The sequence below is a fragment of the Lepidochelys kempii genome, chromosome 22 (genome assembly GCF_965140285.1).
Source record: "Lepidochelys kempii isolate rLepKem1 chromosome 22, rLepKem1.hap1, whole genome shotgun sequence".
Taxonomy (NCBI): Eukaryota; Metazoa; Chordata; order Testudines; family Cheloniidae; genus Lepidochelys; species Lepidochelys kempii.
In genome coordinates this window covers 11,141,297-11,212,440 of record NC_136401.1, presented here as the reverse complement: position 1 = coordinate 11,212,440, position 71,144 = coordinate 11,141,297, and the positions used below count along the sequence as shown (strand labels likewise).

Below are 71,144 nucleotides of genomic sequence, written 5' to 3'. Positions count from 1 at the left end.
GAGGCATAAACAACACTTCCTTATTTACTTTCTTCACACCAGTCATGATTTCATGTCATATCTCCCCTTAGTCATCTCTTTTCCGAGCTGAAAAGTCCCAGTCCTAATCTCTCCTCATATGGAAGCTGTTCCATACCCCAATCACTTTTGTTGCCCTTTTCTGTACCTTCTCCAATTCCAATATTTCTTTTTTTGATATGGGACAAACATATCTGTACACAGTATTCAAGGTGTGGGGATACCATGGATTTATATAGTGGCAATATGATATTTTCTGTATTATTATCTATCCCTTTCCTAATGACTCCCAACGTTGTTAGCTTTTTGACTGCTGCTGCACATTGAGTGCAGTTACCACAATTATGCCTTCAAAATATAATAACATGCACAAATGAACATAATTAGGAGTTTGCCTGAACAGTCACCAAAGTTATGCCCAAAACTGCAGTGATTGCTCATGCAAGTTAGGCACTCAGTTGTGTGACCATGGCATGAAATTCATCCCAATGCACAGAACCAGCACAAAAGATACTTATGCCCTGATTGTATCTTGAGGGTTTTGTGATGCAAAAGCACTGTGATGAATTCCACTCATTGTGCATAAAAAATTGTGGACAGGGCTTTCTAAAGTGCTCAGAGTTGGTCTAATGAGTCCCACTGAAGTCAATAATAAAAATCTCACTGACTTCAATAGGAGAAGAGTTAGGGTAACCATGAGAGTGCTTTTGAAAATTCCATCTTAAAATAATAAAAATAAGTCCTTAACTTTGTATCTCCAGATCTGCAATGCACTCTAATATAATCAGCTCCTCTGCAGACGGGATTAGCAGTATGATAGCCTGTGGATCCAATCAGAAAGGTCTATCAGCAAGACTTTCTAATGTTGATACAGCAATTAAAATCTGCATAATTCTTCTTAGTTCACAGAGTTAATGGATAACAGTCATTGCTGGTGAAACTTGCATCCTTCAGACCTCTATGAACCATTCACTGCAGTTATTTTTATTACTCATCATTTTAGTTATTGATTTGGGGGGAGGGGGAAGATACCTGCATTTAAGCACCATAAAAGCAGGGAAGGAAAACAAATTGCTTCATTCCAAGATTAATACACTAATCGTAATAAAAGCATGATGGTCATATTGCACAGGATTTAGCTGATGTAGTCCTAATAAATTCAGTGCAAAATGGCTGAGTTTCTTAAAAACCTGGTTAAATCATTTAGAAGTAAGTTTTGCCAAAGGAAGGAAAGTTCTCTCTGTGCTCGATTTATGTGCTAGGACTGTGTTAATAAACCATTTCGCAAAAATTTACCTGGGATCTTTTCTTCCAGTGAGACATGGTACTCCTTTAGGGACGATTAACAGCATGCCTCACTAGACAAGTGTGGATCAGAGGTTGGAGTAAGAGAATATAAACTGGGACTCCTGAGTTCTGCTTAGTGACTTTAGACAAGCCCCTTGACTTTGGAGTGGGTCGGTTTACACATTTGTAAAACGGGGATAACCCTTGCTCGCTGCAGTTTTGTGACTCTTCGTCTACAAATACCTGTAAAGCACTAGGAATGCCCAAAGGAAACGTACATTCTTATCAACTGCTGGAAGTGGCCCACCTTGATTATCACTACAAAAGGTTTTTTTCCCCACTCCTGCTGGTAATAGCTCACCGTAACTGATCACTTGCGTTACAGTGTATATGCTAACACCCATTGTTTCATGTTCTCTGTGTATATAAAATCTTCCTACTGTATTTTCCACTGTATGCATCTGATGAAGTGGGCTGTAGCCCACAAAAGCTTATGCTCAAATAAATTTGTTAGTCTCTAAGGTGCCACAAGTACTCCTGTTCTTTTTGCATCAATACAGAGGGTTATGACTGATAAGAATTTGGCTGAATGGGGGCCTAAAGAAAGAAGTTAAGTGTATGCTTAACTGAAGGCATGTATAATTCCATTCCTCTTCAGCCATATATTTAACTATAAGCAAATGCTTGGCTGCATTGGGGCCTCCTTGCAAAGCTGGTAAAGAACTATTTCAGCACCAAGGGGAGCTCCATAAAGTTGGTTATACCAGGATGATGCACCCGAATGTAGTGGCATGGTAAATCAGAACTATTATATCTGTCTGGCTGCATGGCAATAGGGGAGACAGGGAGCACTGGCCTCAGCTTGGTTTTCACCTGGTTCACACCTTGAGGTGACTCAGTGAGGAGCTGCCACGTGGATATTAATGAAGAGAGCTAGTCTCCAGTTTCACTCTTTAAATCCCACGCCGGCCTGGCAGGGAGCCATGCTGTTCTTCCCGCTGCAATGCCCACAGCAACCGCCCAGCTTGCATCACCAGAGACCCCCTAGGACTCCTGAACTGCCTGCCAGGGACACGGCAGAGCTCTTCAGTCAGCTTCAACCCACGCCCTGATGGAATCAACAGGAGGCGCTAGTGTAGCAAGGCAAAGCCTCCCCAGTGGATACAAGCATAACCTGTGACCTTCCTGACCCCTTACACTGCATAGTAAAGACCCAGTCTTGGGAGGGGCTGGGCAACACCGGACCTTGGAACCCTTGGGAGTTGAAGGCCCTAGCCCCCATAGGCTACATGTAAGCCTTAGACTTTAATTCCCCTGGATGGCCATGCATTGTGCTAACATGGGTCCAGACAAGCACAACTTTGATCTACCCCAGGCAGGAAGAAGCCACAGCTCTGGGTGAGGTGGGTATTAAAGTGTCCAGGTGTCTTTATTAAATAAAGAAATGCTGAGAAGAGTGGAACAAGCAAGCCCCAAACCCATGCACAGGGACCCCTCATCGGCAGTGCTACAACACCTATTTACTCACCACATTGTTCAGGTGGGGCCTGGGCAGATCACCACCACCCTGGAGAGTAGTTTATTTCTTATTAATAGTATTATTGTGGCCCCTAGAGGTTCCAGATGGATTTCGGCCCCATTGCGCTCGGTGCTGTACAGCCAGAGACAGCCCCTGCACTGAGGAATTTGCCATCTAAAAAAGCCCAGGAAAAAGGCAGGAGAAAATTGGTACTGTAACCCCCTTGCCCCTTTAATAGAGGGGGAAGTGAGGCCCAGAGAGTCTAATGGCCAGATCTTTAAGGTATTTAGGCTCCTTAGTCTGCACAGAGGAGCCTAGCTGGATTTACCTGGGCACCTAACATCTCTTGAGATCAGTGGGAGTTAGGTGCTTGGGTACCCAATGGGATTCTCATATCAGCATCTTTAGGTGCTTAAATGCCTTTACAGATCTGTCCCGCAGTGATTTGCCCAAGGGAACCTGTGGCAATGCAGGGACTTGAACCCAGCTCAGTGCCTTAGCCACACGATCGTCCTGCCTCAGCAGTGCCATCATCCCTGCTCTGGAGCCACCAAACCCAAGGGAAAGCACTGGGGAATCCTGGGAGTACTGGCAGCCAAACATCTCCCATTGATCCCTCTTGGAAAGGAGCTGACCTAGGATACTAACATGGCCCCATTATCATAGTATCTGAGCACCTCAAAACCATCCATGTATTTATTTCCGCAAGGCCCCCATGAGGTAAGCATTCGTCCCATTTGGGGAAGTGAGGCACAGAGAAACTAAGTGACTTGCCAAAGGTCACACAGGGAGTCTATGGCAGAGCAGTGAATTGAAGCCAGGTCTCCAGCATCCAAGGTTAGTACCCTAACCACTAGACTAGCCTTCCTCTCTGGCAGGAAAGACTAAGCCATTGCCAAAATGAGGGGTGATGAGGCAAAGTTCTACCGCTCAGGAGTGGGAGCTCCTGCAGCTAGTGCGTGAGAGTCAGGTCAGTCACCACAAAGCTTCCAGCCCACTGTCCCTCCCAAAGTATTTCCCAAAACCTTCGCAGAGATGACAACCCTTTGCAAAGAAAGCCCTGCAGCCCTCCAAACAAAGCAGTGTTTAACGAAGACAGGTGTAAGCACTTAAGAACCCTGGCAACTCCCTTGACGGAGGCAGATTGTCTGATCCAATTCACTATCGAGCAAGCCGGGGGACTCCTCAGGTCGCTTTTTATCTCATGCTGAGTTGATGCCTCTTAGCTTCAGCTTCCCACTCGCTGCTTTCAGCGGTCCCCACACTGTTACATCAAGGAGCTTCTGTTTTCATCCATACCAAAACTCATTGCCTCATTTCAAAAGTAAAATAAAAAGCACAGTTCCTGCTGAGGAAAAATTCTTTGCAATGGTGATCCAAGGGCTTCAGGAAGGGGCCTGTCATCTCAATTTATAAGCCAGCTTTGGAAATCAAATCAACCCTAATTTGGAAGTGCCCAGGCTCGAAATAGCAGTAAGTAGCTAGTTCATACACACAGTCTCTCCTGCTCAGATCAACAAGATGCTTTACTCCTAACATGCTTTGCGCTCTTCCAAACAGCCTACATTTATACAATAGTAATAAACTGTCAGATTCATGTTTTGTACTGGTCACAAATTAATCCTTTTTAATCGGCCTGCTTTCCAGGCCAACAATTGCAACGTAGGAACAATGGCTCTCGGTAGGTGTTTTACACCACTCTGTTATAGAATACTGAAGAGTTACAGTCTGATAAAACACGCCACCGCCTTCCCCCTGCACACCCTCTGCCCATCTAGCGATAAAAATTCCATTCTCCACATGGGCATGAAGTCATTTGTCACGTCTGGTGTCAAGATCAAAATGTATTTCCAGCTCTCCTGCCATTTACTTCAACAGCTCTTCATTCTTCCACTGAAATAACTTAACATAAGAAATGGCTGCTCACCCAATGTAAAACTTGCAGGGACTCCAGTCTCTGCAAGATTTATTTTTTTAAACAAAATAATAATCATGGATCTGGAGGGGTTTATGGCTCAGACAGTCAATCCATCTCAAGTCTCTGGTGGGATGCTAATCCACTTGAGCAGTTTCTGACGCAGTCAGAATCTCTCTGCGAGATGGATAACTCCAGCACCGTAGCCCCCTTGTTCCCCCTCAGCTCTATCCATTATCATTACTCTAATCACTGTAGTTTCTCTGTAAACAACCTCAGATTCTTCTCTCTCTCAAATCATCCTTCCACCCCGGACAACTCCATTGGATTCTGGGGAGTTACTCCCGATCGACATGGGTAAAAGCGAGATCAGCATTGGGCTCCAAAGCTTCATCATCTTTCCACCTTAAGTCTCAGGCTTTAGAGGCAGCAGTAGCCTTGCATTTAAATCCCTTTACAGGATGAGACAACAGGAGAAATTAAGACTAATGACAGGATTTCTACCCCAGAAGGAAAAAATTCAGATTAGAGACAGCTGCAGCGTGCAATTCTTGTTCTTAGAGGACAGGTGTCCACATCAAGACTCACTCCCACTAATGGTTCAGAGCTTTGGAGTCATTTGGGGCGGGGGGGGGGGAGAAGGGAGGGAGAGATGTTCTTAGGTATGTTTACAAAGTACCTACCTATTCAGGGATGGTTATGGCCCCAGTCTCATGGCATAAAGAATTTATCCTGACAACACCCCTGTGTGAGGCACTTAAAGATTATCTTCCCCATTTTATATATGGGGAAATTGAGCCATGGAGAGATTGAGGGACAGATTTGCAAAATTGCTCCAAACCCAACGACTCCCAGGCTTTCAGAAGAGCAATGGGAATTGTTGGGGACTGGCCACTTCTTTTAGACACCAAAATGGGAGCTGAACTGGCTCCAACGCTGGCTGCTGAGTGCTTGAAAGAGCACAGCCCCACATAGCTTGGCCAAGGTCACAAACCAAGTCTCTGGCAAAGCCAGGAATTGAACGTGCATCTCTCGAGTCCCAGTCACAAAGGCATCCTTCCTCTGACCACTGGCCAGCCAATCCGACCACTGCAGGGACCACGCTTATGTCTCTTATAAAAGTCAGAGATTTGGCTTATGTATGTTTGCCTGTGCTGGAGGCACTGAACATGTGAGGTTCCGAAATATCACTGTTAGAATGGTTACAAAGAGGACGCTGTCACATGAGACCTCCTTGTCTTCTTGGCTGCATCACAGTAAATCAGCAGAAGAGGTGGCCATAAAAACATTCACTGAATAATTCAACTGATACATCTCATAGTCAGTTTTTAGATAAGTGATTCAACAATTTTTGAGGTTATTTGACCAGCACAGTAACCCCCACTAACATTATTTCAGGTTTCTAGTGGTGTAACCAAGACCAGAATCTAGCACTAAACACGACTAGAATCAATGAAGTTAACGCTGGTTTGCTCTATTGTAAGTCAATCTGTCTGTCCTTATAGACAGGATTCAGGCATCTACCTCTGAAAAGCAGCCAGTTCTGGGGTAGAACTCAATCACCATTTTGTGCCAATAAAAAACACATTTCAGGCCTGACTGTCCTCACCCTTACCATGATGTAGCACCCTCTGCTGCAGTACAGTTACACCTCATTTATACAGTGTAAACCAGGAGCAGAATCAGGACTACAGCTGGGCAAAATATTTCATGAAAAAAAATCATTGTTTCATTGGAAAAAAGACAGATTTGCGGTCGCCCAAAACAATTTGAGAATTCACACCAATTTTGGCCAGTTTTTTTAATTGAATAATAAATATTTCAGAAGTGTTGAAGTGGTTCATTCTGGCATTTCCAAGCCAAAGCTTTGACTTTTCATTTCAGAAAGGTGTTTTGTTTCAGAATTTCCATTAATGTTTTGTTGTTGTTTTTTAAAGTAAAAACCTTGAGAACAAAACCATCCAAACGAAAGTATTTTTGACATCTTCATTTTTCTGGAAAAATGTAAAACAGGTTTTGTTTTGGGTCAATCCAAACCAGTTTTTGGGGGTTTTCCCCCACATTGTTCAGTCTGTTGGCTGAGTGGAAAAACTGGCTATTCACACTGTTCTAATCAGAACTTTTCACCTCATGTCCTAATAGACACACTCCATAAGCACGTCAAGCAGTGTCAACCGCATGATGTACCCTTCGATACAGCTGCAGGAAGGTCTTTTTATACTTAAGCTATGGTCCTGACTCTGTTCTCACATACACTAGTGTAAATCAGCCTTGACCTGCTGAAGTCACTGGGCTTACACGGATGTAGAACTAGCGTGAAATTAGCATCAGGACCAATGGGCTTGTCATGGCACTCCCAGGTTTACCTCTGTGGGGTTACTCTGGATTTACACCAATGTAAATGTGAGAAGTATCAAGTTCATGTTCTAAAAATCCCTTGGGATCTATCCGAATAAAAGGTGCTTTCTGTGTGGAAGTTGCCGTAGCATTATAAATGGCAAATCTTACCAGGATGTTTTGCTAGTTTGTGGGGTTGCATCTCTGTCTGGTGCAATCAGGGCTGGTCAGAAGTTCTCTCCTGAATGTGTTTGATGGAAAGGTTGATTTTTTTATTAGACAAAAATTTAATGAAGGGTCTATTTTCTATGGAAAATTTTTACTATTTTTGTCAAACGTCCCCACTCCACCACAAAAAACCCTGAACTGTTTTCAGCCGAATACCAAAAACTTTGAGTAAAAGTGGATTTTTTTTTTAAATATGAAGAATCAAAATTTTGCACAAGAAGAGGGAAGAAAACCCCCAAACATTTTCCAGCCAGGGTTTGTGATTACCCAGGAGACTTTGCACCTATGTTCAAAAAGAACTAAATGCTAATTTTAATAAGGCTTCTCCCAGCTGCTAATTCCTCAGCAAAGACACAGATATCTAGAAACACACACACACAGGCCTACACAATCACAATCTACACCTACGCAAATAGAAATATATGTGCATCTGTAATCCACTGTCGAGTGGACAGATCCCCCTGTGCCCCATTTGCACAGAACATGAATCTTTTACAGTCCCAGCTACAGAAATCTGGCACTTGAGTTCCAGCTGCAGCTACTCACGCTTTTAGCTCTAGAGGTCCCCAGGTCAAACCTGGGTTTGCCAGCCTGGGTGGCAGCCACCACACCTACAAACAAACTTGCACCCACGTGTGTTTCTTACCTTTTATTTTCCCCTCAGCTACACAGGTCTCCTGCAAGTTGCAGTGACTGGTCAGAGCGAGAGCAACAGAGCTTGTTTCTCAGTAAGGGCCAATGCTACCAGGCAAGGAGCTACTTCACTTCACACCCCTAACATGAGTAGCATTAACACTTTCTGGCAAGAGGAGAGAATCTTCGGCATGCCTGGTCCAGATGGAGTTAACAGAGGCAGGTCTGTGGAACTTTTTTATTCTTAATGCTGTAAGAGAGATTGAAGTTTGGGACACTAGATCCCCTTCTCCCACCCTGCCCTGTTCCACGCCCCTCCCTGGCCTTTTCCAACTCACTTCACAAGAGAAGCCCTGACCTCAAGTACAGCATGTGCTGAGAGTGAAAAACGCATCAATTTCTTATCTCAGTATGATATCTGGATTGCTGCAGGTGCACTGCAGTTCAGATCCTCAGCAAATGCAAATCAGCCTGGCTCCATTCCTGGAGCCAGGCTGATTTACACCAGCTGGGGATCTGGCTCTCTGACTTCAGGGAGTTTAAATCCACACCTCATATTTTGCACCAATACAGAGTTTTGCATTGATAAAGTTTACGGTAAAGGGCACGGGGGGTCCCCACCCACACCTTGTAACCTGAAATTCTGCTGCTCAAAATCTCACTGGGTTTAGTTTTCCTCCCCATGTCACCCTGTGCTTCTCAGTCACGCCTCTGGCTTCACTGTCAGTTTCTATTCAGTTCTCATAGGCTCTTTAGGCCTGACAACCATATTAAGAGACCGTTTTTCAGCCATGCAAAATTATCATGTTACAGAGCAATGAACCAGATCTCACTCTCACGGCCATTTAACTCTGGAGTAACTCAGTTTGTGTCAATGGAGTTACGCCAGGTTTACATCGGTGCAGCTCAGACCAGACTCTGGCCCTAGGACTCTGCCTAGCATAGAAACGGCAGTGGATCAGATCCCCTGGCCTACTCTATGGCCCAAAGGGAAAGGAAAGCTGAGCATCTTCCCGGCTGCAGCTTCTCAGTGGGTGCAGAGCCTCATGCCTTCCACATGCCACCCGCTGCAGGGCATGGCTTAGGGGTCACATCAGGGTGATCTGGGGAAGAAATATGGACAAAACACACTGTGCTCCAGAAATCCCCAAGAGGTGAATGCTCCCAAGGGGGGAATAACCAGCTAGCATAAACTGGAGTCACCCCCAGGTCGAGACACTGTCTACTCTCACACTAGTTTCTCAGAGGCTGCTTAGCATAAGAAAGGTTAGTAACACAAAGATCTCTTTTGTATAGTGCTCCTAGGGAGAGAGCACTTAATGCTTACATGTCACTACTGCAATTCATGTAAAACAAAGGACCACAGAGAATACTGCGATGGCCTTGCCTGTCACTCTGCCATGTGATCAGCAGCCCTTGTGTCGCTCAGCTGTCATTTAGAAGAAGCCCTGACACAGAGCAAATAACGTGGGGTTAGTAAATTTAATCCTTTTTTTGTTGGGCCTGCAGCCTGACCCCCCAAAGCCTCCCTCACTACTCTGGTTTCTAAGCCTTAGTGCAACAGGCTGCATGACTGGAAGTCTCTAGGTGAGGACTTCATTGTGTGGACAAATCTGACCCTCAATCACAGACCAAAGCAGTGTCTGAGCCCAGCACAGACCTCTGCTAACTCCACTAGTCAGGAGCAGCAGCTCTGTGGATCACAGTAGGTTACACTACCTTGCACGGACTAATCCTCCCTTGCGACCTAAGCAGAATCTAAACGGGACTGTATGGGACCCATGACACTGAGCACCACGCAGGAATGCACACCTCTGTCAGCATTACCTTGTCACTGAGGGAAGGACCTCTCCTTGTTTCCTTCTGTTCCTCATGAATCCCGTTGGACACATCTGCCCTTGCTGGAAGTTCTTGCTTTGAGTGAGAGTCTCAGCAGCTCATTTAAGAGCATGCTCTTCTGAGGTGGGGATCTGGGAACCTCAGGAGAGATTTATTCTGAAGAAACCACTTTAAAAAAAAAAATCCCATGGAAAGTCCTTTCATTTCCCTGAGCAGCAAAAATCCCTTTTGGTTTTCCCCACTCTGTGGGAGGTGGCTGTCCCTGGAGATGTCTCATCAGAGACCACAGGGCCTGAAGGGGGATTTGGCCATCCTCTGAGAGATACCGTTGCCTTTTTGATCTGTAATGTTTTCTGACCTTTACTTTCAGTCTGATGCCCCGCTCAGAAAGCACAGCTGGGGACTAAGACAAGCAGGGTTCCACATTATATCACGTAGCACATTCTACTTGGGGTTATTCAGGAAACCCACCGGGGCAGGCTGCCGCAAGATTAGCACAGCATAAGCACTTAGGCTGCCTATCTGTGCCTAGCTGCCATCACAGTGGTAGGTTTTAGCCTGCTGGTGAGGTCAAGCTATCCTGAGCCCTGAATAAATGGGGATATGACGTGATCAGGATCTCTCTCTCTCTGCGTATTCACCCTCTCAATAACTAAGCTCACTCAAGGCACCTTTGCTAATCACTCACACTCTGCACTGCTGTCCTGAGGCTCTGTGTTCTGCTCTCAGCTGTGGAGCTCCACTATTCTTCTCATGCACAGAAACCCCCGGCAGACCAGGGGTCCAGTCAGGCTTCCTGCTGGCACCTGTCTGCAGCATACTAGAACCATGCCTGAGATAACTGGCCTCTGATGAACTCGTCAGGCCTGCTCTGCAGCCTGGCTCGTCCTTACAGTTGTGCAAGGCAGGGGATAATTAAGTCTTTTGCCCTGCTATGGCAACCTGCATCTAGGACTCCCTTGTTCCTCTCCAAAGTGGGTAAGGGGTGCAGAGCTGTGGGGCCCTGCATGCTGCAGGGAACATGCTGTACAGCGTGGTTCTCAGCCAGAGGTTTGGGGCCCACTCACAGGTTTCAGGACGTCCACCAAGCAGGGCCAGCATTAGACTTGCTGGGCCCTGGGCAGAAAGCCAAAGCCTTGCTGGCTGGGGCTGGGGCCTGAGGGTCCCCTGTGGAGTGGGACCCTGGCAACTGCCCTGCTTGCTACCCCCTAAACCTGGCCCTGGCTTTTATATGCAGAAAAACAGCTTTTGTGGTACAGGTGGGCTGTGGAATTTTTATAGCATGGGGGCAGGACTCAGAAAGAGAAGGTTGGGAACCCCCACACTTGCTAGGGAAAGCTGTGACCCTGCTCTAGGACCTGCTTTATTAAAGGCCTGACCCCCTTGGCTTGAGAACCCAAGCAGGAACAGCCCCACTGCTGTTAGCTCTCTGGAGCCCTGCTAGCACTGGTGTATCCATCCCAGATTGGGAGACTTACTCCCATCTACAGTGCAGACACACCCAGACAGGGAGCCTGTGGGAGAGGGAGGCACCAAACCCAGAGGAAGGATGGGGTAGTGGTTAGAGTGCTAAACTCAGGAGACCTTGGTTTAATTATCTGCTCTGCTACAGACTTTCTGTGTGACCTTGGGCAAGTCACCTAGGCCCAGATCCTCAAAGATACTTAGGCTCCTAAATACCAGGTCCAAAAGAAATGAGAGTTAAGCACCTAAATACGTTCAAGGATCTGGACCTTAGTCTCTCTGTGCCACAGTAATGGGGGCGATATAAGTACCTAAGGCTGTGTAAGAACCTAAATGCACATCGAGTTGTTCCTGATTAACTCCATGTGTGGATCTCTTATGCCAGAAAAAGTGGAAAGGATTAAGCTAAACAGGAACAAGACATTCTTATTCTGGAGTAAGAGTGTCCACACATGGAGTAAATCAGGAATAACTCCATGTGAAGTCAGGCCCTAAGACAGGTAGATCTCCTGAGTTGCAGCCTAGTATCTTTAACCACATGACCAAGTTAGAGGCAGGCGCTGTCAGGTAGAGATGGTCTATTTGTGTATTTTCTCAGTCTTTGAGCACTTAACAAGTGATACCTAAAAATGATAACTGCTAATGAAGCTTGGTTGTTTAATACTAGAGTTGGGGTCACTGTAAAGCTTGGACCTCACGTGGATCCAAATCTGAATTTCCCAAAGCTCAGAGGTGTTTGGATCTGATGCTCCAATTCAAACCGATCACAGAGACCAGATCTGCTTCCAGTTATGAGCTTTCCTAAAGCTGGGGGATGTCCAGATCGGGAAATCCCATTCACTCATCTCCATGTCAGTTAGGTTTCACTGTAATTAACTGGGTCAGCCATGATGGGTATGAGGTTAGGTAATTTTAGCGGGATGCTTTCGTAACACTGCATTTCTAACATCTCATTCCTGCCTTGCTGATCCAGGATGCAAGTTCTCATGAGCACCAGCCTCCTCCGTGATGGTATAAAATCGCAGAAAGAGAGCAATCTCATGTTTAGAATAAGGGACTGTGAGCTAGGGAACACCTGGGTTCTATTACTGACTCTCTATGGGACATCACTTCACCATCTCTGTGCCGCAGTTTCCCCATCTGTAAAACAAGAGCGATGATACAGACCCTGCCAGCAGGGCGCACTGAGGCGAGGCGTAATTCACTGATGCACTTCAGGCTGTAAATTGAAACCATTGGAATGGGTTTCTGGCTTGCATGTGGGCTTGGTTTGACAGAGATGGGGTCGGGGAATGGGAATTGAAACAAGGGGTGCTTGTGGGGTGTGTGGCCAGGTACTGCTCTAGCTACTTTGTGGGATTTTTACACCACGTGGGCTTGTGTCTTTCCTTTGGCTGCCCCAGATGTAGCACTGTTGATTATTATTTGCTAGTAAAAGCCACCCCAAGTCCCCACGATGTGTTAGTGGCTGCATGAGCAGAGACCGTGTTTTGAATTGGAGCAGTATTTTCTGTGCTTCTGCTTCCCTTTCACTAGATGGCACTGAGAAAAGCCTCTCCCTGCTGCTTTGGGCCTTTCCCTTTCCCCTTTTGCTGGCATCTCCTTGGCAGAGGCAGATCCGGCAGCTCTCAGACAACAGCCGTGAGCCACCAGCCCCAGGTCCATTTCCTGGCAGGAGAGGGGCCGGCAGCAGGCAGGGGAGCAGCTGCTGACCCAGCCACAGATGCCAAGCAGAGCTGGGAGAGAGCAAAGGAGCCAAGCACCAGCAATGCCTGGCAATGCAGCACTCAGACAAACCCGTGACGTATTCCAGCAAGCACCCAGTTAAGGCCCTGTGGGTGGCAGCAGGATTTGAAAGCCCACTGGCTTGGCAGGGGGGTTATAGGGAAAGTTGGGGTGCAGATGGGGGGGGCGCTAGGGTCACTTTGCCCCTGTGATCTGAAAAGCAGGAAGCTTTTCACCCAGTCGTAGTTTTTAAAGCAACACTTTGTTGCCCCAAGAGCTGGTGGTTTTAAAGGGGGCTGGTTGGCCTGGCTGGTTTGTTCTTACCTGGGGCTGTGATAAAGGGAGAGGCAAAGGTGCCTTTGCAAAGAGCCTCCTCGCTTGCAATCAGTGGCTCTGCGGGGCTGTCTGGGTGCTAGGGTTTGGCAGTCAGTGGAGAGTGGTTTGCATTTGCCTTTCCTGTGTCCCAGCTGGTTGGATGTGATATTTACAAAGGGCTGATCAACCTGGGCCGGGGAAATCTGCTTTCAGACTTGCAAGCCCAGCACCAAGCTCCCCGGTTCTTTCAATGGAAAACCAGAGGATGCTAAAGACACAGGAGCCCTGCGCTAGCCTCGGCAGCGGACTGAGCGAGCTGGTAGGGAACAGGAAGCTGATGGTTTTGGGGGCCCTGTTAGCCTGGTTATTAGTCGTCCACTTGCTGGTTAACATCTGGCTGCTTTGCCTCCTCTCCGGCTTGCTGGCGGTGTTGGGGGGATGGCTGGGTTCCCAGGCCATCATCAGCACCTGCACCCGGCTCCACTTGGAACGGTTCGTCCTGCTGGAGAGCTGCCCACAGAGCCCCGAGGCGGAGAGGCAGCTGGACGAGGAGATTGACCGCATGATCCAGAAGATCATCCGGGACTTTGTGTCCTCGTGGTACCGGACAGTTAGCAGCGAGCAGGGCTTCGAGGACGAGGTGAGGAAGGCCATGACAGGCCTGGCCCTAGAGCTCAAAAGGAGGATGGCACTGGTGGACAAGCAAGCCTTGACCCATAAGATTCTCTTGCTTTGTGGCTGCCACCTGCAAAGCTACATGAAAGCAAGGGAGAGCACGGAGGCTGCAAGGAGCCCGGTGGGACCGGCTCAGCTGGCACACCAGCTCTGGCGAGCGTACGGTGAGCTTTCTGCCCCGCACCCAGCCGTCCAGAGCCCAGCCATGGAAGTGAACTACGCTCGGAGCATTGTGGACGTGTTGCTCCGGGTGCTGGTGCCCAAGCCTCACCTGGAAACTAGGACTGGGCGCTTCGTGGTGGTGGAGCTGGTCACCTGCAATGTTCTTCTGCCTATGATCAAGAAGATGTCTGATCCTGACTGGATCAACCTGTTACTAATTGGGATTTTCTCCAAGATGGGCAGCAAAGGGGAAAGGAGAAGGGGAAAGGGGGAGGAGCCTCTTTTGGCCGCCGCCCCCTGCCAGCCCGCAGTGCCGAATTCTTTGCCACTGAAAGTTGTGGCACCATCTCCAAGGCCTTCGGAGCTCCCCAGTTACGATGTGGTGGACAGTCTGGAGTGCAACCCTCAAGAGGGGGAAGAGGGGAAGGACCTGTCGAGTGGGGAGCCTGGTGCTGATGTTGATGGTAGGAAAGCAGGGAGCACACCCGTGCGCTACCCCCAGCCAGATACTCTGGGCTCCCTCTTCCTGTGTGAGGACTCAGAGCTGGAATCCCCTATGTCTGACCTCGGCAAGGACTCGGATTCTGTGGTGCTCTTGTCCACAGAGGAATTCCTCACCGACACGTTCCAGGATTCCTTTGCGGGGCTGGAGGGGCCGGACGGCCTGGACCAAGAGGACGGTGTGGGTGCCAAGGATGGGTACCTGGAGGAGAGCACTGCCTCTAGCTCTGAAACGAGCGTCCTCCCCTCTGTGTTGGGCCAGTGCCCCGACATACAAATCGACCCCACAGTGGAGAAGGAGGAAAGCTTGGCATCTGTCACCGTCCTGCTGGCCGATCCAGAGAAGCCTTTCTCGAGGCGACCGTCCTTTCTGGAGAACCCAGCAAAGAGTCCCCTGGACCCCAGTCAGCCGCCTCTCCCACTCTACTCCTCCCATACCTTCAGCTTTGAGCCACTCAGTAGCCCTGACAGCCCAGTCGTCATCCAGAACCTGCGGATAACTGGAACCATCACTGCCCGGGAGCACAGCGGGACCGGTTTCCATCCCTACACACTCTACACGGTCAAGGTGATACAGTCACTCCTCTCCTCTGTTCTTGTTGTGGGGTGGGCATGCAGGAACGCTAATGCTCCGGAAGAGAGGATCCACAAGCTGTTTTAGGCAAAGCTCATTGCCCCCTCCTCTGGGAGCTTTGCCCATAGCAGGGCAGGTTGATTTAAATCTGTGATTTCAATGACCAACTGGAAAGCCTCGATTTGAAATCCTCAATTTCAGTCAACTTTTCCATTTGTACTTCAGTTCTTTTCTAAAGAAAGATGTATTCTCCTTGGCTGATATAATCATAAAAACATGTTGATTTACAACTAAATAGAGCCTTTACATGAGATTTGGTACCTAGGAAGGTACACTGTAACTAGCTATATTTATTTAAGCAACTATATAGCTTAATATTTTCAGTCTGTTATTAATTGTACATTTTTTTTAGTATAGAAGAAAATGGTGAATAATATATTGCTTATTTACCACTATTGTGCCATATTTGTCAAGCTTGACCTCACAAAGTAGATGTTTTCCCCCTGATTCTTTCTTTTTATAGAAAAGAAGCCTTTAATTCAAAGGTTTTGATCGGGGTTCATGGATTCAGCATATTCATTATTTGTTCAAATGTTTTAAGAGATTATAATAAGTTTAGGCCTTAACCTATTTTGTATTAAATTCAGATTCCATTTGAAATAGGTTTATTTTTAAAAACAAAAAGGTATTCTAATTTTAAATAACAAAATCAAATCCTGTTTAAATTATTAAAAGAAAAAAATCCTCCATTTTTATCCACCCTGGTGTGGGCCCGGTGGTTAGAGTGAGAGATTGAGAGTGGGGATTCCTGGGTCCCATCCCCTGGCCCACGGAAGGATCTTTGTCCCTGAGGTGTGTCTGGTCTCCACAGGTTAATGACTGACTAATGGTCTGCCCTCTTCCTCCCCAGTATGAGACAGCACTGGAGAGTGAGAACGCCAACAGCCTCCAGCAGGTGGCCTACCACACCGTGAACCGGCGCTACCGCGAGTTCCTGAACCTGCAGACCAGGCTGGAGGAGAAACCTGAGCTGCGGAAATTCGTTAAAAGTCAGCACTCAAGCTGGCTCGCTGTAAAAGCCCTAGCAGCCTTCCCAATCTCCCTGCCCCTCCTTGCCACCCCTGCATGGCACTGCTTGGCTAAATATAATGGGTGCCCCTGGTGAGCGTCCATAGGCCAGCACACGGTGGGTTAGCAGGAGGGTAGGATGACCTCGGTATTCCCCCTGCCTCTCTCTGAACTTCATCTGAGTTCCCAAGTGCCCCCTTCTGGCCACAATGGGATATATCCTGCCCCCCCTTCCCCCAATGCAATCAGCCATTCTCCCTGCTGTAGGAGCCTCTGCAGCGCTGCCCAGTCCATCCCCTTCCTGCTGTGCACTGTGACGCACAGTGGTGGAGAGGGGTGTGGTCCAGCCAACAACCCTGGGCTAGCTCCCCCAGGACGTGAGGGGGCTCTCAGAGTGCTGGGCGGGAGCTGGTCACCCCATCCTGATTGCTGATGGGTGGGTGCTTCAAGGAGCATCACTATAGGTTCCAGGGGCAAGCCCTACCCATGTAGGCCAGGCCAGATGGTGACTGGTTTCAAGTCTGAGGTATTCTTCAAATGTCTGTCAATACAAGATGTGAAGATAGGTGCTGAGCACGTACAGCTCCCGGGAAGTTCAGGGAGAGCCGGGGTCGCTCCACACCTCTGATGGTCAGGCCACTGGTCTATGGCAGAGGTGACCAACATGCAGGGCAAGCACCAAATATGGCTCAACTGAGTGTAGCTCGTGGCTTCCCTAATCCAAATCACTGCCGGGGGACTCAAACCACAAGCAATTCAAGGAGTGTCCATGTCTGGTAACTGGTGCACATCAAGGTGCAGAGCAGGGTTGGCTGATAGATTCCTCCTAAGGTCTTAACATAACTGTTGCTACAGCCCAGGTTGGGATGTCCCTTTCCTAACGTAATGGGGGGCCCTTGACTAAGCAGTGGAGAGCTGGTCAGACAACAGAATTTCCATACCATAGGACCCTCTGGTTTTGAGAATTATTTTCATTCTGATTTTGGAATGAAAAGTCTCGGTTTTGAAATCTCCTGCACCCTAGAAAGTCCATTGTTTGGATATTGTTGAAACATTGTAATATAACTTATTACAGATAATAACATTTATATATATAATACATAATGCATGTATAATATAATAAAATAAAATTAATATTCAAAACATCAAAACAATGAAATGAAATGAGACAGTCAAAATGATTACTTTCAATGCTTTTTTCCTTTGAAAATTTACCCAAAATTGACATGTTTCCACAGAAAGTTTTGATTTTGATGAAACTTCATTTGCCAGTGGAAAACTGTTCCACTCAGTGTTTCAACCAGTGCTACTGCCATGCATTCAAGTTCTCTCAGGTTGTCTATTATCTCTTAACCAACGCCTCCAGTCCTTTGGCATTACAGAGTCCTGTGTCTTAAAAGAGTTGGGATGAAAACTCTGTATATATTTGAGGCCAGGTCCTTTCACCCTAGTTCATGCAGAGCATTAACTTACTCTGCCATTGGCCTATGGGTGTAGTAAGTTACTCCTCACCACGAGTCAGGATTCAACCCTTTATTAACAGTACTGATGTGTCTTATTTTTACTTACGCGTGTGTTTTATTTTGAAGATGTCAAAGGTCCAAAGAAACTTTTCCCTGATCTTCCATTCGGAAACATGGATAGTGACAAGGTGGAAGCCAGAAAAAGTCTCCTGGAATCGTTCTTGAAGGTGAGATGTTCTCTCAGGTCCCTATCATTAAACAGACTCAGCAGCCTCTTCCTTATGCGTGTGATCTGGTTGTGCAGGTTTCTTCTGCGTGAATGGACAGAGCAGAGTAGTGATGGACTGGTTAGAGCAAGGGACTGGGAGCCAGGCTTCCTGGGCTTTTATCCTGGCTTTGCCACTTGTGTATGTGACCACTTGTGCAAGTCAAATGTTCAGAAATGGCCTCTAATTTTTTGGGGGTGGGGGATGGAGGCAACAAGAGAAGCCTTGGGCCTGCTTTTTCCCCCTACTGATTCTAAATAATCCATGCAATGCATGACTTTGCCCTGTTGCATTTTATGGAGGAGGGAAGAAATTCAGGGGTGGATATCTCAACAAATACCCTGTTGGGGTGTGGAGCATTTTCCCTGGGAGTGGTAGAAGTCCAGTCTCTTGGAACATCTGGGGACTATAGCATAAAAGACAATCTGGTCCTGATCACGAGGAGAGGTGGACAACGGGGTTTACCAGGACTCCTCTGTCTCTGGTTTTTATGAGTAGGGTAGGGAGATGAGAATCCAACTCTGTGTTTTCCTTTGCAGCAACTGTGCAGCATTCCCGAGATTGCCAATAGTGAGCAGGTGCAGGAGTTCCTCGCCCTGAACACAGACGCCAGGATCGCGTTTGTCAAGAAACCCTTTGTGGTCTCCAGAATAGACAAGGTACCTTCATGCCCCTGTGTAGCCGCCATCTGCTGAGCTCCATTTGTGTGAACACTCTCATCCTAACGCATTAAAATACTTTCTCCTTCTAGGCTTTTGTCTGCCTGTTATTATTTACTAGCATCTAGAGGCCCCAGCTGAGCTCTGGTGTACTGTACATACACCTACTTAGACATTCCCTGCTCCAAAGAGCTTACAATCTACATGGCCACAGAAGTGGAGGAATGAAGTATTATAATCCCCCTGTCATAGCTGGGGGAAACCAAGGCATAGAAATATCGAATGACTTGCCTTGGGAGTCTGAGTCACTGAGTCACAGCCCCTTGCTTTAACCATAAGACCACCCTTGCTTGTTTTGTGCGAATGGCATCTGTGACCCAAATTGCTACCCTTCCCATCAAAAGCATAAGATGCTGTAGGTAACAGAAGGGGAAAGAAGAGGAGACAAAGGGATAGTTCATTCATTTCAATGATTACCTTTCCCACCCCATCTTGCAAGTACCCAGCTCAGTTGATGAGCTCAAGTGTTGGAAACTCGGAAAGGTACTAACTCTTATGGGATCCTTCCGGACCCTAATGTGCCTGGTGCACCTTTGGGTACTCTTCACCGGATCTCCTCCTGGATTGTGAGCTCTCTGAACAAATCTCCTGGGTGGTAAACTTGCTGCACAGATATTTTCATAATTAGATAAAGATGCATAGTCTAGTAGTTAGAACTGGGGATTGGTACTCATGGGTTTTCTTCCCCTCTCTGTCACTAACTTGCTGTGTGACCTTGAGCACTTAACATCTCTGTGCCTCAGTTTCTCCACTTGTAAAATGGGGATGCGAAGGCTTGCCACTCAGTCTGACCTCATGCCCCTTATATCCTAATTCTCCGTATTACATCAGTTGGCCAATTCCTGATTGTTAATGGGCAGTTTGGTTTTTCTATTTAATGAGAGCAATAGAAAGTTTTCAAACCTGTCCTTTACAGATCGCTCTCTGCTTGGGCACCTGGGTGCACGACTGCTTGTTAAAACCACTTGGGTTGAAGCTTGGCTGGATGTGCATTGTATTTGGCTCTGAATGAATGAGAGTGATGCTTTTTATAGTTCCCCCAAAACAGGGTCCTGCCCTTCCTCCCTCTCCTACAGTCACACTGAACGTTCCCTTGATTTATCCAAAGTCTCAATTTTCCAAATTTACTCTGTCCCCTGTGATGTTCACACAATTCAGGCTGTCCTGCCCTTGGGAAAATGGTTCAGACAAGGTCCCTGCATTGAGGATATTACAGTCTAATTTAAACACATTCGATATGCTGGCCAACACTTCCTCTCGTGGTGCCCCTGGCGCCCGTAAACAAAATCTAAGTGAAATCAGTGTCTCTTCCTCTTGCTGTTGCATTAAAATCCTAGCACATGCCTCTCCCAGATGGAATCTTGCCAGAGCAGTGGCTGTGCCCGTGCCCCAAACACCGCAAGCGAGGGCTCTATCCACAGATGGAACAATTTCAGTGCCTGCCGCTCCGCTGAACCCTCGGCAGCCCCAGTAGGGTTACTTTAAGAAGTGTCCTTCACGAGCATATGTGCAGTTCAGAAGGTTCAACAGGCCTCTGTCTAAAATGTTACCTGGAGAGGCCCTGTGCCTCTCCGGGTATCTCTAGCCTGCAGGCAGAGGGGTGAATGCAGCGCATGTAGACATCCTTAAGTTTGCTTTGATTTAGCAAGCTCAAATAATGATTGTGAGCAGCAGCACGGACTGTACAAGCCCGCCCAGCACCCTGGGTATATGCTTGCTACGGCTTCACTGCTGTTGTTATTCCAGCTAGCTAGATCAACCCTAGCTTTGAGTCTGTCTCCACAAGCTGTGATCGCCCACTCATGATTGCAGTGTAGGCCTGGCCTAAAGGGGAGCGCCTGTCAGCCACGGGAGCAGAGACGTGAAGGACAGACTCAAGCTAAGTGGAGGTTTGAGCTGCCCATCAGTTCTTGTCCATTTCTCTGGGCATCTTGGCTATCCCTTTGCTCCCAATAGCAACCTGGTAAGGGGAAGACATGCAGTGACTGCATTATGGGCCCATGCCTTGTCCCACGGGCTTCCCGTTGACTCTGCTGGCAGCAGGAGCTGGCCCTAAAGGAGCATGGATGACATTTCTGTGTGTAGCACTGAGCTCTTTTAATCCCAAAGTGAAGGCTGTTATGGCCCTAACACGTTCCTCCTCCTCCTCAATAGTGGTCGATAGGCAGTTACAGGCTGGGCCTGTCCTGGCTGAGTTGGAAGCCAGAGGACTCCTCTTTCTGGAACGTGGCATTTTCCTTCCTCATGGAGCTAACCCCCTTGCTTTTCCCACCCCCGGCAGATTGTGCTCAATGCCATTGTGGACACTTTGAAGACGGCATTCCCCAGGTCGGAACCTCAGAGCCCAACGGAAGAGCTCAGCGAGGCAGAGGTGGATGGGAAATCCCAGACAGATGGGAAGAAGGCTAATAAGTAAGGACTCTTTTCAGGTTATGCCCAGCATGTTGACAGTATCAGTGGGTTGAACGTAGGATAATTAGTACTTCAAGGCAGCAGCAAATACCAGGCTTGATATTGGGTGCTTTGAAATGGTGAGTAATATGCATCAGTCCTACCTTGTGCTGTGACTCCATTATGTTTTACAAATTAAGCAGAGTCGACTTGGGTCAGTATGTGAGGGGGAGATCCCAAAGGGAACACTCAGATATTCCAGGAATTGGTGCTGGCTGATGACTGGCACTCTTCCCATGGGGTCCGCACTGAAACATTGTATTTAGTGCTGTTGGAGGTGCAGTGCATTGGAGGACATGCTTATGTTATTGAAGGATTGCGTTATAACTTTTAAACTAACGCCTGAGCTGTACCAGTGAACTGCAGCCTCCTGTGGGGTGGAGCGCAGCTGATGTTTAAACAGCAATTGTGGCAACCATCCACAATACTTTAGGACACAATCCCAAATCCAACTGAAACTGCAAGGGAGTTTGGGGGAGGAAGAATGTAATTTTAATACCTGAGTTTTGATTTGGTCCAGACTTGGGGGTTAACCCCCACTGCCCTTTCCAAAAGTTCCACAAGCTTTTTGTGGTGGCCTATGGTATGGCCAGTGAATGCTGGAGAGTTTATCCTGTGGCATAGGCTGAGGATACTGCATGTACTTTGCTACATAAGTGTTTACTATCTGCTGTTGCTAAAGTCAACAGAAGCCTCTGGTCAACTTGGCTGGAATCCATGTGTGTGTATACATATGTATTTTCCTGAAAAGGGATGTTTTGCTTCAACAGGCTGCTCTGAGCAGTTTGTGGGTTTTTTTAATCAGCTTTGGGGCAATCTTGGCTGGAAAGAACATTCCTTAGCAATAAACAGACTTTTTAATTGATCCAAAAAGCGAACGGCCCTTCCAGATCCTTCAGACCTCTCCATGTCTGCACATTTAATAGCTGGGTTACACAATCCTGCTTAGGGCGTTTGATAGCAAAAGGTTTTATGAACATGTGTTATGTTACCATATATGCTCGTGTATAAGTGACCACCGCTCACTGAATAGAAATTGCTATTTAAAAAAGAAAGAAATTGACTGGTATAGGAGGGCCTGTTTGTGTGTGTTGGACAATATATAAGAGAAGAGCAATGCACATGGATATATACGGCAGGAATTTCATTCTATTTATTGTATTGTTAATCATAGAAATCTAGGGCTGGAAGGGACCTCGAGAAATCATCAAGTCCAGCACCCTGCTGTGGCAGGACCAAGTTAACCCTAGACTAGCAACCTCCCTTGGAAGTCTATTCCAGAGTTTGACTACCCTTATAGTTAGACAGTTTTTCCTAATATCTAACCTAAATCTCCCTTGCGGCAGATTAAGTCCATATTTCTTGTCTTGCCTTCAGAGGACATGGAGAACAATTGATCACCATCCGCTTTATAACAGCCCTTAACACACTGGAAGCTTGTTATCAGGTCCCCCCTCAAGCTTCTTTTCTCAAGACTAAAACATGCCCAGTTCTTTTAACTTTCCTCATAGGTCAGGTTTTCTAAACCTTTTATCATTTGTGTTGCTCTTCTCTGGACTCTTTCCAATTTGTCCACTTCTTTCCTAAATTGTGGTGCCCACAATTTTACACAGTACTCCTGCTGGAGCCTCAAGAGTGCCACGTAGAAAGGGACAATTACCTCCAGTGTCTTACATACAACACACCCCAAAATTATATTCATCTTTTTTTCCAGCTGCATCACTTTGTTGGCTTATATTCAGTTCATGATCCACCAGAACCCCTAAATCCTTTTCAGCACTACTACTGCCTAGCCTGATATGCCTCATTTTGTAGTTTTACATTTGATTTTTCTTCCTTCCTAAGTGTAAAACTTTGCACTTGTCTTTATTGAATTTCATCTTGTTGAATTCAGAGCAATTCTCCAATTTGCTAAGGTCATTTTGAATTCTAATCCTGACCTCTTGTAACCCCTGCCAGCTTGGTGTCATACACACCTTTTATAAGCATCATCTCCACTCCGTTATCCAAGTCATGATGGTTTGTTGGGCACCCAAAGCCTTGAATAGGCATGCTGGGTTTTTTTTATTATTATTTTAAATCTGACTTTAGAAAAATGGTAACCAGTGTCTAAGAAGTGGGTGTATATACATGTATGTATATAGAATCATAGTGATATAAGGCTGGAAGGGACCTTAACAGGTCATCTAGTCCATGCCCCCCGTGCTAAGGCAGGATTAAGTGAACCCTAGGCCATATGGTAGCCAGTGCATAAGATGTGGGTCTATACGTGTGTGTGTGTGTGTATATATATATATGGTACCCAGAGCTGCAGTGTCACTGTTGCAACATCCTGTAAGTGCTGCCCCGGGCCCAAAGCACCAGCCAGGGCTGCAGTCTCCTCGGGAGGTGAACGAGGCAGCGTAGTGCTTGCAGGGTCCATGGCTATCACTGACTCCTGCATACTGTGCTCACCCTGAAATCTCCCTGTTCTGGGTCAGAAATTTCAGCCTCAGAAACTGAGCTCCTACATCAATATCTATGGCACCCCCTCTCCCAAACACTTGACATGGGGAAACTGAGGCACAGAGAAGGGAAGCAAGTTGCCTAATGTTGAACATAAGTTAATGGAATTGCTGGGAATAGAACCCAGAAGCCCTGGCTGCTGCTGTCAACCACTAGACCATGACTGCGTTGCAGGCACCCGGAGTGTGTATTCTGGATACCCATGTGGTCTGTAAGCCCTTATGGAGACTTGCTTTGCAGGATTCCCCTGTTATAGCATGATACCAGCGCTTCTTTGGCAGGGCTTATAGCAGCGTGTACAGGGCCATTCACGCTATGTATCCCTTGCTGCTATACATTACAGAATTGCATAGGACCTTTGGCAATTATACCTACCGGGTGGTCTGCCTAGGGCCACTGGGGGTTACAGGCAGGGCCGGCCCGAGACCAAATGGCACCCCAGGCGAGGAGTGTCTTTGGCACCCCTCTCTCCCCCATTTGTTAAGCCTTTGAATAACTTATTTTTTTATTGTGTTTGTAATTCATTCATTTTTCACTAACCTCCTAGAATGTTCTGGACCTTGGTAGAGTCTCGTGGAACCTTCCAGACTTTCTGAGAACGACATTTCCCAGAACGTTGTCAGCCATGTGAACAAGGTTCACAGTACCGCACCTGGGCTCTCACTTCACTTCGGTCTTGCACCTCACTGACTGACTTGCAACGTCCTACCCAGCGAGGGCCTGGCTGGCAACATTCTAGAAGGTTCAAGGAAAATATAGTTCTCAGAAAGTCTGGAAGGTTCCACGAGATTCTACCAAGGTCCAGAATGTTCTAGGAGGCTAGTGAAAAATAAATCTGCCTGCGGAATGTCTGAAACGTGTCACGTCAGACGTTCTACTTTCCCTTTTGTCACGAACAACAAAAACAGCACCCCAAGCCCGGTACCCCCCCTCCCCCCAGCCTTGGCACCCCAGGTGGTCATCTGCCCCTTAATCTGGCCTTGGTTACAGGACAGATCAGAGCTGGTTTCCTTTCACAGCAGGGTGGCTTTCTGTGTTCTTAGCTGAAGTTTTAGCAACTCCTCCCCTCAGATGAAGGACAAGGCATTAAACTCCGCTCTGTCTCTCTTCCCCAGGCCCAGGCTGAGGTTCCCGTCCAGTAAAATCGCTCCGGTGCTGAGCGTGGCCGAAGCACATGAGAGGATCCTGTACGGCCTGAGGGAGGCCAGCACTGTAAGTGCGGGTCCTGCACGAGGATGCTGGTCAGATGGCCAGGACCATGGGTCTTTGGGAGACTGTTTGAGGGCTGAACTGGAAAAATCCAGGGGTAGAAAGGATGTGGTGCAGTGGGGACCCCATGCAGCGTATTCACTGCTTGCTGCTGTTGGAGATGGTCACCAGTGCAACGAGTTTAGTAGTCTGAGCCACCATGAAGCTGTTTGCACGGTTAGTTAAAGAGGGGCCCAGTGCCTAGCAGGATTCTTGCCAACCAAGCAGGAAGAGCATTCACAGAGCTCTTGGGGATACCAGGGCTGCAGGTGAGGAAAGGCCTTGGTGGCAGGAACCATCTCTTTGTTGTATCTTTGTGCAGCGCTTAGCACAACAGGGCCCTGGCCTCTGGGCACTATCGCAGTCCAAATAATAAACGGGCAGAGCTGGTCGGGGTAGGAGGGTTGTTGGAGATGAGGGCAAGCGAGTTGGGCATTTAGGGCTGGAATAACAAAGGGTGTTGCAGGACAAGAATGCCATGCCAGTGCATCTCTGGGGAATGGTCCTGGAGCCCAGCAGCAGGAACTAAGTGTTGAGGGTTGAAATAGAAAATAAATAGGAGCAACAGTGACTTCCTGTGACCTAATTTTTATGCTTGCAGTGCTAATGGACAGGCCATAGTGTGCCCTGACAGGAGCCACTGGATTCAGCGGGGCTGCACAGGGTGGAAGCCGGGAGAGGCTATGGCTTCAGGGCAGTGGCTAGCTGTTCGTATGATGCAGAGCAGTTGGATGGGGTGGGTTGCCAGCTATGGCCACCTGCTTCCCAGTGCTGTGGCCCTGACACATGGCTGCTTCCTCAGGTCTCTGACCCCTTGTCCCTGGCCGGAATGGAGTCCTTCATTCAGAAGCAGGAGAAGTTGCTGGAGGCGATGTCCAGCGAGGCCCCAGAAACCGAGGGGACAGGCCCCACGCATGTCCCGCAGCAGCCGGTGCGCCAGAAGGATGACCCTGGTAAGCTCCTGCCTGCCAATGCCCCTCCACCCCACCTCATCAGTTGGCTTGTATGGTACATGCCTCTCCCATCTTCGTTAGTCTGCTTATCTCACAGGTCCTTTGGGGTCTCCTTGCCTGTCACGCTTTGGGCACTCTGAGTAATGACTGAAACAACTAGACCTCTCTGGCGCCGTGCTGGGAAGCAGTGGTGTGCTGGATTGTCGCTGGAAGCAAAGGGAAGAATCAGAGCCATGTGGCTACAGAGTGTGTAGATCAGTCATCTCTTTGATGCTGTCCTCTGGCATGAGAGCAAGGGTTCTCTCAAAACTCCTCACTCGCGCCAAGCTACTTAGATGTAACCTCTTTGGGTTTCTTAGCATGTGTAGCACCCATCACAATGGGGCCCCACTCCCGGGCTGAGGTCTCTAGGCACCACTGTAATACCAGTAATAATTAATAGCTAGTGGCCAACAGGCTGCAAACCAACGAAAGCAAACGCTGCTCCACCCAGCATAGAACGGGCTTGGGGAATTCGCTACCCAGGAGCTGGAGAGAGACAGCCATTGCAGGGCATGAAATGGGGCTGAACAGTCTTGCACACAATAATATTTCTAGTTGTACATGCGGAAAGGGAGTGATCCAGTCTCACGCTTTGTGGTGCACGATGATGACTCGAGCAGCTGGAAGGAAATAATCCGTCCCCCCATCATGCCCAGCATTGCCCCATTTGCCTTTCTCTAAAATAACCTGTTGGAGGTACGGTGCAGGAGCCAATGGCTCACTTGTTTGTATGTCTATGTCTCTTTTACACCCCATCTGTAATAAAAAATCTGAATGACTCTCAACATTAGCACCACAATAATCTTTACGAGGCCTCACCCTTGAAAATTCCCACCTGGGCAGATATGTGCTGCTTCTCTGCATGACGGAATGTCTCCAAGAGAAAGTAACAAAGGCAGTTTGCAGAGAGCAGGGTTGTCTATTACTTTGGGAGTGTGAGTCTGGACTCTCGTTTGCTTGGTTTTTCCCTGATGGACCCTGGGCAAGTTATTCCACCTGTGTGGCCCTTATTCCCTGTTTTCCAGGCAACCAGGGAGGGAAATACACTTCTGTACCCTACAGGACTGTTGCGACGTGAGAAATGTTTATAGAGAGCTTGGAGCTCCTCTGGTGAATGCTACTATAGAGATGCATTTCCTAGAGCCAGGAGAGGGAGACATTTAATACATTTTAGTGTCAATATTGCATTTAAAAAACCCCTCCATTAAAAGAACATTAAAGTTGCAAAGTCAAGAACTCAGAAGTTAGGAAATGCCAGAATTAAGGTTGCCCGTGCAGCTGCCATTCAGCCCCCTTGCGTTTATGTGTTATAATGCGCAGTCTTTCAGAGGTTTGTAATTTGACCAAATTTGGATGGCTTTAATGGGAACAGCAAAAGGCACATCTGTGACCCTAGAGCAACCCCTGACAAATTTCAAATCCCTGCTCCAAGCACGGGGGCAGTAGAACTTTTCAACAAAACAGTTGTAAGAATATTTTTAACATGGGCAAAACAATGTATTTTCCCTTAGTCTGTTCTTGGATGCGGCTGAACTGTTTAAGCTGAAACTTTCCAAAATAATTCAACTTGAGGCAGACACCCCGCCTGGAAGATTACAGACCCAATGGTTAAAGTCTGGTTAAGTTATAATCAACTGCATACACGGTCTCATAATAGGAAGTGTGGAGCATCCTTACGCATAAGTAGCGGTACCTGCCCTGCCTCTAATGAATGTGAATACATAACGCTGCAGGGCTGTCAGGTCTGAGGTCACTGGTCTGTACAGAACAAGTGAGACGCGAAGGGGTTGTGTTTAGCTGAACTCTCATGGAAGTCTTGCGTAAATGATGCTGACTTATCTGAACCATCACCAGACCTGGAAGCAGCGAAGGGACGGAATGGTCTGGGAGGAGAAGGGGAATGTCTGCGAAATGGCTTGCCAAGGACAACCAGAGTCCATATCTGTTGAGTAAGTGACCTGTCCGAAGAGGCGGGCACAGTAAGGTTGGCCCAGACAGTGACCTGGGGTTGGGAGAATGGACGTGAAGGGAGTAAACAAGGTTAATTCATGATTATCTGTCCTGTAGCGCTGCCTGGGTTTTTGCGCGTGGTGACAGCCTGCTTTGGCCCTTCTAAAGAAAATCCAAGCCCCAGAGGAATGTAATGCATGAGAAGAAATGATTCTCAGAAGGACCAGAGATACTGGGGGCCAAATGTGAGCTACCCGTCTTACTAGACGGTCATGTGCAAACAATTAGCATCCAGTCTGATGGGGGCAAGGGGCCAGCTCACTGACAGCAAGGAATGGAAGCAAAAACCCTGTCCGCTCTCCTTTCGGGCAGTAACTTGAGCACAAGCAGAAGCAGGAGGACTCTGAAAGGTGCTCCAGCTTCAGGAGAGGATGGAGGGTCCGTGACTGGGACAGTGAGGTCAGCACGTGCAACCTGTGCTTCAGTTTGGCCACCTGTAATATGGGGAAAGTAAAGCCTCCCACCTGTGTCGTGTGCCCGGAGACCTAGAGGTGCGAAAGTTCTCTAGACCGGCTAACTGCAGTTAAGATCTGAAGCTTGCACGGTTTTGTTGGAGAGTCCAAGGACCCTGAGGAACAGAGCCGGTTACCCTGTCGAGGTCTGACAGCGGCACATCACTGCTGACATGCTGGTTTTTTGCACCATTCCATTCTGTGCTGGGACATGGTTTGCACATCTCGGTGCTGGGTCCAGGGCCTGCCACAAGATGGCAGCCCAGCGGTGCTAACCAGAAAGCCAAACCCCTGGGAAACTGCAAGTTGGGAGCAGTGAAGGGCATGCCTGGGAAAAGCCCAGCTGCCCCCTCCCCCCACCTTTTCTCCACACCCAGTGAGTCCAAACTCTATCTGCTGAAATTGGCTTTCTCCCCACCTGTTTCAACCATGCTTCCCTCCCTGAACTCCCCCTATTGCTTCCTACCTCTTACCTGTAATCCCCACTGGTACCCACCCAATGGTATCCCCCGCCTACGTCTTTGTTCTCATTTCCTCTCCTTCCACCTCCTTTTCCCATTCTCGTCCTCATGCTTCTGTTGTCCTTTTGGCTGTCTCCGAGTCTGAGATCCTTCCAGTCCCTCCTTCAGCACCCACCCCTCCAAGCAATCTTTTCTCCTCATCCCAAGTTCTCTGCCCCATGTCTTGTCTCACCTTTGATCTTGTCTTAATCTGCTTGCAAGCTCTTTGCAGGGTCTGTGTCTCCTCTGCATTTGTAAAGCACCGGGTCCGCTTAGAGGCTGTACGGAGATGGGCGATGAGGGGACCAACTGGGAGCCTTAATCCTGGCATACGTTCATGTTCTGCCACTCTCCTCACTGGGGAGGAACTGGGAATGCACAGCCACTTTGCCCACGCCTCCTCACACTCAGAATGGGAATGCATGACTAAGGAATGGGCCATGTGCACAATACGATGTGGCTTTATTTGTCACCAGGCCTTTCCTACAACCCACACCCCGAAAGGCTTTGGAGTTAATCAGTTAGCTGTGCTGCGGAGGCACCTAAAGTCCTGGCCCCATTGTGCCAGACGCTATACCCATGTATTGTAAACGACACCCCCGGCCTCACACCCGCAGCTGGGGGTGAAGTCAGCGGGGCTCGCAGCGAGTGACAGCAGCTGGGGATCTGGTTTAATGTGCGTCTCCTTTGGCTGCTCTGTATTATGAGGAATATGGGAGGGAGAAGGGAGCTGTTTGGTGTTGGATTGGAGGTGAGAGAGGCCGAAGGGCGTTTCGGAAGGCAGTGGGGGTGCTGTAGCACGTCCCTAGGCCAGGAGCAGCATTCTGCATGTGCCGGAGTCTAGAGAGGTGGTAGTTCGGGGCCTTTAAGGAAGGGAGTCTGTGCCCCAGGAGTGCAGTGTTCCTGCTGTGAATGCAGAGCCATGGTCTCACTCTGATGCAGCAAGCGACGTGGGTGTGATCCGGCTTTCTCACATGCCCCCCTACCTCCCGGCAGGTTCTGAGACGCCCCTGGCAGACACGGCTCTGGACCTGCTGCATCTGCTGATGGTGGATCGCTGGAGGTGGCTCTGCACTGAGAACATGCAGAAGGTGCTGCACCTGCTCTTCGGGTCCCTGATCCAAAGGTAAGATCTCTGCAGCGCTCCACGTCCCCAGGGAGAAGAGAGCTGAGCGGGTCTCCCTTGGCACATGCAGCCCTGGGCCGTTTCCCTTTAGAGACAGGAAGGACTGAGCCATAGCATCAGGTCCCAGGCTCTTGGAGTGGGAGGTTTTGTCCTTGGTGAGAAGGGCAGTGTGTCCAGTGAAGGCTGCTTCCTGTCACTCCAGTGGGTGCTCTCAAAGGGTCATGGGTCCATTTGGGTTGGTAAGAGCAGCGGCCAACCCAGTAGGAATACGAGGAAAGTTACGTTAGTAGAGGATGAGGAGGACTTGTGGCACCTTAGAGACTAACCAATTTATTAGAGCATAAGCTTTCGTGAGCTACAGCTCACTTCATCAGATGCATATCGTGGAAACTGATAGAAACTAGTAGAGGATAGTCGCTAATAATCTCCCCAAGCATTAATGAATTTAGTCTCCCAGCACCCCAGGGAAGTAGGACTCCCAGCCTCCACTGACACCCAGCTCTCTCTCAGTAAGGGGCAGGTCACAGCTATGCCTTGTCTGATGTTCCAGAAAGGAATGTGTGCACTGTCCCTGAGCAGGGTGTGTTTGTAACCCTCCCTCCTGCGATGCCATGTGTGCATGGCAGGTTCAGGATGTGCCAAACCTTCCCCAGTCTGGCTGGCTCAGGGCCCTGTCCTCGGCTGGCACATGCATTGAGCGAGTGCTCACTTTTTCTTGTGCAGCAGTAACCGCTTGGCTGGACCTGCCGCATGTCCTGCAGCCCTGTGTCCTTCAAAACATGGCTCCTGCTGCGTGAGCTGGGAAAAGGAGGGGTCATTTGCTTGGCTATTAGCTTGGTTATGTGGAGTCTCTCTTCTCGTACCATCCCCCTTTCCCAGGAGGGGATGCCTACGGCCAAATCCTCAGCTGATGTCAATCAGGTAACGCAGCTGCATTAATTTTCACCAGCTGAGGATCTGGTCTTCGAAGGTAAACGGCAAAGCTTTTCGAAAGTGCCGAAGCTCAGAGCCTGGAAGCATTTCCTCTCATGCAACAGATGTTCTCCAAGGACCGTGTCAGGGGAGCTGCCCCCGATGAAGTTTGCCAAAGCCCTTTCAGGCTGAGGATTTTAGCAACCACTAGAAAGTCGGCTTCTTTTGGGGGAAGTGGGGGGGGGGGGAAATGCTACAGCTTCTCCACAGCAGGCTTTTCTAGCTGCGCAAATGAGCTGGAACCTGATCCCTGTGTGTGTGAGCACAGGAGGCACCAGGTCCTGGCACTGCACGTTATCCCCTCCTACTATGCTGCGTCCCTGTTACCCAGGGAGCCTGCACCGCCAGCCCGTTTTCTACCCGAGGAGCGTTCACAGGCTAAGCACCTGACTGGCTCTGTGACTCGTGCCTAAACTGGGGATCTCTGGAAATGTCCCGAGCAGAGCTGTATTAGAAAGGCGGGGTATGCAGCCCCTCCCTGCAGTCTGTGTTAGAGATTCGGGGTCAGACGAACATAGTGTCTCCATGGGCGTTTGCCTCGTGCCAGGGGGCCTGCTTTCGTGCCCAGATCAGAGTATTCTGCAGTGTTTCCCCTGGAAATAGAACTAAAGCAGAGCTTCCAGTCCAGTGCTCAGCACCCTTGAATTGTAGGGTGAGGAAGGGGGGGGTTGAGTTAGAATCCACAGATCTGAACCCCCACCCTCTGCACTTTGTGTCTGGATCAGATTCAAAACTAGAAGGGGCCTATACTTCCAATCCATGTTTGATGCAACCCAGAAGGCGGCGGGGGCGGGGTGGGGGGTTTGCAAAGTCAGCTGATCTGTTACCAGGATACTGGTGCTATCCATTAATTGCTCGGACTTCTGTCTCCTTCGCTGTTCTGGGCACCACAAGCGATGGCCTCTCGGTGCCGTTCAGCTCCGGTGTGGGATGAGAGCTGGGGTAGAGTCAGAGAAGGAATGTGGATGTTCTGCTCTGGGAGGTCAGCGCTGGTGTTTCTGCGGGAGGAGCGCAAGTTGCTTGGTGGCTCTGACCATGACAGAGAGCTACGGTGGAGATCTCCATTTCTCTGTGTTCTTGGCATTGCTACCTGCCGCAGAGCTGAGACCAGCCTGTGTTTGCCTCGGGGTACATCTCTCCTGTGGGCGGTGGTGTGATATGCCCAGGTATACCTGCATTAGCTCTCATCTAGCTAGCACAGCTCTAAATAGTGGTGAAGACGTGATGGTGCAGACCCTGGCATGGGCTGTACAAGCCTGCCCAGAAGCCTGGGTATGTACCGGTGTTCCTGACCCGCACTGATGTCCGTGCAGTTGCATCTTCACTGCTATGTTTATCCACGTTCGCTATAGTGAAGTCAGTGTGGATATGTAGACACAAGCTGCATCGCTCAATTTCAGTGTAGACATACCCTCATTAGAGGAGTGCTAAGAACAGGTGCTCTCCATGCCCACTCAGTGTGGTACTATGTCCCCCTCTAATGGTGGCTGGTCCACATATAGAACTTCAGCTAACCAACATGGGTCTTGTCTCTCGGGTCATAGAAGCTCAGAGTTTAAGATCCAGAGGCCCCAGGTTGGATCTCTAATAACGATGATTCAGGAGTTTTGCGTTACACAGACTCGGGTTGGAGGCATTTCGCCATCCTTGTACCCCTAGCTTGATTGAACGGGGCAAACCTAAGTACAGCCTCAGTCCTGGCACCCTGACTCTGGTGCAGACTGCTGCTGGGTAGCCCTAAGAGGGAGGAGATGATGCCAGATGCTGATTCTGTGGCATGAACTATTTAATCCTTGGTAGCCCCTTTCTTTGCTAGTGTAGACCAAGTGCAGGAATAGTCTTAACAGATCAATGCTCCATCTAGTCTGACATCCTGTTTCCAACAGTGGCCAGTACCAGCTACTCGAGAGGAAGGTGCAAGTACCTTTTCCTAGGCAGTTATGGAATAACCTGTTGATGTGGGAAGGGATCTTCCTTCCTGACCCCTATTAGTTGGTTTATGCCCTGAAGCATGAAGGTTTATATAGAGTCGGATGTACAGCCTGTTGTGCTGCTTCTGATGCCCCCAGAGGGTTCCTTTCATGCTCCACCAGATTCCCCATTGGGGTCTTAGCACTTGAGAGGGTGTTGGCAGGTGTTGCTGCTTCAGAACTGCCTCCCACTGCTGTACACTCCTCTTGCAGCTCTTGTAGCACGAGATGTTCCTGGTGTCTTGATTCAAATACCCGCATGGGCATTCCAGCTTCTTTCCAGCAAGTACCAGAATTCCTCCTTTGCAGAAGCCATGCAGCTAAATGATCTGGACGCAATGGGCCGATCCCCCTGCCTGGTGCAATAGTGTTGAAATCAGTGGAATTTCACTAGGGATGAATTTGCCCCCCTCTTTACACACACATTTCTTCCATCCTTTGCAGTGGTTTCTCATTCCTCCCCGGTTCCCTCTCTCTCTCGGTCTGTTCCCTAGCACCAATTGCCATAGCATCCTCCAGCTTACACCTGAAATTACAACAAGTGTCTTCCGCCAGATGCTGTTGCTAACTAGTAACGATTCTTCTCCTTCCCCGCACCGAAATATCCCACCTCACCCTTCCTTCCCTCCTCTCCATGGCTGGAATAGTTGTAGCTGGAGCCAGGGGCTATAAATCTCCCCTGATTGTCAGTTTCATGGCAACAGGAGGCTGGAGGAGAAAAGCTGGATGACCGAAAAAGGTATTGTTAAGTAAAAGGGAGGACATGCTTGCATGTCTGCAGCGGTGCCAGGCGCATCCAATTATGTAACATGGAGTGGTCCTTTTTTGGAGCCGCAGGGAGAAGCGAGGTGGGGGTGGGGGGCAGCCGGGAGTTGAGATGACCCCGAGCCAAGAAAAGATTCCAGTTTGTACAGTCCTCTCTGCTCGCTCAGCTTGCATCTGTAAACAAACCCTCGGCCCTGCTCCAAATCCGTGCCCCTCATTTATTAAACTGTCTCTTTCCTCCCTTGGGTGAGCAAAAAATGCTCTTAGTCCTAAGGAAGGAAACGGGGCTGTGGTCCTTCCTAGCAGAGTGAATTCAGAGTCTGCCCAGGGGCCTGTCTGCCAAGGGGAACAGAGATGGGGCTATTCTTGGCTTCTGGGGTATCGGTGCAGGAGCTAGAAGCATTTAGACAATCAAAGTCCCTTTTTGAGTGGGTGAGTCAGTGCAGCAATATAAATACAGGCCGGGCAGTTGGAACACACAGTGGCTGCATCCCCTCATCCTGCCCTCAAGCTGTCCCCTTTGGCAGCAGTTGCCACTGGGTCAAAGGGACAGGCACCCCGATGCCACGGTGACGGGCACAGTGAGACAGACTAGATCTGGGGCGTTCTCAGGGTCCAAATCTTAGGTTTTTAGCCAGTGGGAGAAGAGATGGGGGAGCCTTGCTTCGGGTTTCTCAGAACCAAGTGCCCATCCATGGGCTCTGGGCTCGAGAGCCAGCTCCGTGGGGCATCCAGGAACGGAGCCACCTTTGGGTGACAGAAGATTAAAACGAATGACTCAAACAGGCAAAGGATGGGGGGGGCGGGTTTTTGTGGAACCTTTTGAAGACCAGGGCGAGGTGGGAGCTTGGCTTGGCCTGGCCTGATCTGGCCACCAACAAGGCCTAACCCGGCGCGAGCCCTTTGTGGAGGCAATGGTGGTTCCTGCAAATGAGCCACTTGAATGGACTTCCTGGTTCATTTACGATTAGACCTCAATGAGGGGCACTCAGTGCTAGTAGTGGTCAGTTCTGGGCTGGGGGCATCTGCCCCAGGACACTGGCTGGTGGTCACGAATGTTGGAGACCCACCATCTCACGTCCTACAGAACAGCCACTGAGAGTAAGCTCCAATGGCTGCCAGCCTGACTCTCCTCACCTCCCTCTGATTCCTCTTCATGAAAATGTCTCTGCTTCGCCTCTAAAAACGCCCCTGTTCTCTGCCTGTGTAGTTTGCTGGCATCGCCTCTTGTGTTTCCCAGGCTCCGCAGTGCTGTGATGATCAGGGGAGGCTGAAAGTTTCTCTGTGGCTTCCATGTCAATGGGTGAAGGTGGCCCAAGTATAAAATGCGTGGAGATTAGCCGCAACAAGAGCCTGGCGCTCGCGTGAAAGAGGTGTGGCATGGGGCTGTGCAAGAGATCACACAGAATGGGTGCAGCAGGGGCTGCCAGCGTGGGTGCAACAAGCATGTGTGGTCAGAGCAGAAGGTTTGGGATGCAGGAGTAATGGGCTCCTAGCATGGGTACTGCAGGACCAGTAAAGGGTGCTGTAGGCCTGTGGTCCAGGACAAACAGGGCTGCAGCGTGGATATAAGGGGTGGACATGATTGGTGCAGCAGGCCTGTGCTCCCAGCATGTAGGGATCATGTGCTGATTGTACCTGTAGTGTGCAGACTGTCTCTGTGTGTTACTGCGATGGCAAAAAGGGCTGCAGGTGGAGGGAGCAGAAACCCTAGAGCAATACCCTGAAACCTTGCTGATGAAGCTAGAGAATCCAGGAAGCTGGTAGCCACCTACGGTAGGTTCTAATGGAGCCAAGACTGCCTGAATTCTGACGGCCCATGAGCTATGTCCCATTGCCAGTAGCAAAGGTATCAGGAAGCCCCAATGACTGGGTCAATAAGTCAGTACTCGCTGGTTGTTCTGTGTCTTGTGTCCCGTGGCTGGTTCCTTGGTCAACCTGCTCAGTTCCTCGCCAGCCACCACTGCAACTCTTTGTATCGGGTCGGTGGGCTTCCTGGGGTCTCTCTTGATGATACCACAGGGTGTCTGTTGTCCGCAAGTGCTCCTGATGCTGTGATCATTTTAACCATCTGTGGTTTTTTTGCTCTGATTTCCCCTCTCTGGGGGCTTGCTCATTTCAGCCTGAGCGAGAGAAGTGCTCATTCTCTCTTGCAGAGCATGTCTACTTCCAAGTAGATGACTCTGGGTGAGGTGGGGAATCTAGAGATGAGGCCAAATCTGGACAGATGCAACTCCATTCTCAAGGCAAGCCTAGACCTCTGACTGCCAGAAGCTGGGAGGGGAAGGGGGGTCAATCTCTCCATAGTTGCCCTGTTCTGCACACTCTCCCTGAAGCTCTGGTTCTGGCTACTGTTGGAGACAGGATGCTGGGCTAGATAGACCATTTGTCTGACCCAGTCTGGCCATTCTTATGTTCCAAGACTCTGAATCTAAACACCCACAGTTTTGGGAGAACTCTGAATCCAGATCTGGACATTCCCCACTGCCTTCTATCCCTAGCACTGTTTTTTAAGCAATAAGCTGTTCTAGTAAGTCATTCCCCACCCTTTCCTGAACATAACAAGAGAGGGGCACATTTTACACAACCTTCTAATCCAAAGATAAAGAGATTGCATTTCATCACATCCTGGCCGTCTGTGCCTGGTAACCCGAGCGGGGCTGCCGTGCTGAGGCTCGGAAGCGCGTGTGTGTATATAAGGGAAGCGCGGACATATGCAGTCAGCTTTGATGGTGTCAGATTCCACGTGGCTTTATAGGGGGCCCGGAGCAGGAGTTAAAATAAATGAAAAGCATCCCTGGCTTGGATGACCGATCAGCATCTCCTGTCCTGCTGTGTCCTCAGTCATATGCTCGCATGGCTCTTCCAGATCTCTCCCCTGGCCTTTATTTCCCTCCTTCAGCACCTTTATAGTTTGCACATGGATGCAAAGGGACCACCTTGCCATCCCTGGGGATCAACATCCCCTGTTTGTCCATAGCAGAGGAGCAGGGCAAGTGAAAAATGAGCTGTGCTAAGAGCTAGGCTAGCTAGGTAGTTGATGAGTGGGACCAGCCAGGTGGTGTTCAGGTCTGCATGAGGTTTTAGACTAGGAATCGAGGTTCAAGCTAGAGGCTGACTCATGGCAAGGGTCTGGGTTCACCAGCACTGAAATCTCGTGAGCTGCCCCAGTGATGTTTAGGCTCCACATGGCAGGAATCTCATGAGATCGCTGCCCTTGCCAATTTTCCACCATTTTGGATGTTGGCGGCCTTGTGGGCTCAGTTATTCTGGTGTGGATTCTATCCATTGCTGGTTCTCCCAAAATTCCAGCTGGCCTCTGAGCCAGGATTGGGAAACAGGGTCCTTGTGGGATTGGATCCATCCTAGAACCAGACCTTAAGGGAGACTGAGATCCCAGGGCTGCTTCTCTGAGCCTCTGAGAAATCTCGTTCTAAGTTGGGGGACCCTGGCATTGTGGGGAAAGGGGGAATGAGGGGTCACACAGAGCCCCTGGCATGAGGGAGGAGCTGGAGGTGTCTCAGGGAGGCCCTGAAATAGAGGGGGAAGGGAGAGTGATACACAGATTTGAGGGGGGGGTGGAATAGAGGAATACAAGGAGCCCCTGGTGTAAGCATACAGAAGCAACGAAGTGTGCATCCCACTAGTTGTTTCACTTGCCACAAAATTGCAACCTCACACGCTTTGACTGAAAAGTTCCCTGCAGATTCTGGAATTTTCAGTCCTAGGTGGGAGGTAGGCAGCTTTTATAATTATACTCCAGCAGCATATAGAGGCCCAAACTGAAGTTGGGGTCCCACAGTGCTAGGTGTTGTACAGAAACATAGAAAGAGGCTGCCCCTACCCCAGGTTGCTTAGTCTATGTGAAGAAGACAGACAAAGGGCAGGAGGGAAAATGGGCACAGAGAGAGGAAGTGAGATGTTCATGGTCAGTGGTCAAGCAGGGAATAGAGCTTTGGTCCTCTGAGTCACAGTCCAGTGCACTGTCCGCTGGGACCGCATCTTGCCCACCACATTTGAATTGAGAAGCATTATGATTTTAACCCGTTGTGGAGTGGCTCAGGAAACTATAAAGCCTTTCACTTGTGTCAGCCATTTGAGTCCAGTCCAGGCTGATGGTGACAAAATGCTGTTGCCATCTGATGGCTTTTTGGATAAACTTTTGTGAAATGAGTTTGTTGAGTCTCAATCTAGATCTCAGCCACCTCTGTAGAGGGGTGAGAGAGTTGAATGGCCCCTCTTATCCCGGGAGGTGGTCGGAGCCAAGGAGCATTGGTGCTGGATGGAGGAGGACTGTTCTGTTGTTGCCTGTGTGGTACCTGTTGTATGGATAAATGGAGGGCACGGGCACAAAACTTTTTTTTTCTTTTTGCCAGTGAAAAGCGCAAGAGAGAGACCCCCAGGACATGCACACGTATGTGTGCTGTAATCCTGTCACAATATTTCTCCCTATTATTTTTCCGGGATGGGGGTGACATAATTTCTAGCCAGTAGTCAGTTTGCCCAGCTCTAAGTTTGTTTATTGGCTTCATGTTTGTTCTCTAGATGCCACCTCTCTCGCCTTGGCAGGGTGAAGAGGGGTCACTGGCTTTGCATTTCTCACTGTGGGCACAAGGGGGAGCTGCTGGCCAACCTGAGATTCTCTCTGGCAGGTTAAAATTCAGAAGGACCCCGCAGCTGTACAGCTGAGGGTCTCTTGTCACTAGAAGGGGTTGTAGCTGGGATAGCACTGGGGGAGTATGCCCCATGGTGATCAAGGCTGGGTGGGTACATAGAGGTGACAGCTGAGAATGGATGGAATAAGAAGAGAACCGGGCTGCGTGGCCACACTGAGCAAAGGGATGGTTAGATTCACGCTAACAAGGTCTTAGATCCCACCACCCCAGACCTTCTGCAGGAGTTCGGGTCCAAACTTTGTAATTTGGGCCAGTTCTCTGTTGGTATAATGGATTCCTGGAACTACACTGCTTCAGGTTCAAAAGAGCCACATGACACTCGCCCAGGAAAACATTCTCTTGATCCAGACATACAATGCCTACTGGCACCAATGGGTATTAAACAAGACCTGTCTAGAGAGTTAGTAGCCCAGGAGTGGAGGGGAAGCATTGCCCACTTCATATGATCAGGTCAGTACACACAAGACTGGCAACCTTCAACTTAGGCCTATGCCCTACCCCCTTCTCTGCCTAACGCAGCTCAGTTGTACCATAGCCTTGCTCTTGTCTCACTGGACTGCTGCTTTCTGTCTCTGCTGTGGCCTGGGATATCACGAGTGACCAGTAATTTAAAGTCACCATCCCCACCTTTATTTGTCCATGTGGGTGGGTGGAGGGGAGGGAGCTGAATCAGTATGTGGGGTCAGACATTTGTGTGTGGAAGGTAGGAGCAGAATTAAATAAAGAGCTGGAGCGAGAGAGAGACACACACACACCCCTGATCTTTGGAGTGACAGATCTGCAAGAGATACCTGAGCTGTTGGATATAGCACCAAGATGAGGCTTGTGGTGGTTAGGGGGTGGATGAACAATCTGAGGGCGTGTGGTTGTAACTGAGGAAGCGCTGCTTTGATGGTGCTGTTGTGTCTCTATCTCTGCCCTCCTGTGAGCTGGAAGAAGTTTAACCTAACACCGTTCTACCTTTAAGTCTCCTTATTCCTCTCATGGCAGTTAGAGAGGGAATCCAGCCTATTGCTGTTGAACATCTTAGCCATTCTCTTTGGCCAGATCCACATTACTCCTTATGCTCTATTCTCTAGCATTTTGTCCAGTGCTAAATCTCCTAAATGATGGGATGGATCCTGCTTCCTCTGGGGAAACTAATCAGAGTCTTCCTACATCCCCATGTCGAGAAACTTCACCTGCTGTTCACTGGCTGAGTCTCCACTTATTGCTCCTAATTTTACCCAGTTGGGCCACCCTAGACCATTCCCCTCTCTCCTTAATGCTAGTGTCACCCACTAGCGTGCATGGTGTGTCCTCACCAATCCAGAGTCGCAATATGGGTACCCAGACACAGAGCCTGGCTCTTTAACTCAAGCTGTAGAGCCTCACTCTTTCAGTCCAAGATCTTTCTTGTGTTATGCACCCTGGGCCAAATTTTGCCCTTCCTCCTGCTGATCTCAGAGGGGTGTAAGTGCAGGGAACCAGGCCCCACCTGTGTGACACCACTGCCCTCTGCTGGCTAGAAGGCCTGTATGTGCACATGACCACCTCCCCTCCCAACGGTGTGAGGCCCGGAGAGGTTAAAAACCCGGCCTTTAGTTCAGCTCATGAAAACGCTCCCTGAGGTCAGACAGTGAAGGCAGGCGGCTCTGGAGCAGGCGGTCCTGAGCGCTGTCCCTGCAGATGGCCCTGAAGCTGTCACAGCTGCTGCAACCAAGGATGAGGCTTTTGTCCTTCCGTTGTTTTTCTTCCTAGCAGTGCCCTTAAAATAATTTGCTTTGGGGAAATCTCCCTCCCTGTCACAAAGCGTCCTATGCTCTAGCATGCCATTGCTGCCCCCCTCCCCGAATCTATTGGATATCTTTTTTTTTTTTAGGCAAGGGTCTCTTAGGGCAACTTTAACTTCACCCCCCCATACACACACACACACCCAAGTTATCTGCCTCACATGGCTCTTCCTCCTCGCTGAGGTGTGTTCCTCTGGGCCGCTAGTGGTGGCTTCAGCGTCTTGGGACCCTGCCTGGTTCCAGATTATTCCAGCTTTTATTATTCTCCTTTCAAACTGTGGCCCGAGGGCTCGTTATACCTGCAGCCTGGATATGTGGCCGGGAGGAGTAGGAACCCCCCCCCCCCCCAAACCTTCACAGAGCCCTTGCCCTGGGGCTGTCCATTCCCACCCAGGCTCTGTTCCATCCCCTTCCTGGCCCTCCGCTTGGCCTTGGAGCTGACCACGATGGAGGTCACTCCCCACTGAGGTAAAGTCACCGTGAACAATGAGGCCTCTGGTTACCAAGACAACCACTAAATTGCCATCGCCTCCCTGGCCCGTCTACCCCATCAGGCTTCACCGCCGTGCCTCGTCTCGGATTGGGTTTTTAGCTCAGCTGGGTGGCCGGTTTAATTAGCCCTTCCCCCCGGGGGCTCTGCATTGGGAAAGCCGGCACCCCGGTACTGGTCGAATGAGAACGGGGCCAGGCAGCCGTTCACACGAGAGCGGGTAAACCCGGCGGGAGGGGAGGAGCGGACGCACCACTCAAAGGGGCCAGGCAAAGCACCGGGGAGTCGTACCAGTACAGCAGCTTTGTTCCCCTCATAACCAGGTGCCTGCCCAAGCTTGCACGTCCACACCTCCCTCCGTGCTGGTGCATTCTGGGGAAATCTTGGCGGCTACGCCACAGTGCCTCAGCAGGGGATAGAGCCTGGAGGGTGCGTGCACAGAGCCATAGCAACCGCCCCGGGACGGGGGGGCAGTGCGTCCTGGGATGTCCCACTACCCATGTCGCTGGGAGGAAGACAAAACTGGTTACACAGTTAGGGGAGCCCGTCGACACTGCGGACCAGCCCGTGTGTGTCACTGGACGACAACCCTGTGCCGGGGGGACCACTGACGAGGGTGAGCGGCCACGCTGCGAAATAGAACGGCGCAGAACAAGGGCCGAAGCAGCTGCTGAGTTGTGCTCATGCGAGCTGTGCCCTGTCTCCTTCCTCGGGCCAGCCAACATGAGAGAAAAGCACCAGCGCGCTGGAGGGAAGGGGTTTTGTTCGCACAGGGGACTCAAGTACCTCTGCAGGGAAGACAAGCCTGCAGAAGAGGTAGTGTAGACAGGACTTAATGTAGCTATCATCCCTGTGTGGACCAGGTGGAGGGGAAAACCTTGCCCACAGCTGTCGGGGGGACAGTTATCTGCCAATCGCACCCTGAAATAAAGGGAGGGTTTCACAGAGTGTCCAAAGGAGGTGGAATAGGAGAGTGCTGTATCCTCCATCTCATCTCTCTTGAGCCTCTGCCTTATCCCATTTCCTCACGGTGCTCTTCTCATCTTGGTGACCAACAGGGGGCAGTGGTTAGTGCACTGACCTGGGACTTCAATTCTCTGCTCCCCCACACAAGACTTCCTACATGACCTTGGGCAAGTTACTTAGCCTCTCTATGCCACAGTTCTCCAGCTCTACAATGGGGATAACAGCACTGGGCTGTCTCCCGGGTGGGCTGTGAGGATAGGTACGTTAAAGATGGAGAGGCGCTCAGTTACTGTGGCGATGCGGGGGGAATCATGTAAGTAATCTATCTAGATAGAGGAGAGCAGTGCTGGGTGGTCTCTGCTATGTCCAGCACCCACAGCCTAGGAGAGGAAGTGCTGCAGCATCTGGGCTCAGTGGGAGGCTTTCTCCTCTCCTGTGTGGGCTGGTGATCGAGCCTTCTGACACCGGGGGCCATGCAAGGGCTTTTTGTGAGCGACTCAGACTGTTCTGGGTTGGCTCAGTGACTGACCACACCCTTCCCCCTTCATCAGGAATAGGACCCAGCCTCAGTCTGTCTAAGTCAAAGCGCCATCCAGCTTCACTGTGCCATGTCTGAGCTTCTCTGTCAGACCCCAGCCTGGTTTTGAGCCAATTTGGGATCAGCCTGTGGTCTTGTGCCAAAACCTTCAGACTTTCCCAGTTTCCCGCTCCAACCACTGGAAATGCTACTTCTTGTTACATAGCCCACTGAGAGCTCAGACATCACTATGGCTATGAAAGGTCCTGAGCACTGTATCAGAATAACCCTTCTGACTTAGGGACATAGGTGGATATAAGGTGTGAGATCTCCCAAAACATTAGGGCTGGAAAGGATTGCTGCATGTGGCTGGAAATTAAAATCCCAGCCCCAACTTGTCCCAGGGGAATGCTGCAGGGCAGGAGTGAGGTGCATCAGCGGAGCTGTGAGTGGGTTCAAGACTGGGCAAGCAAAGGGTGCCACCGGTAAATATTGAGGCCAGTGGCCAGAGCTGTCAGGCGGCCCACAGAACTAGAGCCATTAAACTTCAAGCCACTGCAATTGAAAGGACCCACCGCTTATTCCGATATCAAAGCCTCTTTGATGATCGTCCTCCCCTTGTTCGGCAGGGAACACAGCAGGCAGCTGTGATGATCTCCCGAGGTGATTAGGGACCGGCTGTCCCTTGGATAGCCTCTTGGGCGCTCTCGACTTAGTGTGCTGACAGGGGCTGCTGTATGTCCTCCCTGCCCCCTTGGCTTTGGGAACTGGAGCTGGAATGGGTTGATGTCAGTTTAGCCATCCCGGGCACCTCTGAAAATACAAGTGTGATTCAAGGAGCTCATAACTTTGGGGATTTGTTTTGTTTTTCAGTCTCTCTCGCTAGCTCTTTCCGCCAGCACAGCTGGTGAAAACAAATCACTTGGCAGCCTCCTTGCTCCCCTTGACTTTACACAGGACCACAGATGCACAGCGTTGCCTGACCCTCTCAAGCACCCGGGCACAAACCTGCTTGCTCACACTGCCAGGCTTTTTGGATGGGCCTGAATTCTCTGGAGCACCTGCACTTTGTAGCTCCTTGAAGCTGGGAACAGATGGCCTGAGGCAGGTGATTCAGCAGCTTGTCTGCCAGAGCCATCTGGAACACAGGGAAAGAGGGCGGAAGCGAATATCCAGCTGCCGACACTGCAGTGTAGGCCTCCCCAAGGATCCCTGCCTGCCCTCCTCAGATGAGACAGAAAACCAAGGTGCTTCCCTGTTATGACAATTTAAGACCCTGTGGCACTTTTAGAGGGTTTTGTCCTTGCTTGTGTCCTGCCCAGATTGCTAGATGGATAAGTAACATTCCTCCCGCTGTTGAAGCCACTGGAGAAGTTTGTCACTGCCTGATCTAAGAACTGATGAAGTTTGCTCTGCTGGCACAGAATGGCTTCCATGTCTCACCGCAGAGAGGCCTGTGTGATGGTGGGCGAGTGATTTTCCCCCCTTCCCTTGCACAAGAGCTGCTAGGGGAAGGAATTGCCTCCCTTCTGGTGGTGAGAGCAGGAGAATGGGAACACGGGCTCTTGGGTTCTCTTCCTGCTTTTGTCGCCGTCTCATTCTGCAGCCTGGGACAAGACACTGTCATGAGTCGGAAAACAAGATGCAACTCCCACCCCCCAAGTTGAGTGCTGCTGATTGCTAGTAGCTGAAACCCGTGAAAACTGATCAGGTGAAAGCCTTGATTCAGACTGATGCCATTCCTGCAAAGCAAAGCCACTGGGAAAATTGGATCAAGGTTGGAACTGGTGGGACCGAGGCACTGAGCAGTGCCAGTAGCAGGCTGTTGGCTATGGTGTCTCTTCCCACCACCAGAGACTCGGATGAACCTGAGTCTTGCCGCCATTAGGATGTAACGCAATGACCCAACCGACTGCACAAGTCTTTTCACAATGAGGACACCTGCAGCAGGACTGGTCACTCTTTCCCCTGAAACAAGCAAGAACTTCCCTGCTTCTAAAGCTGCACAACTACTTGTGCCCATGTTGCACTTCCTAACTTGTGTGCGTGGCCGCAGGATGCCACAGCGCTGGGTGCCCTGAATCGATTCAATTGGCTTCTCCCTGCTCTGAGAGCAACCATCTCCCTAAGACAGCGCTGGGTCTGTAATTGCTTTGGGAGGATCCAACAGGACACTAGCTCCCAGTCAGCTGCAGCTCCTTGGAGCATGGCTGGTTATCACAGCCAGGCTCTCGCCTCTAGTTCAGCAGTGATAGCTCTCTGGACGGGAGAGATTCTTGCTCCTTAGCATGAAAACAGCTCCCTCGGCATCCTTCCCCAGCCTGGAGGGATGCAGCGAGAGCCCAGTTGACGGGTGTTGCAATCTGACTTGGTTACTCCCCCTGACAGTTCAGCAGCAGGTAGGAGCTAGAGGTATTTATCCATGCCCACATAAACAATCAATGCTACTGCAGCCTGTTTATGGAGGGACAGTGCCTCGTGGAGAGGAGAGTGCTGAGGAGGGCTCCAGACGACAGGTCTGCAGAGGGCTGTCTCCTGGTTTTGTCTCTCACTCCATAAAGTGTGTTGAGATCCTGTCCAATTGAATTCGAGGTGGCAGGGAGGGCTTTTGTGCTGGTCTTAAATAGCTCTGAATGGGAAATGTGGTGGTTTTGCTTCCTTCCTGTCCCACAAAACATGGAGAGAAAGCAACTGAGCTGTGCAGGGGTCCCAATATGTGAACCTTACACCCTAGCTGGTGCCAAGCTTCATTTCCAATTGACTTTAACCTCTGGGAAAGGCTCTGCAATAACAGCACAGAGGCCATCTGATCATCAGGATGCTGGGGTTTTCATTGTGATGTGGCCACCTCTCCACAAAGAGCTAAACTGAGAACCTGCCAACCTTTCCCTCCTGCCCAAACTCTAAGGAGTTTGGATGCAGAACTCCATCACTGAACCATCTCTCTTGTAAAATCACTTGCTGTCCATGAATGGTGCAGAAGTGCCTGCATTTGATTGGATTGAGGCTGCGTTCTGGGTCTCAAGTCTCTTGTTCTTGGAGGTTAGCCCAATGAGTCCCGGATTCTGAATGCAGAGAGAAGTCTGAGAAAGTCTGGAAGGAGTCCAGATTGCAGTCCACTCCACGTATCGCTTATACCAGTGCAGATGTGCTGTGTCAACGTAATATGGGGGTTGCACTTATTTGAAACGGGTCAGCCACACTGGTACAGTGCATCTGCACCGGGGGGGACACACAAGCACAGCTACATTGGTATGGCTTGTAAATTACACAATCTTAGATTCTTGTGCAAACTAGGGGCCTGTGGTGGAATCTGCATGTAAGGGAGACTACCTTACACCATCTCTCTGAATTTGGTCCAGGTATATATTTCTGTTTCCCAGGATGAGCTCTGTATGACAACACAAGTGTGTGTGTGTGAGAGAGAGAGAGAGAAATCACATTGGATATTGACATAATCCAGTCCTCCCAAAAACCTGGGAATTTTGGATCCACTCTTCGTTTCTCCATCTCAAACAACTTTTCCTTCAGAAACTGTTCTTCCAAATACAGCCAATAAAAACAAGCAAACTCTGTGCTTTGATAGTAGATACTGCATTGTTTTAACCATATCCTTTGTCCTTGGTTTGACTCTTCAAGAGTCAGCACCTTAGTAAGGGCTAATTTATCTCTTCTGCATGGGGTGGGAGATCAGCTATCATTTGGGAAGATAGAGAAGAAAAGACTTTCGGGGGAACAATGCTTCTCTCTTGTGGAAAAGAGTATTTAATTTTTTTTCTTTACTGGCTTGCAGAGGGTTAACAGTGCTTTTCTGTATTTTATTTCTGAACTGGGCGAATGAAGCAATCCATGGCTCACAGAGACCGGCCTCTCCCTGGGGTGCTGTTAAGAGCTTCATTGGCTCAATAAACACTTGATGAAGACCTTATCGAAAGCAGGGGAACTTTCTGACTTCATTAAAAATCAAGGGCCTGGGACACTTTTTTTTATCCTCTGTTTCTTTCCCCCTCTCCCGCTTCCCGTGGCTTGGGGAGCAATTCAGTTGCAGCTTTGGTATTTTTATTCCTGCGGAAAGCTTGAGAGCCCTAGAGGAATTAATCCTTCTGGCTGCATATCAGGTGCACCCCAGAGAGCAGCGGGGCAGTATTGCCCCCTCACACCCACACACTAGCCCCAATGTCTCAAACCTGTGAGAGAGGGCTACTCTCGGTGGGGTCAGAGGGGAGAAAGGAAAGGCCTGATGCTCCGTTGCCCTGCAACGTGTCAAATCATTTACACCAGTGTGTGTAAAGCCTTACCATTCTGACTCACTTGGTGCACAGGAGACTGCTGTATCTGGATAAACTCACAAGGCTCGATTCACACCGGGCGTCGCTCTGCTCTGCCGCCTTCTGCGGAGCTGCTCCGGGTTTGCACCATGGCGCGAGGGAGAGCGGCGTGTGCGCTGTGGGTTTAGCAGGTGTGAAATTGGCAAGACAATCTGTTCAACTGGAAGGCGCTGAGCCCTGAAGGATGGAGGCTGCTGCACTGCTGAACAAACACTTCATCATATTGTCCTCGGGCTGGGGGTACGGAACACATTGTTCGCAGTTTAAACCACTGTAAACTTTTTACAGGGCAGTGAGAGACGAACGTTTCCAGTAATTCAAGGAGATGGTTTACTTATTTTCTTCTCTTCTTGGCCAGCTCTTTAAAAGGGCTCAGGGTTCTTCATAGTCTTTAATTTATGGAGGGCTCTTTTTTTCTGTCTGCCCTCTGCAAACAATTCAGCAAACTGGACGAAGGCTGGTTTGCTCTGCAGGCGTCAGATCCAAGTTTTTCAGCTCTGAGCTCTGTGCGTTTCTCTTGACAGCATGAGGGAGAAGCAAACACATAAATTCTGGTGATTGTAGCATCAGCAGGTGCTGAAAGTGGAGGCTGGCAAGGGCGGGGGGGGGGATATCGTCCTCCTTTATTTTCCATTCCTCTAACTGCTCCTGAAGCAGTTGTTTCCTTGGCTATGTATCCTCATTTCTTTCCCCCTCTCCCGCCCCCCGTGGCTGTGGGAGTGATTCAGTTGCAGCTTTGGTTACTTTTGTCATTTTTTTAAAAAATCAGTTTTATTGTGAGTGAACTTATTCCTGGGGAAGGATCGAGAGCCCTGGAGGAATAAATCCTCCTGGCTGCATATCAGGGGCACCCCAGAGAGCAGCAAGGCAGGATTAACTCCCCCCCGCCCCACCCACCCTCCCACACCCATAAACCAAAAATTCTCATTAAAACAATTCTACAAAGTCATGAATGCTACAGTGTTCTGCAGCTTTGTGCTTATGTTTTGGGCCATTGTTCCATTTGGATACCGTGAGTTAAGAATGGGCTTGTGTTTTAAGGCACTGGACTGGGATTTAGGAGATAGGCATTGAGAGAGGAAGGATTGTCCAGTGTTCAGGGCACTAGCCTAGTACTTGGGAGACTTGGCATCCATTTGCTGAACTCCACAGGCTTCCTGCATGACCTTGGGCAAGTCACTTAGTCTCTCTCTATGTCTCAGTCCCCACTTGTGAAATGGGGGTAACAGCCCTACCCAGCCTCACAGAGCTGATGTTAGGATAAACATGTTAAAGATTGTGAGACGCTCAGATCCTAGGGGCTATGGTAATACAAATAACAATAATACTATCATAAGATGCTTATCTAGATGGACAAGTTCAATACAGCCGCCTTCTGTGGCCTTGGGTGAAGTGAAAGGGTAAATGTCTTAATGATTGGGAGATGCTCACATATACTGTGGTGAAGTATGTAGACACAGGTGTCCTCTCCTGATGAGGAAATTGGGTCAACTAAGGAAGCTTGTTCTCCAAAGAGTCCTTCTGAGGCTTTTCTTTGAGCTAGGGCAAGCTCAGGCAGGATTTTGGAGGGTTAGTGAGAGCTGTTAGGGTACCCATGTGGCACAGGAGTGATCAATCAAGCTCGTGTGTCCCTCGCTGTCATGGCGTGGCACATGGATTTAAATAACCTGGAGCATATAAATGAAGAATACTGTTGTAGGTACTGAGACCCATCGGTAGTGTACTTGGTGTAAGAAATAGAATAGAATTGTCCAGGTGCCTCTCTTTTACGGAGGAGGACTGTGTATGTTTTTAAAAAGGGAATCTACCTACTTAGTGTTACAAAGCAAGAGAGGATGCTAGATAAGACATGAGACAAAGAGGTCTAAGAACATAAGAATGGCTATACTGGGTCAGACCAAAGGTCCATCTTCCGACAGTAGCCAATACCAGGTACCCCAGAGGGAATGAACAGAACAGGTAATCATCCAGTGATCCATCCCCTGTCGCCCATTCCCAGCTTCTGGCAAACAGAGGCTAGGGACACCATCCCTGCCCATCCCAGCTGATAGCTATTGATGGACCTATCCTTCATGAACTTATCTAGTTCTTTTTTGAAGCCTGTTATAGTCTTGGCCTTCACAACCTCCTCTGGCAATGAGTTCCACAGGTTGACTGTGCATTGTATGAAGAAATACTTCCTTTTGTTTGTTTTAAACCTGCTGCCTATTGATTTCATTTGGTGATCCCTAGTTTGTGTATTATGAGAAGAAGTAAATAACACTTCCTTATTTACTTTCTCCACACCAGTCATGATTTTATAGATCTCTATCATATCCCCCCTTAGTCGGCTCTTTTCCAAGCTGAAAAGTTCCAGTCTTATTAATCTCTCCTCATATGGCAGCCGTGCCATACCCCAAATCCTTTTTGTTGCCCTTTTCTGAACCTTTTCCAATTCCAATATATCTTTTTTGAGATGGAGTGACCACATCTGCATGCAGTATCCAAGATGTGGGCATACCATGGATTTATATAGAGACAACATGATATTTTCTGTCTTATTATTTATCCCTTTCTTAATGATTCCCAACATTCTGTTTCCTTTTTTGACTGCCACTGCACATTGAGTGGATGTTTTCAGAGAACTCTCCACAATGACTCCAAGATCTTTTTCTTGAGTGATAACAGCTAATTTAGACCCCATCATTTTCTATGTATAGTTGGGATTATGTTTTCCAATGTGCATTACTTTGCATTTATAAACATTGAATTTCATCTGCCATTTTGTTGCCCAGTCACCCAGTTTTGAGAGATCCTTTTGTAGCTCTTCGCAGTCTTCCTTGGACTTAACTATCTTGAGTAATTTTGTATCATCTGCAAATTTTGCCACCTCACTGTTTACCCCTTTTTCCAGATAATTTATGAATATGTTAAATAGGACTGGGCCCAATACAGACCCCTGGGGGACACCACTATTTAACCCTCTCCATTCTGAAAACTGGCCATTTATTCCTATCCTTTGTTTCCTATCTTTTAACCAGTTACCAATCCATGAGAGAACCTTCCCTCTTATCCCATGACTGCTTACTTTGCTTAAGAGCCTTGGTGAAGGACCTTGTCAAAAGCTTTCTGAAATCTAAATATACTATATCCACTGGATCCCCCTTTTGTCCACATGCTTGTTGACCCCCTCAAAGAATTTTAGTAGATTGGTGAGGCATGATTTCCCTTTACAAAAGCCATGTTGACTATTCCCCAACAAATTATGTTCATCTATGTGTCTGACAATTTCATTCTTTACTATAGTTTCAACCAGTTTGCCAGGTACTGAAGTCAGGCTTACTGGTCTGTAATTGCTGGGGTCACCTCTGGAGCCCTTTTTAAAAATTGATGTCACATTAGCTATCCTCCAGTTATTTGGTACAGAAGCTGATTTAAATGATAGGTTACAGACTACAGCTAGTAGTCCTGCAATTTCACATCTGAGTTCCTTCAGATCTCTTGGGTGAATACCATCTGTTCCTGGTGACTTATTACTGTTTAGTTTATCTATTTGTTCCAAAACCTCCTCTAATGACACCTCAATCTGGGACAGTTCCTAAGATTTGTCACCTAAAAAAATGGTTCAGGTTTGGGAATCTCCCTCACATCCTCAGCTGTGAAGACAGATGAAAAGAATTCATTTAGTTTCTCTGCAATTGCGTTACCGTCCTTGAGTGCTCCTTTAGCATTTTGATCGTCCAGTGGCCCCACTGGTTGTTTAGCAGGCTTCCTGCTTCTGATGCACTCAAAAAAAAATTTCTATTCTTTTTGAATCTTTGGCTACTTCAGACTCTTTTTTGGCCTTCCTAATTATATTTTTACCCTTCATCTGCCAGAGTTTATGCTCCTTTCCCTTTTCCTCACTGGGATTTAACTTCCACTTTTTAAAGGATGCCTTTTTGCCTCTCTCTGCTTCTTTTACTTTGTTGTTTAGCCGTGGTGGCTCTTTTTTGGTTCTCTTACTATATTTTTTGATTTGGGGTATACATTTAAATTGAGCCTCTATTATGGTGTCTTTTAAAAGTTTCCATGCAACTTGCAGGGAGTTTACTTTTGGTGCTGTACTTTTTAATTTCTGTTTAACATAATTTCTTGAGGTGTTGCTCACTCGTGGTCGACTGAAGACTTCAAGGAATTTTTTTTTAAAGAATTGGGATACCTACTCAAAATAACCCTGGCAATACGTTTGTGTTGCTGAGTTTGGAGTAACAATGCACTCTCGGTTCCCTCTGGAGTTTCAGATGGAGGCAGTATTCCCTCACTTCCTATCTCAAGCTGTTGTCGAGTGTTAATGTTGAACACCTAAGGGATTTTGTGGCGATGCTGTACATGGGACAGAGGGATTCCATCCTGGCCCTGCAGTTGAGCTGTTTCTGTTTCTACAACATTCTCAGAACCTTTTGATAGGAGGCATGGATATATTTGCATCTCTCCTTGTGAGTCTCCATGTGTCACCATTCTCTTTGGTATATTGTACTACCTTGGTCTTGTGTGCCTTGCTTTTTACCTTCCTGTTGCCTGGGAGGTGCATTAATTGGCCTCAAGGAATTCAAGTCTCTGTTCCTGAGCAGCTGTTCAGTCATTGATCTCAGGAGGAGGGGGCAAGGTGCTGCTCTGGGATTAGTACACTCATTTCACCTCTTGCAAACATGGGTTTGAATCCTGCTGGAGACTGTGGCCTCAGGGCTTGTTTAGGTGCGGGGCTTCACTGGTTTAACTTAAGGGGATATTGAACTGATTTAGCTAACTTGGTGCAGAAACCTGCATGGGCACTCGTAGTTCAGTTTAAACCAGGCTTACAGTTTAGTTTACATTCATTAGGAACAGGTTTAAGCCAAACTGTAATAAGCCACTTGTAAATTAAAATAAGTGTGTCCACACAAGGGTTTGCAGTGCTTTAGCTAAATTGGTCTAAAAACAGGTTTAAGTTAAACTGGTACAACTCCTGTGTGTAGACAAAGTCTGCCTGACTCCCCTTCGAACCTGCAGGGAAGCTTGACTGATTCACTGTACTCAGCCTTTTCCATTGGCAAGGAATCCAGCAGGTGGTCAGCCACACTCCCTCCGAGGCACAGCAGCCCATCTTGCATTCAGGAGTCAAACAAGATTTCAGTCCACACACAGCTACTTACCCCCTTCTGCTGACTCCCAGGGCGGTGCCTTTACCACAAGACCTTCCCATCTCAGCAGCACCCATTGCCTTTTTCTGGGGAATAGGGCCACTGTATATGCTCATCCCCAAACCCATGTTCCCCAACTACGGGGCTTTCATGTTTATCCTGTTTTGATGGGGCCCCTTCAGTTGACCTTGGAGTTCCATCCTAAGCCCTGGTATTAAACCAGCTCTTTTTTAGCAGCCAGTTCATTCCTCCATCGGCAGCTATTTCAAACAGAGGATCCTTACAGCATGGGCAAGTTATGTGCCTCCAGACAAGAGGCCAGGACCCATTGCCTATGTGTTCTGTCTCTTGACACTGGGCATTTTCAGAGCTTTTTGGTGTCTGAGGCTCAGGGGTGACTTGCTGTCTATTTCAGGTCTCCTCTGCAACACAAGGAGATGGTTCAGTGATGGGTTTGTTTTAATTTCTTTTGGGGCCCTATTTCTGTGTAAAATACCAGAGTGGAAATAGCAACTTATCAGCCATCCAAAATAAAGCCAGTTCTATTTGTGTTTGTCAGCGGGTTTATTTCTACCTGATTTCCTCTGTGTGTGTCTCGTCTGGGTGTCTACCTCAAAATATTAGTGCTTTAATAGCACAAAAAATTATTTGTGAATTTAGCGCTGGTGAAAGGTGCCAGATTGGCAGCTTTACACATTTAAGTTCATGCATGAGAAATATTAACCCTTAATAATCGTGTTGCATTGGTGTATCTCTGAGGACTGGATTTTAGCGCAATAGGTCTGCTTGATGGCGATGTCAGAGCACTTGGGTTTGAGTCATCTGGGGTTTTCCATTAATTGATCCAGCCTGCCTCACACAGCAAATAAAATCGCTAAAGCAGAGGTATTTTTACTCATGAACCTTTAATGATCTAACATATTGCTCCTATCTGTCCATAAGAATGGCCATACTGGCTCAGACCAAAGGTCCATCTAGCCCAGTATCCTGTCTTCCAACAGTGGCCAATGCCAGGTGCCCCAGAGGGAATGAACAGAACAGGTCATCATCAAGTGATCCATCTCCTGTCACCTATTCCCAGCTTCTGGCAAACAGAGGCTAGGGACACCATCCCTGCCCATCTTGGCTAATAGCCATTGATAGACCTATCCTCCATAAACTTATCTAGTTATTTTTTGAACCCTGTTATAGTCTTGGCCTTCACAACCTCCTCTGGCAATGAGTTCCACAGGCTGACTGTGCATTGTGTGAAGAAATACTTCCTTTTGTTTATTATTATTTGGTGACCCTTAGTTCTTGTATTATGAGAAGCAGTGAACAACACTTCCTTATTTACTTTCTCCACAGCAGTCATGATTTTATAGACCTCTACCATATCCCGCCTTAGTCGTCTCTTTTCCAAGCTGAAAAGTCTGTATTTTTAATCTCTCTTATGCAAGCTGTTCCATACCCCTAATAATTTTTGTTGCCCTTTTTTGTACCTTTTCCAATTCCAATATATCTTTTTTGAGATGAGCCACCCAGATCTGCACGCAGTATTCAAGGTGTGGGCATACCATGGATTTATATAGAGGCAATATGATATTTTCTGTCTTATTATTTATCCCGTTCTTAATGATTCCCAACATTCTGTTTTCTTTTTTGATTGCCGCTGCACATTGAGTGGATGTTTTCAGAGAAATCTCCACAATGACTCCAAGATCTCTTTCTTGAGTTGTAACAGCTCATTTAGACCCCATCATTTTCTATGTATAGTTGGGATTATGTTTTCCAATGTGCATTACTTTGCACTTATCAATGTTGAATTTTATCTGCCATTTTGTCACTCAGTCACCTAGTTTTGTGAGATCCTTTTGTAGCTCCTCACTGTCTGCTTGGGACTTAACTATCTTGAGTAGAATCATAGGATCCTAAAATATTATGGTTGGAAGAGACCTCAGGAGGTCATGTAGTCCAACCCCCTGCTCAAAGCAGGACCAACAACAACTAAATCATCCCAGTCAGGGCTTTGTCAAGCCAGGCCTTAAAAACCTCTAAGGATGGAGATTCCACCATCTCTCTAGGTAACCCATTCCAGTGCTTCACCACCCTCCTAGTGAAATAGTGTTTCCTAATATCCAACCTAGACCTCCTGCACTGCAACTTGAGACCATTGCTTCTTGTTCTGTCATCTGCCACCACTGAGAACAGCTGCGCTCCATCTTCTTTTGAACCCCTCTTCAAGTAGTTGAAGGCTGCTATCAAATCCCGCCTTACTCTTCTCTTCTGCAGACTAAATAACCCCAGTTCCCTCAGCCTCTTCTTGTAAGTCATGCCCCAGCCCCCTAATCATTTTCGTTGCCCTCCGCTGGACTCTCTCCAATTTGTCCACATCCCTTCTGTAGTGGGGGGACCAAAACTGGACACAATACTCCAGGTGTGGCCTCACCAGTGCCGAATAGAGGGGAATAATCTCTTCCCTCAATCTGCTGGGAATGCTCCTACTAATACAGCCCAATATACCATTGGCCTTCTTGGCAACAACGGCACACTGCTGACTTATATCCAGCTTCTCATCCACTGTAATCCCCAGGTTCTTTTCTGCAGAACTGCTCTTAGCCAGTTGGTCCCAGCCTGTAGCGGTGCATGGGATTCTTCCTTCCTAAGTGCAGGACTCTGCACTTGTCCTTGTTGAACCTCATCAGATTTCTTTTGGTCCAATCCTCCAGTTTGTCTAGGTCACTCTGAACCCTATCCGTACTCTCCAGCTTATCTACTTCTCCCCCCAGCTTAGTATCATTTGTAAACTTGCTGAGGGTGCAATTCATCCCATCATCCAGATCGTTAATAAAGACGTTGAACAAAACCGGTCCAGGACCGACCCCTGGGGCACTCCACCTGATACTGGTTGCCAACTAGACATCGAGCCATTGATCACTACCCGTTGAGCCTGACGATCTAGCCAGATTTCTATCCACCTTATAGTCCATTCATCCAGCCCATACTTCTTTTAACTTGCTGGCAAGAACACCATGGGAGACCGTGTCCAAAGCTTTGCTAAAGTAGTTTTGTATCATCTGCAAATTTGGCCACCTCACTGTTTACCCCTTTTTCCCAGATCATGTATGACTACGTTGACTAGGACCTGGCCCAGTACAGACCCCCTGGGGGACACCACTATTTAGTGCTCTCCATTCTGAAAACAGACCGTTTATTCCTACCCTTTGTTTCCTGTCTTTTAACCAGTCACCGATCCATGAGGGGACTGTGCCCGCTGCTCCCAGGGCAGCGGCTCTCAGGGACGGAATGTGCTGGGTTAGATAGAACCCGGGTCCGATTTTGTCGAGCAATCCCGACCTTCCTAGCCTTTTCTTGGTGGGTCCGCCCTTTAATGGGGTGGTGGAGGGGAGCCCCCATCGGCTGCGCCACAACTATCCCTGCACTTCCTTTCCCTCCTCAACTTTTGTGTCTCCTTTCTTTTCTTTCCCTCACCTCGCTGCCTAATCTTGATTCTTTTCAGTTCTCTCTCTGTGGAGATTCTCCATCTCTCTGGTCCCCCAGCCCACCAGAGCTGACAGACTGTTTGGAAAAAGTGGAGCCCACTGGTGATCGAAAGGAGCCAGGACATCTGTGCTCTTGCAGCTAAGCACAGCTGGGACAGCAGCCTGCATCCCTGCCCACAGGAGCTGTTCCTGAAACTGGCTGCATTAGGGGCAGGAGCAGGGAGAGGGAGAAAACTTGGGCACCTTTTGAAGAGCTATCTGCTGCTTTGCCCACCTCAGCAGGAGCACATGGGGAGCGAGTCTGGATCAGCCTTCTCCTCTGTTCCTGCACTCAGTCCCCAATTTGGGAAGCACAGAGCTAGACTGAAAATACAAAATCATAGAGTGTAATAAATAACCCCCTCCCCATCCTGGGCTTTATAATCACAAGAGCGCTATGGCCTGTAACCATTTGCACGTCCTGTCCCCTAACTGGATGAGAGTAAGTCTTCAGAGTGAGGCTTACACTGCTGATACTGATGATTCCACAATCAAAATTAACTTTCTGCAACATTTGCTTTAAAATTGCTCTTTTGGTGATGTTCCCGCCAGGAAACATGTTTGCTCTTTGTAGGAAGGAAGCACATAAAGGTTGTTGAACACAGTGGAGATTAATCCAGTGAAGCATTTGATCTAACATCCCTGGAAAGGTCCTTGGCCTGATTGCTGAGCTTTAACCCTACATCCCCGAAGTTCTGTGACCCTCTCAGACACCATCTGTCATACTTGGAAATCTGTTAATTAACTTGATTTTAAGCATGACATTGCCCCTAAAGTAGGCGCAGTTCCACACCTTGAAAACCATGTGTGTTAGTTGTGGTTGACCCTAGAGTGTACCATGACCAACTAAGCATGACTAGCAAGATTTTAAAGTGTGCTGATGCTGGGGGCAAAGTTGGGTTTAAGCCAACGCACTTTCAAACGTGACTGTTGCCCTAGATAGGACTCTTGTTACCTTGCTGTCTAAGGCTGGTGCAAACTAGCCTATTGATCCCAAGGGCATGCTCGGATAGCATAAGAAGGCTCTGATCCTGGTTGGAACCATGGGGCACTGTGGCAATACCCACAGAAGCTCTGCTGATGGTACCTTTTCCCTAGCTGTCCCAAGTCTCTGGGATAACCATCCAGCTCCCCCAGAGGAGTGCCAGGAACAGGGCTGTTTTGAGAGGGATTACAAAGACCTTACAGCTCTGTGGAACCAAGACTGGTTTTATTTTCCTGTCTTCTTTACTTTTATTCATAGTTTTTAACAGGTGCGCACGCGCACAACTTCCATGTGGATCCTGGAAGCCTGTTGTTAGGGAGATGTATTCCTTAGGATGTAAGGCAGGGGCACATGAGGAATGATATCACTGTAGCTCTGCCCCTTGACAACCATTGGTACTACCCAGAGATTTCTCCCTCACTTACCTTTGGGTGTTTCTATTCTTAGTGCCACTCTTGTTCTGTCCACTTGCATTTGGAAGCCGGGAAAGAAGCCCTTGGCCAGCATGCCCAGGCTGAGAAGAATGCAGACAGTCTGGCAGAGCGCAGGTTAAATAAAGTTTGTCTTGGCAGGGCCCAGCTCTTGGACGTACTACAAGCCACTGGAGTACAGTGATGATGGAATTACAAACACAAGCACCAGCACAGGCTGCCAAATGGGACAGGTCTCCCGACACTGCTTGTGGGCTGCTATCTGCTGGAACTCTGTGGGTATGTCTACACAACAACTAGACACCCACGGCTTCCCATGCCAGCCAACTCAGCTTGCAAGGCTTGGGCTGCTGGGCTGTTTCCTTGCTGTGTAGACTTCCAGGCTCGGGCTGAATCCCAGACTCTAGGAGGTGGAAAATGGAAGGCCTGGAGAAATTGCAAGCTTTCCCCATTGTCAACACTCCACTGTTTCCTGTCGAGCCCCCTGCTGGCACAGACTGAGGAGAGAGCACGTTTCCCACAGCCGGCGGTATTGCACCAGTCTTTTCAGTGCTATGGAGCTGAATCCTGGTTCTGCTGAAGTCAGTGGGAGTCTTGGCATTGATGTGAGTGGCATCAGGATTAAGATCATGCTTCCCCAGGAGGCCTATGGGGTTCCACTCTGCATGGCTGATTTTTGGGGGCAGAGGGAGCTCCAAAGCTGACGGCTGGCTGACTGCAGAGGCATTTTCTGGTACTTGGGAGAGTGCTGTAATGTTTTGGAGTCTGGGGATCCACACTAGATTTAGTAACATTTTCTGGCCAGCATGGGTGGTGTCAACGAACCTTTCCTGCACTGGCTGCACATGCCTCCTGGCTCCTATCCGGAATGACATTCCTGTGGCTGTAGCCTCGGGATTTGCAGGTTGTTACCATATAAAGGGCATAGTCCTGTCGCAGCAGGAGAGCCAGTGTGAAGTTTTTTTGGAGGGTACATAACTTTCCTTTTAATAGATGGATGGCATAGATTTTTGGATGCAAGCTGCAATGATTTCACTGCCCTCCAGTGATGGAGATGAGCAGAACTGAGAAGGATGGGAGGGAAAGCTGGCAAAGGAGATGAGTACAAAACACAAGGACAGTCTCACCTCCCTGCCCTAGGAGGTTATAGCTTTGGTCTTAAGAACTAGCATTACTAAAGACCTTCAGTTGTCTCCTTACAGTCCTTCAGCCCCTTCTATTCCCAAGCATCTCCCCTTAGCCTTTACTCACTCTCCCCCAACCCAAACGAGGACTGGCTTTTGGCACAAGCAATGGGAAAACACCACGTGGTGTCCTGTATTGACTTTCTCTACTAGCAGTGGGACAGGACAAGGAAGGCACTCAACGCCAGACCAGATTCCCTCGCCAGGCTGTGCTGGCAATGGGATTAGGGAGGGGAGGAAAATTGGTAATATAACATACTCCCCTCTGCTACCACAGCTTAGGGGCATGCTGCTGCTTGGGGGCTTCTGGATCCCCTGGGAGCTGTCTTCCCTTTACAGTGAAGCATCAAGAATGCCTGTTTTTGGCTTTGGGGTGGGGTGGGGCAGGGTAGGGATCAGGCTGGTCTCTGAGCTGGGTTGATTCTGAAATCAAAAGCATTAAAGATGCTCTTGGCAATAAGGCACCCGATTTGGAGCAAGGAGCCCTGGGCTCTACTCCCATCGGTGCCAAAGTCTGCCCTCGAGCCATTCATTAAGAGCTAGAGCAATCCACAGGCTTGAAGGACTAGTCTGACCTGTACAGCACAGGCCACGGTCCCATTGGTGGCCAGTTCCATGAGTAGCTCTCTTGACATTGTGTGAGTAACTCCTTCACGGTGCAAGCAAGAGGGTCACTAATCTGGCCCTTGTGCTCTGTGCCTACATTTTCCCATCTGGAGATTGGGAGTAGTCATCTCTAGCTGCCTCACAGGTGGCTGAGGAGCAGCAGCTAATGAATGGCTGTGAAGTGGCTGTGATACCCTGTGGGCCGTTGCTGTGAAGGGAGGAACATTTTATAAAGCCCATCAACCCTTCTCCAGGAGTCCCGGATAAGTGGGAGGCTCAAGAGCTAATTCCCACTGTAGCCATCTTTCACCTCTCTCTCTCTCCCCCCCCCCCCCCATGCCTGCCTGCAGATGGCTGGAAGTGCAGGTGACTAACCTGACCTGCACTCAGCGCTGGGTCCAGTACCTCCGATTGCTGCAGGAATCCATATGGCCCGGGGGAGTCTTACCAGCGGTGCCTAAACCTGTCAGGACGCAGGAGCAGAAGGAGGTGACGGCACAGCAGGCCTTGCAGAGCCTGATGGGACTCCTTCCTGGTGAGTTTGCCGTGCGATAAACACCCAAGGGCTCTCTAGCTGTGGGATCTGGCTAACGGGCCTTGGCTCTTTAGGGATCAGGTTCTGAAATCCATTCCACCACTTCGCCATGTGAGAGAGCCGGTGCAATAGTGACACCTGGAACCAGTGCTTAATGTGCCGCAGATGCTGAGCACCATGGGCTGTTAGCACTGCAAATGAACGGGAGTTTGTCATAGGCTCATTGGCCATCCCTGAAACCAGTGCAAGGCAGAGGGTTGGGGAGCCCCACAAGTGAACCCATTGCATTGTCACCTCTAGAGATCTGGTTTCCAAGCATGAGAGAGCCTGCTTGTGTTTACCCATGTGTGATACCAGAGGCATGGACTTGAAGCCGTCCCTTCTTTGCCCCCCTTTGGTGTGTTTAGTGTGAAACACTTTGGAAAATAGCAATTCTCGCTCTCTAAACTCTGTGCAGTTTTGACACCATTGTCAGCCACGGCAAGATCCAAGACCTGGCAAATTCACCTCACCTCAGGAGTTAAATGACCCATCAATAGGGCTCCCACTAGTTCCAAGTGAACAGCCACCGCGCTGCCCCAGGGTTACTCGAGATAATTCACACAGCCATCTCAGCAAAGTCCAGTACTCTGAGGGAGAGAGAGCCTGCCATTTGGTGACTTCTAAATACAGGCCTTCTCATCTCCCACCTTTAGTACTGGCCACTCAGTAGGTGGTGCTCCTACTTCAGAGCCACTCTCTAGGGAGGCAGTGCCCCAGCACAGCAAGAAGGTGCTGTTCCGCTGAAGGTACTATCTTTCAAAGGAGGTATAAAACAGAATTCTTTCTGCTATCATTAAAAAAAAATCAGGACGCTTCTCCACATGACTAAAATCATTACCCCTGATATGCTGGCCAGATGGTGTTCTTTTACATTTCCCTCTGTCTTAAAACAGCTGCTGTCTGGTTCACCCCAGAGGTGGCTGCATTTCAGAAGTGGGTGAAGTAATCCATCTGTGGATAATTTGTAAAGCATGATAAGATTCTTCTCCATCTGCTGTTTATTATAACTAGCCAGAGGTTGTCTCTTTGGTCCGGAAGCTCTCTTCTACATTTGGTTCTAGAGCTGGATGTTATGTCTGGTATTAAGATTGGGCTTTAAGATGTGTGTTTTCCTGGTATTTTTCCAAGTCGGGGGAGGAGGGGCATCATTTTCTGGGACATCTAATCAGATAGAAAAGCCTCTTTAACATCCACTGAGTTCCTGAACAAGTGCAATGCGCCCTGCGTTGTAATTTAGATGTGGGTTTTTAAAGACAGTGTCTCTCTGATGTTAACAGACTTAATTCTGGAAATCCTTGGGACAAGCAGATGTCGACTGAGCTGGAACCTGGTCCTTGAGTCACTACATCAACCCATCATAAACAGGTAGCCTTGACAACGGGGCCTTCTTAGCCTCCATAAGCCAGAGTCATTGCTCTGCAATAACCAAGTAGTGCGTTGCGCGATGGACTCCCTTGAAAAACCTCACTTAGAAAGTTTCTGATGATGAGGAATCTCACTGGAATGAACAGACTCTTTCAGGCCAAGGGCTCTCACTGCAAAAGTTCATCTCCTGAGGCTTTGACGTGAGGTGACGATCAGAAAATATCAACCTCAACATGCTATGAATTATCTCAGGTGATCTGCTGATTTCATTGATGCAAATAGCTTGGCAGGAGACGAATCTGGGGTTGTCCCATTGTTTGGAAAGGCTTTTAAGTTAGGCTACGTCTACATCACAGGTGTGATTTTCCCCAGCCTGCATACACACACTCACACTAGCTCTCACAGACCTAGCGTGAGTATAAACAGCCGTGTGGCCACGGTAGCATGGGTCATAGCAGCGGGGGCACGGCTGAGCTGTGCTGAGTACATACCCGCCGGTTTCAGGCGGGTTTACACTCTGGATGGCCCAGCCCTACCTCTGTTGCCGCTGCCTGTGATGCCACAGCTACACTGCTCTTTATAGTTTATAGCTCGATCAAAATCAAAGTGGTCCCCGTGGGCAGAGCCGGTCAGGAAGTCCTATTCAGGGCTTTCGTGAGCAGGCAGTGGATGTGTTGCGTACACAGATGGCTCGCCACTGAGCATTATGTAAACATAGATTTAGTATGCATCTCTGAGCCCCTCTGCTGCACTCTCCATACTAATGAGTCTAACCTTCCCAACTTCTCAGCAGCCTCAGGCAACCACTGTTTGGGGGGGGGTCACCCACCCATTGAAGCATTTCCTCCCCCTCTTCCCATGTGTGGGATTTCCCCCCCCCCTTACCCCAGCCTGGGGCTCTGCAGTGAATTTGGCCTCTAATGGATGCCTTGTACATAGGTGCACACCCTGCTTGAGCGAGTGCAAATGTGTCAGACTCCAGCCTCTTTGCATTGACGAGCCTGTGTTTTCTCCTCTGTCTCTTTCAGGCACTTGGTTTACCGCCTCTCCGACGTCCTGCTGGAGTTTTTGATACTTAACAACTCCAGTGATGATCCCAAAACAACAACTGTAACTTCATCTGTCTCTAACAGCCTCGAGACAGCAGGCATTTCCCCACATTAACCAGGGCTGCTGTTGCCAGCAGCAAAGAAGAATGGGCAGCAGAGAAAAGAATTCACAGGCATCAGGTCACTGGCATTCAGTGTTTGCTGGACAGGGCTGGAAGTTTCTTAATTAACTACCCCAGCCAGTCTGACATGAGGCTTCTTTCAGGCTTCCCCTTGTTGGCAGGGTGACTGACTATGCCCAGTGTGAGCAGGTGGAGATGTTTGTCTGTAACATAAGTGTCCATTCCATGGCTCACGTGATGGCAAGCAAGGTGCTCCCAGTGGGAAAGCGCCTGATCTCTCTAGGGGCAAGCAGGCTGCGAAGTGAGGCCAGGCCAGCCACAAATCCTACTTGGATGTAATTTCATGCCCGGCATATCTCTTGAATCTGAGTAGTCCTGACCCAGAATGGTCGGTGGCACATCAGGGTTGGTTCGAGGGCGTCAGGCCCTGGCACTGATGTGCAGAGACATGACCCCAGGACGTTCCATCAGCTGAACACCCATCGACTCGCATGCCATATAAGGCAAAGAGAAGAAGGAATGCAGCCCTTATTCCTAGTAAATAAATTCACCACTTAGCTCCTCATTGAGTGAAGGCTGCATGGTGCTGAGATTCCTGCCTGGGCTTCTCCCGTTCAGGGTGGATATCTGTGAGTGCGGAAATCCTCATCCCACCCTTGTTCCTCCCCAGAGAGATGAGATGGAGACAAGGAGACATCCCCAGGGAGAGTTCCTGCCTTTGGTGTTGTCCTTCCTGTCTCCATGCACATCCTCCCTGGCACCTTTCCCTGCCCATCGCCCACTCTGATTTGCCTGCCCAGCATGAAGAATGGGGGGAAGAAATCCACCTCCCTCTGGATGATGGAGTGGAACCTCCTAGATGGAGACACTGGAGACGTGAACATAGCCCCCAAGTCAGCCTCATAAGCAACCGTCCAAATCTGTGGGAACTGCAGAGTGATGGGTAACGAGCGGAAAGCTCCTGCCTTGCCTTAGGGGCAGGGGAAGGTGCCTCACACCATCTCAACACCAAGAGAATGTTGTTCTGAGATCCCTCGCCGCCAAGGCTGAGGAGAGGGATCTGGGGTGAAACAGAACTGGAGAGCACCGCACCCATCCCCAAGTCATCTGCCTGTGCAGGGAAGATTGAAGATTATGGGGCAATGGCTCCCCCACCCCACGTTGTCTTGTAAGTGGGGATTGTTAAGGGTCCTGGGGTTACAATTCAGGCACCGCACCACAGGCGAGCAGCAGCTTCTTTAGCATGAAGGCCGGGTGCTTCTTGGAAGTGAGACCATCCCTGATCTCCGCTTCACCAGAGGATCTCTCCCATTGATTCGTGGCTGGGCCACTCTGTGGAGGAAAGAACTGACCTATATCAGACACAAGGGGAAATAAATTAGTTTCTGTAACCATAGACTGCCTCTTGCAGCAAGTTCTTGGAGATCCATCACCTCACTGGTGCTCAAAGGAGTTTATCATACAGCTCTCATTGGTAGATAAGTGGGAGGGTGGTTAAAGCAGGCAGGGGGTGTCCGGACCCCAGGGTTCCATCCCCAGCTCTGCCCTGGCTTGCTGTGTGACCATGAGCAAGTCACTTTAACCTTGTTGTGCCTCAGTTTCCCTAGCTGCAAAATTGGGAGGGATGTTGTTAGGGTTGATCTATTATTTGCAAAGTGCTGTAGAGACAGGGTATGTTATAGAAGCAGCACAAGGTGGTATTATATATCTATTGCCCATCACTGTACGATGCCCCAGGGTGACAATCTCTACAGCATAGCAAAGGCTTCAAGTGGCATCATGGGCTTATGGTGCCCCGCTGTTGAATTAATGTTAAAGCAGGTGAACAGGGAGTAAGAGCATCAACAAAACTATTTGCATTTCCTCCAGCACATGGGCCACATTTCACCAGGTCACAAGCCACAGTCTGGCTGGCATTGGACTTTTTCATCCAAGAGGACCCTGCCTCCTGTGATTCTCTACAGTTTAAAATAGATAATGGGGGAGAGCTGGCATGAGAGAGGCCTGCAAGGTCATGGCCATCATGTCCATTCTACACTACATCCCAATGTGCTTGTTCTCTCTTACAAGGGTTACACGCAGTTACCCAGGAACTGAAAGGGACGTGCATTAGCCTGTCACACCCACCCACTAGTCCCCAACCATTGTGCTGGATTTGGGTGCGCATCATTTTCACTGTAGAGGACATTTAGCCAGAGGGGTGAGTAACACTAGTGCAGGTAGCCTTGAAGACACAGACCCTCCTCTTTCCATAGGGAGACAGTCTCCCGTGTGGGTATCTACTCTTCGGGGTGTGTACTGCCTACAAGTATGTGAAAGGTATAAGCACCAGGGGAGGGGGTCATTTAGGATGGTCTGAGGGTGCCCGAAAGCTAAGAGGAATTGGATGAAATGGAGCAAACCGAAATTTTAGGCTGCCTATGAGCGAAAACTTCCTAACAATGCTATGGTCTCTTAGGGGAAGGAATAGCCTCCCAGATGGAAAGGGAGAAAGTCCATTGTTTGAGTCATTTAACACTGAATTTGGGCAAAGAATTGGAGAACATACCATAGGGGACAATCCATCCCACAGTGGCAGAAAGTGTGGAGTAGAAGGTGGGACCCAATAGGTTTCCCATTTCCAATTTCTCTTTGTCATTCTTAAGCCACAGGTTGCCCTTCAGCATCCCATTTCACTTCTTCCTCCTCACTCCCTGGCTTTCTATTTTGCTCCTCTGTCCCATAATTTTGGTTTACAGCATACCCTGACCTGCCTTGCCTGAAAGGAGTCTAGGAGAGGCCCTAAGAGAAGAGACCATCAGCCAGAATCTTATGTAATATTACTGAGCCCTGTTGCAGGTCTGGCTGGTGGCTTCCCTGGTTTTTTTGGTCTGCTCCATGGCTGTAACCTCATGTTTTGGGTGTCTCAGGTCATACCCAGTGTAAACCAGAGAGGACAAAATAAAGTCTGGTTGGTGGGAAGGTGGGTTAGTCCCTCACCTATAAATCAGATCCTGCAGTGTCGAAGGGGAGAAAGGGGGTGATATTTGGAATCCTTAAAGCCATGGAATATAGCATTGGGTGGTAGAGAGGGTGAGCCTAGGGTTCTCACCTGTCGAGAGGGTTCGAATATCCTGCCTGGAACTCTGACTTCTGACGTTCCTTGAGGGCAGCTTTTCATGAATATATCCGTTGCCATTCATCATATGGGGCATAGGGAGTGAGTTCCTCTTGCAGATTATGAAGGATGTAACCAGAGACCTGTCACTTTGGTGGGAGGCTGGTGTCAGTGAGTTGCGGTTGTAATGCACTATTGCTTTGTCCTTGCGTTGTACTATCCCTTTGTCCGTGGCTCTCAGAGCACTTTGCAGACTTCACTGAATGGTGCTCCAGAATGCCCTTGCGGGGTAAAGCAGTGTTATTGTCCCTGTTTTACATGTGGAGGAAATAAAGCAGAGATGTGAAGTGACTTGCCTGTGTTCACTTTGTGAGTCAGATGCAGAGGTAGGAATAGAAAAACTGGTAATGGCTCACCCTGGTGGCCCCAATCTGTATTTTGTCATTAAGGAACACACATCCTATTAAGATCAGTATTCTCTTAGTGTTTCTGCCTGTGCACAGGCCATCTCGCCCGAGTTTGCAAATGAAATGGAAAATGATGATGAGAAAAAGTAGTTTCCCATGTTCAGTCTGAGCTGAAAATTTACCTCCTCTTATCTATCACAAAAAATACCTCTTTAGCAAAAAAAAAAAAAAAAAAGGGCAGCTTTGACTCATGCTGTCCCCCTCTTGCTACAACATGTTCAGCAAACTCTGTTTATTGGCAGGAATTTAGGGGCTTATCGCAGCCTGCTAATAAAGGGGCATTTGCAGGAACTGGAGAGCAGCAAGGAGATTTCAGTACTTTAGGACTCAGAAGCAAAAGTCCCACAGTTACATGCCCCTACCCGAGATCTAGAACAGAGCACAGCTCAGACTGAGCAAATCCCATGCTCCTTTTCAGGAGGAGCCTTAGTCACTGAGTTAGTTGTCATGTGAAAGAAACAAAAATAAATATTGACCGCAGGTGTGGCTAGTACTAGAGAGGTAGTGTGGTCAAAGAGCTAGGCTGGAGACCCGGGTTCTATTCCTAGATCTGCCACTACCATGTTTTGTGACCTTGGGAAAATCATTTCACTTCTCTATGCCTCTTTCCACACCTACCATTTGCCTTTGGGGGCAGGGACTGTCTCTCACTATGTGTATGTACAGTACCTAGCGCAACGGGGCCCTAGTCTTTGTTGGGGCTTCTAGACTCTACCATAATATAAATAATAACTATTATACCTAGAAAAGTAACAACCCCTCATTTATATACAGCAAAAATAGCAGCTGCATACTTAACCAAGAATTGTAATTCTGCACCAAATCCCCATGTCTTCACCTGGGTACAAAAACTGACCGCCAACTATATGCAGACTTACGAGTGTATGATAATATTGCAACACATACTTGTGTATAACAGTACTGTCCCAAGAACCTGTATATATGAAAGTAGACAAATATTTTACCATGTGACCTGTGTTCTTATTCTAATCTGTATATAATCATACCCTACCTAAAAATGTATACCTGTTTGTGGATTTAAAATGTTTATTTACTGGGAAATATCCCTACAAACCACACACTATGAAGAAAGAAGAGAATAAAGCAGGGAGGATGACAAGAAAAGGCTGAGGAGAGACGGGGGAGTGGGTTGATAGCGTGTCCCAGAATGAAGGAGGCAAATCCTTGGATAGAGGAGAGTGCAGTAGTTTGGAACTGGAAAGAACCATCAGCTTTTGCTGTGCAAATATTGGCCAGTTTGACTAGAGAGAAGAATGCTGCCGTTTTCACCAGCTCACATGCCTTTATGTGATGGTGATTGATAATTAAAAGCAAAAAGGAGGAGAGAGCTAGAAAAGAAAAATTCCAACTAAGAATTAAAATATTAGGTTGAAAAAAAGGGGAGAAATTGTATACAACTAAGCGCTTGGGTCATATATTATTGCAGATTAGCTTTGCCACAGAAAGATCCCATATGCTCTATGAAATCCCATTACCTATGAGTAAGGGAACATTTGCACAGCACATGTGGCAGGGAGAGCTGCTGGAGCCAAGTTCCCTTCTATAATATCCACCCCAGGATAGATTGGTCCATTTCCAGTGTCAACAGCTCGAGGATTAAGTACTTATCTCTCTGCAGAACACTGGATAATTAATACCAGATCCAACTCAGGGCTACACTCCACAGAACCTGCTTGGAGCTATATCCCTGGTTGAATGTTAATCTAACGCACCCGAAGGACTTGCACAGTGGCGCAAGGTTTCTCACTGCACCAGATGTGCAGGCATGGCCTTGCTGGCATAGACAAGTGAGGTACCTGTCTGCTAGGGTGAATAACCAACAGCTGTACCACTTTGTGCTGGGCTAGTGTCAGAGCGCTGCAGTCATCCTCTAGGGCTGCAGGACATGGGGATGATGACGACTTATCAGGAGGCCTTTTCCTCCACCTGAGTACTGGAATGATGGTGCTCATGGGTGATGGGATTGATTTGCCATCTGTGGGGTGAGATGTGAAACCCAGGCACTTCTGGCCAGAAAAGATTTCATAGTTTGTTTATTTATCTTATTTAATAATACTGTTATCCTGGACAAAATTCAACTCAGGTAGTTATATTCTTCTTACCTTAATGCCACCCCATCTTCCAGTCTCATCTGGATATATTCATCCCTAGTTCATCTCTGAACTTTGCCCATACTGTTACATTTTAGTACAACTTCTCTAGCCTCTCTACCACCTCCAGCACCTACTTATACCATTCTGCAGTATTGGATCAGACAGAAACCTCTGCCTACTGAACCGCCTACATCACTTTCTGCAGCCCCCTGGAGTTTCTGTAGGAGTCTCCCGCAATTATCAACCTTGCTGAACTAAGGAAAGTTGATGAGGTCACAGCTCTAGGGATGGGGATGGCAGCAGGCTATAGATAAGGAAGTTGTCTCATTCAAAGCCGGGCAGAAAACAAATGTCGTCCATAACGGTGCGCTGTGACTAGCTCTTTAAACAGAATCTGATCTATACTATTTTGTGTAACCCACTTCTGCTTCCACAATCAGTGGAAGGGCATAGGAAAGCTGCTTGCTGAGAGGTAGTGTTGTCTAGTGGATGGCGCAATACACGGGGAGTCTCTTTCCAGCTGTGACTTGCTGTGTGATGTCACTTCACCCTGCTGTGCCTCCATTTCCCCTTTGAAGACTTAAGTGCATGCTTCACTTGATGCAGTGTGAATAGTCCCCTTGCCTTTAATGGGACAACTGCCAGTGCCTACAATAAGCCTTTGCAAGATCAGGAGTAGACTGTGCGCCTTTGGTGGCAGGGACTGTCCCTTACTATGTGTATCCAGCACCTAGCACAAAGAGGTCCCCCTCGTAGGAATACAAGTCAGTAAACTGGAGGGCAAATAATAAGGTGAGTATTGTGGCCATCTCTGAGCATCCATGTTCCATTTTAGACGCAACTTGCTTTCTGTCTTTGTGGCCCATGCTGCCCTGTGTCTCAGGCCTTTACATCTTCATCAAGGAACTTTTTTTTTTCAAATGTATTTAAAGTCTTCTTCCTTCCTTTAACCTTTTCATTCCATTCGCTTCACCTCACTGAGACGCTCAAAAGGCTGCTCAAGCATCCCTTGACCGAATCCTCCCAGCACTCAGCACATTCCCTTCCTGTTCCCAGACCCCTTTCTTCCCCTAACATCCTCAAGTGTGGGGTGCACTTGACTGCCATTCCCGAGGAGGGACAAAAGTGGTGAGGATCAAAGACCATAAATCAGTCTTTAAAAATAATACCTACCAAGTCTCTCGAGTGCTGAGTCTGGCAGAAACTCATTAACGATCAGTTTCCCCCTCCCACTCCTTTGCCGTTGGAAATCAACAGAGCCAAACAAAACAGGCTGTCTTTATTGAAGACAGCTGAAGTGTGTGTGCTTAGTGTGAAAACCAAAAGCAAAGCCATTTGCTAAGGCCCCTTTTCCGTGCAGGCCACTTCACATTTATTATGCCAGGGGACAGAGCTCCTTAAATCCTGATGCTCTTTATTTCTGGGTTTTTAACCTGCTCCTTACCTCCCCCTCCTCTTCCGCTTCTGCTCCTTTCTTTTCTTTCTGGTCCTGTGAGAATGGGCTTTTTAATCCCCTGGTACTGCAGATTAAGGCTATTATAGCCTCCCCAACCTGACATTGTCTCAGAGAGGCTCACAGCCAGAACCTTGTGAGCACTCTCTGTCTTTCTGCTCCTGCCTTTCTTCTCGGAACACTAAAACACCATGGCTGACCTTTCCCTGAAGAGGAAAGGACTATACTGTGTGATCACACGTAGGCAGAGGCCAGTCTGTGCAGGTCTCAGGGTGAGGGAAATTAAGACCTAGATGGAAATTAACAAGTAAAAAAGGGGAAGGAGAAAAGATTATGGGAATTAGATTGATTCAAAGCAAAACCCTGGGAGCCGGCCTCTGGTGTGTTAGAAAACTGAACCCAGAGCTGGAGCAAACTTGGTAAATGGTTGTCTCTTTACAGAGAACCAACCCAAAAGCCTAGGCCTGAATGTATAGGTGGTAGATGGGGGAACAATAGACACTCCAACCAGGATCCTGATCCAACCTTTACAGGTATATGGTGGGTCACAGAACACTGAATACAAAGACCCTGGAAATATGCAGGGTTCTGTTTAGATTCTGAGCACTTATGGGGTGGGACTGGATCTAACACAATGAGCTCTGATCCTGTTTGGGTCTGTAGTTACTATTAGCATACACATTCCTTACACTTTTATTCTGGATCTCAACGCACTCTACAATCTGGGGCTAAGGGACAGGTTCAACTCCCTGCTCTGTCAATGAATCAGAAATGTAAAGCGGGAAGAGACCTTGAGATATCATCAATCCAGCCCCCTGGAGAGAGGCAGGACCAAGTAAACCTAAGACTACTGCTGACAGGTGTTTGTTTAACTTGCTCTTAAAAACCTTCAGTGATGGGGATTCTACAACCGCCCTGGGAAACCTCTTCTAGTGCCTAACTATCCTTAGAGTCACAAAGATTTTTGTAATATCTGAACTAAATCTCCCTTGCTGCAGATTAAGTCCATTACATCTTGTCCTACCTTCTGGAGAACAATTGATCACCATCCTCTTTATAACAGCCCTTAACATATTTAAAGACAGATAGCAGCCACTACCACCCCTTGACCAGTCTTCTTTTTTCTCTATAAGTGTATGCTCTATGCCATTGTCTTCACAGGGGCAGGGAGGGGATAGCCAAACAACAAAGTATTTTGTCCTTTTTAATGTTCCACAATAGTCTGTCTGGTGTCAATGTGTTTTCCCTATTGACTGGGATGTAACACCTTCTGTTGGAGATCAGCACTTTACACTAGTTAATCTCGCTCACCTGTCAGGTGATTTAAAATGTCACAGAGGCTTACAATATAAATGCTTAAATATTACCTTACAATACAATGCAGGCAGCAACTCACAGGCATTCAATACAGTCTAAACACTAAACACATTTCAGAGTAGCAGCTGTGTTAGCCTGTATCCGCAAAAAGAAAAGGAGGACTTGTGGCACCTTAGAGACTAACAAATTTATTTGAGCATAAGCTTTCGTGGGCTACAGCATCCGATGAAGTGAGCTGTAGCTCAAGAAAGCTTATGCTCAAATTTGTTAGTCTGTAAGGTGCCACAAGTCCTCCATTTCTTTTTACTAAACACATAATTCAAATACCTATTTTATCAATACTGATGCACAGGTGAGCCAGACTGATTCCAGCTGTGTATTTGTCAGTGTTCAGTTGAGGCATGAGGACCTTGCCATCAACTGGCACCTGGTCTGCCAACATAACAGGCACTGTGTTTGCCCTTCTGCAGTCCTCTAGGACCTCACCCGTCCTCCATGAGTTCTCAAAGATAATTGTCCCTATTTTGCTGCTCTCCCACACTTCCTGTGTGCTGTTGGACAAATCAGTCAGCCTCAGTGCCTCGGTGTCCCCATCTCTAAAATGGGAGTTGTGGTGTAAATTATATTAAAGATTGTGCGGTGTTCGGGTATAATGGTGATGGGGCAATGTAAATACTAAAATTGATGGATTGAAGAAACTCATACAATGCATACACAACTGGGTGTAGCTAAGAGGTGACATTCTGTTTCCACTCAGAGTTTGACCCAAGGCATTAAATTCAGATACAGCTATGTATTCATTATAATTGTTATTGTAGCAGGGTGGGTGGAAAATTCTTATAATGAAGCAGCGCGTTTGCTTTAGCAGATGGTACGCTGGGGTGGGCAGATCTTACAAGCTTCAGAGATTTGATTCAGCACCCATTTGGCAATTATTGGAACCTCTTGGGTTTTCGAGAATGGGCTGGAAATGCCTCCAGCAAGACAACAAGAACTCTGTTGAGTTTTCAGGCGCTTACTGCTTCCATCTTGGCTACAGGAATAATACCCTGTCTTGTTGTATTTTAGCCCTTCCATCATGGAACCAGAGAATATATATATATATATATATATATGGATCAAAGTTAGTCAAGCTTTTGTTAAAATTTAAAAAAATCCTCCAAACCACTTGGGAGCTCAGTGTTTTGGGGGCAAAAGCTCTCTTGCATCCCAGCCGCCGGTAATGAAATAAAAACAAGCGCTTGCCCTTGGAGGAGCTGTACAT

General features: G+C 48.4%; 1 protein-coding gene across 5 annotated transcripts; it reads left to right on the top strand.

Moving 5' to 3' along the window:
- The first annotated feature begins 12,857 nt into the window (after window positions 1-12,857).
- SNX19 (sorting nexin 19) lies at window positions 12,858-66,019 on the top strand. 5 transcript variants are annotated; one of them, XM_073320768.2, is made up of 11 exons: window positions 12,858-15,186; window positions 16,103-16,241; window positions 17,850-17,950; window positions 18,529-18,648; window positions 20,990-21,120; window positions 24,780-24,876; window positions 25,715-25,865; window positions 29,866-29,995; window positions 58,670-58,854; window positions 60,174-60,261; window positions 61,290-66,019. In XM_073320768.2, the coding sequence occupies exons 1-11, from the start codon at window positions 13,531-13,533 to the stop codon at window positions 61,423-61,425; spliced, it is 2,934 nt and encodes a 977-aa protein (XP_073176869.1). In that variant the 5' UTR covers window positions 12,858-13,530; the 3' UTR covers window positions 61,426-66,019. The 5 variants fall into 5 exon arrangements, 4 of the variants coding, with proteins under 4 accessions (XP_073176869.1, XP_073176870.1, XP_073176872.1 ...); XR_012155902.1 differs by lacking the exons at window positions 60,174-60,261; window positions 61,290-66,019 and adding an exon at window positions 56,671-57,134 and having other exon boundaries at window positions 58,670-58,749; XM_073320771.2 differs by lacking the exon at window positions 12,858-15,186 and having other exon boundaries at window positions 16,193-16,264.
- The last annotated feature ends 5,125 nt before the right edge of the window (window positions 66,020-71,144 follow it).

Bases quoted from the DNA above. Each gene is read 5' to 3' on its own strand.
- SNX19 (XM_073320768.2), top strand. From the start codon at position 13,531: ATGGAAAACCAGAGGATGCTAAAGACACAGGAGCCCTGCGCTAGCCTC. The intron at 17,951-18,528 runs GTGAGATGTTCT...TTTCCTTTGCAG, and splicing joins TCCTGGAATCGTTCTTGAAG to CAACTGTGCAGCATTCCCGA. The intron at 25,866-29,865 runs GTAAGCTCCTGC...ACCTCCCGGCAG, and splicing joins GCGCCAGAAGGATGACCCTG to GTTCTGAGACGCCCCTGGCA.